The sequence below is a fragment of the Chenopodium album genome, chromosome 24, assembly GCF_948465745.1.
Source record: "Chenopodium album chromosome 24, dcCheAlbu1.1, whole genome shotgun sequence".
Taxonomy (NCBI): Eukaryota; Viridiplantae; Streptophyta; class Magnoliopsida; order Caryophyllales; family Amaranthaceae; genus Chenopodium; species Chenopodium album.
In genome coordinates, this window is record NC_137857.1 from 11,583,141 (window position 1) to 11,655,229 (window position 72,089).

General features: G+C 36.7%; 3 protein-coding genes and 1 non-coding gene across 4 annotated transcripts; 1 reads left to right on the forward strand and 3 right to left on the reverse strand.

Annotated features, from left to right (window-relative positions):
- Positions 1-6,826: 6,826 nt before the first annotated feature.
- Positions 6,827-10,679, reverse strand: LOC145611201 (putative protein phosphatase 2C 63). Its single transcript, XM_081666493.1, has 4 exons — positions 10,051-10,679; positions 9,331-9,704; positions 7,915-8,151; positions 6,827-7,429 (listed from the first exon to the last, which is right to left on the reverse strand). Exons 1-4 carry the CDS (start codon positions 10,301-10,303, stop codon positions 7,184-7,186), a joined length of 1,110 nt encoding a protein of 369 aa, XP_081522619.1. The 5' UTR covers positions 10,304-10,679; the 3' UTR covers positions 6,827-7,183.
- Positions 10,680-24,902: 14,223 nt separating this feature from the next.
- Positions 24,903-25,009, forward strand: LOC145612804 (small nucleolar RNA R71). The gene has a single exon (XR_014106723.1). It is a non-coding gene; the product is annotated as a small nucleolar RNA R71 (small nucleolar RNA).
- A 12,083-nt stretch (positions 25,010-37,092) lies between these two features.
- Positions 37,093-42,325, reverse strand: LOC145611462 (putative E3 ubiquitin-protein ligase RHY1A). Its single transcript, XM_081666791.1, has 3 exons — positions 41,992-42,325; positions 37,958-38,136; positions 37,093-37,838 (listed from the first exon to the last, which is right to left on the reverse strand). Exons 1-3 carry the CDS (start codon positions 42,235-42,237, stop codon positions 37,421-37,423), a joined length of 843 nt encoding a protein of 280 aa, XP_081522917.1. The 5' UTR covers positions 42,238-42,325; the 3' UTR covers positions 37,093-37,420.
- An 18,163-nt stretch (positions 42,326-60,488) lies between these two features.
- LOC145610554 (uncharacterized) lies at positions 60,489-61,675 on the reverse strand. Its single transcript, XM_081665869.1, has 3 exons — positions 61,435-61,675; positions 61,115-61,266; positions 60,489-60,992 (listed from the first exon to the last, which is right to left on the reverse strand). The coding sequence occupies exons 1-3, from the start codon at positions 61,673-61,675 to the stop codon at positions 60,489-60,491; spliced, it is 897 nt and encodes a 298-aa protein (XP_081521995.1).
- Positions 61,676-72,089: the final 10,414 nt, after the last annotated feature.

Sequence of the window (72,089 nt, forward strand, 5' to 3'; positions counted from 1 at the left end):
CTTGTGTATGCGGAATTGTGTTTGTAAAAAGCTAGTTTAGAAAGAGAGACACTACCACAAAATAGGGAATACGTAACACATAATAGAGAGCTGTCAAGTTAGATAGGCGATCTCTAGCATTCTATAGAGCGCCTATGTAAGATAAGCGCTTTGTATATTAAAACCTATAGAGCGTCTCTCCTAGTTAACCGTTCTATAGGTTTAATATAAAAAATGATTAAAGCTATAGATCGCCTTTCTATGATGAGCGATTCATATGATTTTAGGAAAAAAAAAAAGAGAAAATAATTAAAAATCTTACCTATCACATAAATTCCCGTACCCTAATCCCACACGCCGTGACGCCACCCCCACCTCCTTTATTTCTCTCTCCTCTTTCTCTATTCTCATCTCCATTCCTCTTTCTCTCTCCTATCGTCTCCTCTCCTTTCATCTCCTCTCCTCTCAAACCCCATGAGAAAGAAAGCATATATTGCTCAAGAGAGAATAGAGAGAATTATGATGGTTGGTTATTGTACATTGTTGGTTGTAGATGAATGTTGATTGTAGATTGTTGATGATTGAAAACGGAGGTCGAGGACCCTATTTATAAGAAAACAATCCGGAAAAGCATAGAATTTGATAAGGAATAAAACTCCACGCTGTCGCCAACAAACCGACCTTGTCGCCAGAAATTCATCTTGTCGCCAGGCGACAAGCCGCGACAAGTCTGTCGTTTGGCGACAAAGACAATTTTTGCGGATTTTTTTTATCATATCTTTTGATCCAGAAGTCCAAATAAGGCATATAATATGTCGTTGGAAAGCTCTTGAAGTCTACTTTGCAATGAAATTAAAATCTTTTTTAGATAAAAATATATGGCCGAAATAGTGAAAGGGTGCCAATTTTGGATAGAGTTTCGTATTTCTTTCATATCTTTTTCGTTATAGCTCGGAATTAATATTATAATATATCATTGGAAAGATAATTTCAAGATCTATCCAACCATATAAATTTGGATAAAAATTATGAGTCACGAAAATAATATCTGACTGTCTTTGAACATTTTTAAATCCAAATAAATTAGGACTCTAAAAAAGGAAAGTTTTTATTCAAATTCAAACTCTATGACGATCTTATCTTTTCAAAAAAGGATAATTAAGATATTTTATAATCTTATAGAAGATTCTAATAATCCTAATTAGTTTAGGAATAAGATTAAACATTTGGACCCTCCACATGATCATTGGGTCGTAGGTAAAATCCGGTTTGGGCCCAGTTTAGTATTTTGGCCATAACTTCCTCATTATTCATCGGAATTGGGCTTATAATATATTGTTGGAAAGGTATTTTCGAGCCCCATCCAACTACACCATTATTGGACCCTTAACATGGACCAAACAAAACTGGATTGGACGTTTTCATAAAATAGGGTGGGTTTCGAAGACAGAAAGAACGATTTTTAAATAAAAATAACCGCAACACTAGACTTTTCACACTTTCACTTCATTCGATTATGTTTCGACGTGAAAGGTATTCATCATTGGGTTTGGTTTTGGGGAGACACAAATGAGTGTCTACAGTGACCATAACCTTTAATTGGAATTTTGCTACCATCACCAACAATAATTGCATTACTCATATTTTGACGACGCTAATTAAAGTATGGAGATAAATTACCTTGAGCATTTGTCATGTGAGACGTAGCACCCATGTCCATGTAGTAGTTCGGATCATGGATGGACAATGTATGCATTGCCTGCGCAATATTGGTTGGCACATAACCCGTAGATGAAGAAGGATTGGTCATGTAGTAAACTTGTTGTGGACGAGGGGCGAGGGCCAAGAACTCCGGGCTGATTAGGCCGTGCGGACCACTGCGGCTGGGATGGACCCTGAGATGGGTAGGGACAGGTGATAACTTGTTATTTAGTATGATTTTTGGGTACTTTTGAACCTTGCTTTCATGATTATTCGACATCAAAGTTCATTACTTAATTTATCCTATTTTTATGCAAATTTTGTACTATCCATGCTTCACGGATTGTTTGTATTTTTGATGTAATGTAGCTATTATTAGCACTATATATGGACGTGATCAAGCATGAGTGAAAAAGGAGAAGGGCAAGCTTGGTTGATAGAGCAATGGAGGAAGAAGGAGGAGTGCCTTAAAGAGAAATGAAAAGCTTTTGGAAAAGCTTGAAGGGTTGTTTGCACAAGGGTCAACTTCAACTGATCATAACTTTTTTTCTACTCATCATTTTGAAGTGATTCAAATTGGAGATTAAATTTTGTCTCAAGAGCTTTCCAACGACTGGTCACAAGACTATTTTAGACAAGGAACGAAGAATTTACAGCCTCTCAAAGTCAAGATGTTCGTGCAGGGGTTTCTGCACGGACGTGCAACAAAATGGCACGTTCGTGCAAACCTTGGCAGTAGGTTTTGCCCCGTTTTTACCTTTCTTGCACGTCCGTGCCAACTTTGGCACATCCGTGCAAGCCTGTTTTCGGGCTTTTCTTCGTTTTTTCCGTCCTTACTATTTGGGGTAAAATAAATACCTTCTTAGCTTCGACTGTTGAAAGGGAAGTTCTTCTTAGTGTAGTTTTAGCTTAGTTTAGGGTTATTAGAGAGAAAAACTCTCAAATTCTAGAGAGAGAAAGTAAGGAAAACTTGTTGAAAGCTTGGATTATGAATATTTAAAGGAAGGAGACTTGAAGATTTGAATACTCCTTGCAATATCAATGAGAATTTCTTACTCTCTCTCCTATTTTGTTATTTTATTTACTTATTTTGTATTTTTTCATCCTTAATTACTTGTTTATGTTAGTTTAGTGTTTGAATTCATGTTAGTTGTTAACTCCTTTAGTTTTGGAATTTGTAATGATTTGTGAGTAGTTCTTTTACTTGGGATGGTTGAAACCATTGATGAATTCACAAATACTTGTTTGCATGTGTTGATTTAGCTAATGTGGGATGTTAATTAGTTGAGCTTAAGTGGTTCATTTTTAGTTCTTGTAAGTGGCCATTGCTAGAACTATTTGTCTAAGCTTTCTCAACGAAGGATTGAGAGATGAACTTGCGTTAGCTCTCTTATGGTTAATTGACTTAAAATGCCATGAGAATAGGAATTTCTAGTCAAGGGAATGTTCATGTCATTGTGAATATGCTTTAGCACTTGTTTTATGCTTTGTAACCACGAGAGTAGGTTGTATTTATGATTCAAGTAATCCCTCTAGCTTGAGAGAGTAGTTGGGTGCCTTAGATGACTTCCCCTAATTTATCCCCAAATTACTATGTTTTGTATGTTAAATTATAGTTTGTGAATGACTTAATTGGTGGATACCTTCCCAAGATCCTTTTTATTATTGTTTGTAGTTTTTCTTTGTAACTCAAAACCCAAAAAGACTTGTCTTAGCTTATCACAAATCAATATTGGTTAGTGCTCCCCTTAGTCCTTGTGGGATCGACCCTTATTACTTGCCCTTTCTACCCATTAGAGAGACCAAGTTAGGTTTTTATCTTTGGTAGGCTCGATGACGGCCTAACAATAGGGAGGAGTGGCCCATGACCCTTGGTTCCAATAGGCCTAAGGTGGGGGAAGCATCCAAGAAGCCTGCTGTTGTGGTGTGCCCTGCTGCTGCTGCTGGGGCTGACCTTACCAGCGCTGCGGAAGCTGCTGGTTGGTCCGGTGCGGCGGCGGGTGCGCCACACCCTTCCCTTTACCGCCCTTCGCTTTGTTTTATGGCCACCTGTACGAGACTGCCCTCGAGAAGTTGCAGAATTGCTCCAGCCGAGTATTTGTAAATTGAGGATCAAGTTGCAAAGCTCTAGCAGACTTGTTATTGAGAAAGAATTCCACGCATCCAACGTTGTGTCATCCGGGTCGGTAATTGAATTCATAAGGTCAGTAGAGATGGTGTTATAAATCCATTGTCGAACTATGTTGTCAAGACGTTGGGTGAAATCTTGTTCAGCGGGTGTGGGATTGGTTTTCTTGGCCGAAGGATCCACCGTAGGTGGAATGATGTGCTCGATCACCAAGTTCGCACGGCAATGAAGTTGGAAAAGAGTTGACCAAATATTGAATTGCTTGCCCTCATAATCTAGAGTAATGGGGATACAAGACTTGATGTTGTTCACAAGAGTACCAAGATGAATCTTGCTTGATTCGGCCATGGAGGATTGAAAGAGTAATGTGGAAGAAGAGAGAATTAGGGTTTTCAAGAAAGAAAACTTGGCTCTGATACCATGAGAGAATATGTGAATATTTGTCGTAGGCTTCTCATTCATCAAAGATTAGTATATATACAAGATTAGGCTTCTAGGTTAAGCTAAGCTAAACTAGGAAAGATATACGCTAAATACATGCAAGATAATTACAAAAGATTATTTCCATAATCTAACATACTCTTTGGCAACTAACTTGTCTATGCAATTAGGTGTTATTGTTGGAGTTAACTATGGGATGCTAAGCAACAATCTTCCTCCAGCAGACTTGGTGATTAAGTTCTGTGAGTTTAAAAACATCCATCTCTTAAGATTGTTTGAGCCACATTCAAACGCACTCAATAGCCTAAGAAGGTCGAGCATCAAAGTTGCACTAGGAATGAAAAATGACATAGTCAATAGCATTGCTATGGGTGTAGATTTTGCCATGGATTGGGTTAACGCCAATGCTGTCCCTTACGTTAATGAAGTAGATATCAAATGGGTCATTGTAGGCAACGAGATGGTGTCCGGTCCTGCTGCTGACCTCATCCCTCAAGCCATGAACAATATATTGAGTGACCTTAATTCAGCCTTGAAAAACATCAAAGTCTCGACAGTGGCAAATGTCAATGTCTTGGGAATGATCCTTATACTAGTAAGCAAAATGCACAAACTTATAACTTATATTGATAAAATGAAGCGAACCTGAATACCAAGAAAGCCATCAGATCATTTGGATATCTGTATATTTTCTATGTTTAATGAGGATAAGAGGGCAGCTGGATTCATTACCCAAACTTGGATCCTGTGCATCCCTTGACATTTTAACCAGTATGGAGTATGACTGCATGATTGTTATTTTGTGTTATGGCATTTAAATTTGTTAGTCGAAGATGCTTATTGTAAGCCTGCCTTGTCTTCAATAATTTTCCTAAATATTTTGACAATTTTATTTAGGAAAGAATGAGTTTGCATTCCAAAATTACGACACTTCTTTCAACCAGATGGGGCAACAATGGTCTGATAGTAATGAGAGTTGTGACTGATGCCCGTTGCAGCATAAAATTCGACATCCTTTTATTCTGCAGTGGTGTGCTAATTACTCGGGCAAATTTAATCAATAACAAGCTATCTACTGCAGGTCATAGAGGTAAACCATAACTGTGTTACGCTGCCTCCTCAAGTGAACGCTATAAGCGAAAGATGGATGAATAGATGATTAGAAAATTTTCTCGCAATGACAAAAATAAGCCAAACAGAAGATTTGGTGACTATGGCTTGAAGTATGACTATCAACTTAATATGGGTTCCTCACACTATTTAGCAGATGGATTTCTGAAGCATTTCAATTTTCTGTACAGTTTCTTCCTAATTTATATGTCCTGCATTTTTGCATTATTATGAGGGCACAAGCATAAGAAAGCAATTAAACTTCATGTCAACCTTCATGTGCAAGCAATAAAGCATTGCAGCAAAAAGCGAATAGAAAGCATCCTAAACATGGGAATATGAACATCTGACGGCAAACATCAGAACATGTATAGAATTTGAAACCAATAGATCTTGTATGTAACTTGTTCTGATCAGAACATATGTTTTTCAGATTCCAAACAGTTTCTAAGAGCTCCCTGTCATCACACAAAATAAATCCTATTCGAAATCAAGGCCGAGAAAAGAATGCAACTCCAGATTGGCTCGAAAAGGCGCCAGATTCATTGCATGGCCAAACCAACTTCAGTAATTCATACACCTTTGGCCACAATCCATCATATCCATCTCACCTCATCATCTTTTCCATTTATAACAAACCAAAGCAGAAACCCAAATGATATACAGAGTATCTACATGAGTAACATGACTACATTCGATAGCCAAGCTGCAGATTTTTTTGAAAGAAAACAATTAAAAATTTAGACCAGTTGACATACAAGTAGATCTTCATAGACATTCTTAGTTCTATTCAAATCTATAAATGCTAAAGCCTTTTGATAGAGAGCTTTGGCATCGAAAGTTTATTGCTTGTTAATAAACTTGAATCTTGAAGGCACAAACTAGCTCAAAAGGTTAGTTGACACAGAAATTACTATCACCTCTTATCTTGAAAGTTAAACTCAAAGCAATGTTAATTGTTAAACCCTCTTCAGCAAATGATCACTGTCATCCTTCAAGAACCTAGCTTTATCAGCATATAAGGCGATTTTCACAATACGTTTATTAGTATTAAGCGTAAGTCATGCTAGGGCTCTTACACTGATGACCAGTGTCCATAACAAGCTTATGTTACGATAGGGCTCAGCGCTACATATTAGGGTATAGCTCAAACAAGTTAGCAATTGATATTTCATTGTTCTATGGCTATTTGGGTAACATTTCAAACCAAGGGTGAGACAAACAAAAAAAAAACACGGTAAGTTTCTGTTGACAGGTAGCGCGGATGCTGGCAATTGAGGAGATGACTAATCGACAGTTAGATGTTTTCACCATTACAAATTTAGCAACGGATGAGAAATTTACAGAAAATTAGCAGTGAACTGGAGGACCATATATAGCTCCTGAGCTAAATCAACTAACAATGCGACTTTGGAAACATCCAGATAATTAGTGAACTTTAATTGAATAGGTTCCAAACATCCAAGATTGATGCTAAGGTCACAATTTTGCTTATATTTGTACGTATTAAATTTGTCAAGAACCATTGCCACCAAGTTATATGGTAGAGTAAATCAACTAGAAGTATACTTTCGTATAGAGGGAGTTCATCATAATTAAGCCCAAAAAAAAAACAATATTACTGATCAGATCTCTGTAACCTAAATATCTACAACATTATTGTGTCTATTTGATATTTCCTTCCACTTACCAAAACACCCTAGCTAGGTATCTTTATACATCGATCATCAACTTTCTACCAGACCCAGCTTGCCAGCCAGCCAATCTTTCATAGAAAATTGGCCTTCATGACTACTACTCTCAAAATGTCATACGCTTACCCTTTTACATTGAATCTGCATTGAAGGAATATATGTCAGCAGGGGCATTTGTGCAGCTAACAGCAGACTGCTTGAATCTAACAATGTCGCCATTATGATTGTTATGATCGAGATACATCACTACTACGGAGATGTCATCATGGAAATGACGCCTTATGCCTTTCTCGATATTTTTAATATCACTATATCTAAGCTCTCTCTTCCTTGCAGCTTCTTGTAGGGCAGCTGTCACTATTCTTTTGGCGATTCCCTGCAACATTAATCAACATTAGGTTCGATTGTCTGCAGAAATTTTGCTGAAGTTTAACATAACAAAAATGACGTCTCATTTTCATTATTGTAAAATACAAGGTGTTACCATTATGCTGGTATAATACTCTACAATTTCTTATCTCATAGATCTAAACATAATGGTTGATTTACTCCAATGTTTTTTTTCTTTTTTTTTTTTTTTTTTTAATATAATTCACCCCATGACTCTTCTAATGTTAAGTCTGTTTGTAAAAATCACTTGTTAAAGTCAAATGATATCATGTAAAAGTAACCCCTAAGGCCTGTGTTACCAAAAGGGCTACTATTTTTACATTAGTTTCATAGCTCTTCCAGCCTCTCCTCCAAAAAAAAAAAAACCTCGGAAAAAGGAACAATGCTACTCTATGTAAGGACCATTATTACAGCAGTAAGACTTGAGCACGTGGTTTATACAGAAACAAAAGAGAAGCTATTTAAACTCACCGTTCTAGAATTCTTGGAAACCATTTCCACCACAGCTTGATCAGACAATTGTTCCCAAAGACCATCTGATGCAAAGATTAGAAATAAGTCATCTGGCTCAAGCTTTCTTTGAATTACTGATGGTTCAGCTGTCATTGCTGGACGTTTTAAGGAAATGGGGTAAACAAACTGCTGATATATAGGGTCTCTGCTGAAATCTGGTTTTTTCAGGTACACATCTCCAATAGATCTTGATACCTGAAAAAGACAAGTTGATCAGAACAGCATCTTCGCCTTTTCTCAAATAGAAACTTAAAGTAAGTATAACAAACAGCAAGGAATATATGAGGACTACTTATAGTTCTTAATTGTTGTTGACCATCTACTGGTTTTCTTTTATCGTTCTCATCTCCATAAATAATTATGCTTTGCACATAATGATTTGAAAAACAGCCAAATCAAAAGAAATAGACATTAAATGGTAATAGCATTGGCAAAGCACCAACCAAAATAATAATACACGGTATATACTGCTGAACTCTCAAGGCCCATTTCCCATTGGATGCATAAACTGTATTTTATTAGTAGCATAAAAAAAAGGGACAACTTACACAGTGACACATAGGTTCTAATATACAACGGTTGAAAAACTCACATTCATTTAGCAAGTTCACTTTTCAAGCATATTTGGTTCAAGTTATATAGCATACATTCTATTTTGAAAATATATTAGGCAAGTTTTTTTAAAAAAAAATAATAAAAGGAAATCCTCAAACTAAAAAGCTTTCAAGCAGAAAGGATACGAAGGTCAGAACAATAACCAAATCATAAAATGTGAACATTTAAGGTAAAATGATTTTTTAAAAAACACTACTAATGTTGCAAAACAAATTCATACACACAAATGAGTGTTTAACCCTTTAAGGCATAATGATATATAAAAATGCTATTACGGTTGCAAAAGAAAATGAAACACACAAAGAAGCATATACTTTGCAAGTAGCCATTAACAAACAATTCTCCTGCATAAGGCGTAATGCAGCTTCCAAATAGCCGTCCACATCAAACAAAGGCACACCAACACCCTATTGCAAACCTGTAATATACAGCATACCAGGAGAAATGAAGACAATTGTTGAAAGGCTCAATATCACATGCACCCATCAATCCTCACTGTTCTGTTTGAAAGAAAACCACACAACCACCACCCTTATACAGGCTCCTGCAGAAGCCAAGTCTTGGGAGGTGAGATGTATGCTTCCATATGTCTTCAAGAGAACCTCAAGAAAGGATTATTTTGAACTAAATTAAGGACAAAGGTAGCATAAATAAGTAAAAGCAGACTAAATAGCATGTAGTCCATTATACTCACACCTAAAAAAGTGCACAAAACACCCAAACGGCCATAAGAATAGAAAGCAATGAATAGATGATTACTTGTATAATCCCCTTGATCCTCCAAACTCCACGACTGTATACAACGATATGAGAGTCATCAGGATGAAGTGCCTCAACCTCCCTTCTAACCTCCACTTCTGACACATTATGATCAGTTGATAACCTCTCAGCCACAACCACTTCCTTTTTCCTAACAGACACTTTTCGACCCAACACTGCTCTCGAGTCACCAAGATTGGCAACAAACAATTCATTATTCGCGACTGCACCCAGTAGACAACATGATCCCACAGACGCAATGTTTGGCTGCACTGATAAATTGCGCTTTACTAAGCGCAAGAATTCATCCTCCGTTGCACTAAAAGCCTTCTTAATCACTTCAACCGATAACCCTCCATGCTCGGAAGAAAATTCTGAGACAATAACATAAGTTAATTAAATCACAAAACCTATAATTAAGAGAGACCAAAGAAATGCAATCATTCCAACACAATTACACCAATATGAAACAGAACCACGGCATATAAGCCATCGAATTTAATAATTCATCAAAATTACAAAACCCCATTACTTTTCTTCTGCCAAAATCAATAACCAAGAAAATCCCATAACAAAATGAACCAAAATTCAATAAAAAAACACAAAAAAAAAACCAACCCAAACCCAGATCAAAATTGCTAAATCTTAACAGAACCCAATATCACAAATCAAAATTAAGAAAACTAACAAAGGGTATTATAATTAAAGCATAAAACTTACTATGGAGGAAAGAAAAAAGATGGGAATTGACAAAACGAGAAGCTTCAGGACCACCATGCCCATCATAAACACCCACATAAGTAGCAGAAGGAGAACTATAAACCTGACTTTGATCTTCAAGAGATGAATTAGCTTGAACTACAGCTATTGAATAATCTCCATAAGCATGAGGTTTCAGATCCATATGCCACAACAATCCATCACTTTTCCTTCCTAAACACCTCTCCAATGGCTTCATACAGCTTCTTAACATTCTGGGTATCTTAGATTTTGATGAAATTCGATTTAAACCCAGAAAAATTCGCAGAATTAATAGTTTAAATTGATAGAAATTTGAATTGAGAGAATGAATTGAAAATCTGGGTACTAAAATTTTGATGGGGTTTGGTTAAAACCCATAAAAATTTACAGAATTGATGATTTTATAATTGAAATTTAGGATTGTAAGAGTGAATTGGGATTGAAAAATTGAGGAGATTGAGAAGAAATTGGGGGAAAAGTGTGAAATTGGGAAGGGAAAATCGTGTTGAGAAGCCGCGTAAGAGAAAAGGAAGAAGACTGACTCATGATACTTCTACTCTACGCGTGAAGCAAAAGTGAGGAAATTAAGGGAACGTTATTTTTTTTCCTTTTTTCTCTGCTTTGACTTTGTTTTAGAAAATTAGAAGCTTTTTGAAAATTTAATTGTTTAAGGAAATTAAAAGCTTTTCCAAATTTAAAATCCGTGTGCTAAATCACATAAAATGCTAAAAAATAATGAAAGATGATAGTGTGAAAATGTGAAGTATAATGGAGGGATCATACTTTCTTTTTAAAAGTTTTTGAAAAGGAAAAATAGGATCATTTGGCTTGTATATTTGGGTTTAAAAAATTCTTTTTTTTTTTTTGGACGAGTTAAAAAATTCTTTTTAAATTAAGGAAAATGTTATATGTAGCCCTAAGAGTTATATATAAACATTAAAAATACTCTAAAAAATTGTTAAAATTTCGAAAATCATGACAAAAACACACTAATTTTAAAGGTGTGTTCTATTTAGCGTTTTTCTTAAAAAATAAAGGTTAATCAAATTATATCATACTAAATTGGGTCTCTTGTCATGCACGGCAATATAACTACATTAAATAAAAATAAAATTTAAAAAAAAAAGATATGAAATTGAAAATGGAATATAACGAAAAAGTCGATTAGGTCAATGAGTATATCAAACTATGTTTTAGCCCTTGTATATATGGAGTAAGTCTTGCATACAACTAGCCACACGGTATGGCCACATTGGTTTATAAGAGTATTCATCACTTATATGTTGTCCATAAAAGCAACTCAAATTCATTATACCAGTGAAATCAAGGAATTTAGAAATAAGTAACTCCAATTGTTCATTCGAGTAACTACTATTGTTTTGTTTTAAAAAATGAAAGAATTATTCCACTTATTTAAGAAAGTAACCCATTTTTCACATTTAAGTAACCTACATACGTTAAGGTAACTCCATTTGCTCATCACCGTAATTCCCTATTACTTATTTAATTGCATTGTATGTGATTATGTGAAGTGGTCACACCATGTGGCTAGCCACATATAAGACTTTGTGATATATATGAGCGTTACAAAATTCAATGATAAATAAGTATAATTTTCCTACACAAATTTTTAAAAAAAGCCGGTGTTCATTAATTTAATGAATGGCGGAATTTTCGGACAAGCAATTTAGTGGGGATGCACGTGCGGTGTAATGATTGCTAAAATTGAATAAAGAAATAGAACTTTCTCTCTCCTCGATTTTCTCTCTTCATTCAAACACTATAGCTTTCTCTCTCCTCGTTTTTCTCTCTCTAAAAACCAGTTAACTGCCGATTTCGAGCGTGTTCTCTCTCCTCCATTGTTGCTTTTCGAGCTTTTTCTCTCTTTTCTTTCACTTGTGAAGTTGTTTATCGCTTAATTCTGGTTCGTTTACTTATTTTTTTGAGATTTTTGTTAGTTTAAATTGTTTTGGTTCTTCGATTTTTAGGTTTTTTGATTTTGATTTTGTTTTCGTTTTTTGTAGTGTTTGTTTCAGCAATGGTGAAGAAGAAGATTACAAAGAAGGCTATAGATGCTGAAGAAGGTGTGTTTATTTAAATTTTTCATCATTTTTTCGAATTTTCAATTGAATTTTCGCTTATATATGTCGAATTAGTAGTGCATGTTATTTTTTATAGTTTTCTGTTGATTTATTATGCATATTATGATAATTGAATTTCAATTTTGAAGTTATTATGTTTAATTTTGCTTTATTTTATTGTTCATTGTGATAATTGGTTCAAAATTTGATATATATGTGTTGTGGTGTTGTTATATGTTAAACAAATTTTGCATGTTTGTTTTCAGAAGTTTTATTCATTATTCTTCAAATTTTGTATGTTAGGTTTTAGTTAGATTATGAGAATAGTATGCATATCTGCATTGTGTTTGTGTATATGTGTTTGAGTACCAATAATATGTGCATTGTGCATTGTGCATTGTGTGTGAGTAATATATACATATGTTATTTATATGCATGACAAAGGTTACTTTATGCTGTTAAAAGGGTCACTTTATGCTGTGAAAAGGGTCACTTTATTCTGTTAAAAGGGTCACGTTTTTATTTAAAAGGGTTACTTGTTGTAGTTTAAAGGGTGACTTTGTGCAGTGAAAAGGGTCACTTTATATAGTTAAAAGGGTCACTTTATGCTTGTTAAAGGGTTACTTTTTAGTTAAAAGGGTTACTTGTTGTATTTTAAGGGTGACTTTATGCAGTTAAAAGGGTCACTTTATTCATTTAAAAGGGTCACTTTTTGCATTTAAAAGGATTTTTATGCATATATTCTGAATTTTCCCATGAGTAATTTATGAATTTGTAATTTATGGTTATCTTCTGTATTAATTAGATAGGTGGTTCAATAGGTGGATATCGTTATAAATCGCCTTCAAGGGGAAAAGCAATGGGTAAAGAGCCTGCTAAAAAGAACAAGACAGTTCCTGAGAAGGACAAACCAGAGTCTAAAACTGTGAAGGCTAAAACTGTGAAGGCTAAAACTGTTCCTAAGAAGGCCAAAGCAGAGCCTCAAAAGGTTAAAGAAGCTCCTAAGAAGTCTAAAATTGTATCTAAGAAGGCCAAAGCAGATTCTGAATTGCAAGTGGTTTTTGATTCTGATTCTGATACTGTTGTGTAAGTATAAATGTTTTTTGTTTTGCATTTTTTAATTATATATATCATGATTCTGATTCTGATTCTGATTCTGATATTGTTTTACTTATATTATTATTATTTAGGGAAAAAAGACCCTTGATTGCAAGGTGCAGACCACACACATTGGAATTAATGATGAGTACTTTTAGTCCTAATCAACAAAAAGCTGTTGAAGAAATAGGTTTTGGTGGTTTATTACATCTGAAATTGAAAACTTTGAATCGGCAAATGCTACATTGGCTGGTTGAACACTTTAATGGTGGTAGCTGCATGTTCACTATTGCTGCTGGTAAAGAGTTTGTAGTTACTAAAAACGATATATGCGATGTCTTTGGCTTGCCTATGAGTGAGATTGCTGTTCCTGAACTTCAGAAGAATCGTGAAGAAGGTAGTGTAGATAAACGTATCATTCAGTCATGGAGACTTGATTATGGTCTTACTGAGAAGCAACCTCTGCATTTGTCAAAAGTGGAGTCTAGGATGGTTGATTTGGATGATGGTGGGGAAGAATTCAAGAGATGTTTTGTGCTTCATGCTATGTCTAGCTTCTTAGCTCCTACTACTAATAGGACTGTTTCATTGAAAATGCTGAAGGCTGTGGAAAATGTTGATGAAATCAAAACATTTGATTGGTGTTCATATGTTTTGAAAAAATTAAAGAAGGTTGTTGTGAAGTATAAGAATGATGAAAATGCTCAAAATGTAAGTGGTTGTTTGCTAGCTTTGCAAATTATGTATTTTCATCGATTAAATTTCCAAGGAGAAAAGGAAAGTAGTACCCTTCCTTTGATTCAACATTGGACTGATGCGAAGATTAAGAAGCGGATCAATTTGGAGATTAAAGCTGGTGATTTTGGGCAGGGACCATTGGATACCCTTACATATCCTGTTTCACAACCTGAAGTTAGGGATCCTGTTGTTAAGCAAACTTGTGGTCAAGGGGCTTCTACAAGTGGTAGAAGTAGCCGCATTCTTGCATTTGATCTTCCAGAAAATGTGATGACTGATGATGAAATTAAAGAAATTTCAACTGATGTAAGTGTTCTTTTTTTTTTTTATTTAGTTATTATCTCTTTATATGCACTAAAGTTACCCTTTATGTGCACTAAAGTTACCCTTTTTGTGCACTAAAGTTACCCTAAATATTCAGTTATAAGGGTTACTTTATGCATTTAAAAGGGTAACTTTATGCATAATAAAGGGTAACTTTATGCATTTAAAAGGATAACTTTATGCATATATCATGAATTTTCATTTGTTTTTTTATTTTTATTTGTTACATTTGTATAGTTTCTTATTGGTTCATATGTTTGCAGGCTGTTCATAACATTTCTTTTGGTCAAAAGAAATATGGATGTATTATTGTTGGTTCAGTCACAGGGTTTTCAAGCCTTGAGTGATATGATTGCTTCTCGCAGAACTGAATCATTATCCTATGATGATGCTGTTGTATTTCTCAAACTCAACAGCTACTCTCTGATCCTCATTACCTGAAGCTTTTAGATGGTTTAATTGAGGAGTGTAACAAGATAAAGTCTGTTCATGAAATGTTTCGTGATTTTTATGAACCTGAAGGTCATAACAATGACGTTCCTGAAAATAAACCTGCAGAAGATTTGAATTTGAATAGGTCTGAGGATGATGTCAATGGTAAAGGAAAAAGTGTTTTGATGAATAGGTCTGAGGATGATGTTGGGCCTTCTGTAGCAAATGCTTCTAGACGTGTCGTCAGAGGCAATAAATCTTTTTGCTCACTCGACTGTGGCCCAGTAGGTGTGGATGTTCCTTTTCTTACTCTGTTTTTGAGGGCTAATGCTCGGATTTTCAAGAATTTGCCTAAGTTACATTTGGAAATTCTTGATTATTGTTTACTGAAGGATAATTCAATGATGAGGAAGTTAAGTGTCATTTTTTATGATAATTATATTTTTATATGTTTTTTTTCCTTTATTTTTTTTAATGCTTATCTTATTTTTTATTGTTGCAGTGAGAACCTTGTTACTATTGGGATGAATTTTTTAATTCCAAGAGAAGACATGGTATCCCTGGTAGCTCCACTTAGAATTAGATGGTGCATCCTTGATTGCTACTGTCTGTATTTGAACGAGAAGGCATGTTTTGATTCTGGTCCTCGAAAATTCTTCTTTGGTGTGAGGCAAAGTGTAAGTAATTTGATTTTTTTTTTATATTTAGTAATTATCTCTTTATATGCACTAAAGTTACCCTTTATGTGCACTAAAGTTACCCTTTATGTGCACTAAAGTTATTATCTCTTTATATAAACAAGTTCTCATACTTTTAATAGTTTGCATTCTTGCATGTTTGTGAAAACATTGGCAAAGGTGAAGTTTCACAAGCTCTTAATGATTTGCACGATTTATGGGAAGGTTGGGTGAGCTATGAGAATCCTGAATGTGATATTATGGATGCTGAACTGGTATATTTCATGATAAATTACTATCAAAACTTTTAAAAAGTTCTGTTTTGTGTTAATCTGTCTAAATCAGTGTTTTAATTTTTTCTGTTTCAGATCTATTTTCCTGTTCTTATTGAGAATCACTACATTTTGTTTGTTATTGATCATACAAAAGAGGTGGTATATTATCTTGACAATATTATCTGGCGTGATGATGCTCTTGAATATACCAAACAATTGTCTGCACACTTGGTATGTTTATGTTGATTCATTGTTATGTTTCTGTTTACTTATTGTTTCCATTTAAATTTTTTTTTCTTTTTTCTTGTTTTTATTTTATTCTAAACTTTTATATTTTATGTCAGTGTGATCAAATGGGTGTTTTTCTCGGAAAAAGAAATCATCCAAAGAGTTCTCAGCTACCTTCTTATAGGTTTCAAATTGTTGAGTTGGAATGGAGAAAAGAAAAAGTTGACAATTTGGACTGTGGGGTGTTTGTCATGTATCACATGCTCCATTTTGTTGGCGAATCGTTCAAATTAAATGAACTGAAAACAGTAATTATTCATCTATTTTGTATGTAGTTTTTCCCTTTCTAATGCTTTTATTAATTACATATTGATAAGTTTTTTTTCTGTTGTGAGATTATTGGGAGAAAATTTCTGCGAGGTGAGATCTGTACGACACTGGTGCTGTGTGATTTGAATGAATCTAGGAATGATGTGTTGTCAGAATTAGAGAAGTTCAATGAGAAGAAGAAAGATCCTGCTTATTGCCAGGGAATTGAAATGAGAAGAAAGGATGCAATTGCTGCAAAGAAGAAGAAAGAAAATGAAGAAAGAAAAATGGCAGCTGAAGCAGAAGCAAAGGCAGAGGCAGACGAAGAGAATCCCAAAGGAAAAAGGGCAAAAAAGAAGACAGACAAGTACACTCCTTCTAAAGGGTGAAATGACTGTTAGAAGCAAAGGTTGATTAGGTCTAGGAGTATTTTTTGAACAATGAAAAAACTTAATGTTTGTGCATATACATCAAGTTAAATGATGTAATTAAACTTAGTGGATAGTTTTTGGTTCTTTTGGAATACTGATGTATGTGCATACATTAAGTAATTTGAAAGGTTCTTGTGTATGTTTTTTTGGGGTCACTTTTGTGCATAAAAAGGGTTACTTTGTAGCATAAAAAGGGTTACTTTTTATACTTGATAAGGTATACTTTTTTGGGTAGATAGGGTAACTTTTATGCATGAAAAGGGTAACTTTTATTGACAAAAGGGGTAACTTTTATTACCAGAAAGGGTAACTATTAACAAAGAAAAGGTTGATTTAGTGGATAGAAAGGATAAGGTATACTTTTTTGGGTAGATAGGGTAACTTTTATGCATGAAAAGGGTCACTTTTATTCATGAAAAGGGTTACTTTTATACGTTAAAAGGGTAACATAAGTTGATGTTTCCAATACTTAAACATCTGTTAATAAAAGTGTCAATCACATTTTCACTAAACTTATCATAGAGTAAAAAAACAAAAGAAAAATAGTTTAACAATACAAGGTATATTAATTTCGAAAAAAAAATGTTCTAACAAAGATCTTAAAAGAGTCGTAAGTTAGGTGTCTTTGATCCAAATTCTGAATTTGGAGGTGGCAGTGCTGGTTTTCTTTTTCTCTTGCTTTTTTCAAGTCCTCCTTTTGCTCTCTTGCTTCTTCCTTTTGTTACAGCCCTTTTAGGATCAAGTATTTGTGGTACACTTGTGCTTGTACTCGATGCTGAAGAAACGTCAGTATTGCTTTAAGTGTTGTCTGCCACATCAGGAATGTTAGAAGCAGCTTCTGCACTTTCTTTCTGAGCAGCACTAGCAAGTAAGTCTTCCACCATTTTAAGACTGTTTCTGAAGCTTTCTTCCATAAATGCTCTTGTCTCTTCATTTTCTTGACTTTTTAAGATTAGAGTCATCATTGTTTGCCTCCATGGAATATATTGCTGTTTAGGATCCTGATTCTTCAACCTATCCCATGCCTCTGTTTTTGCAAACTTAGTCCATCTTTTTGAAACATACTTATCTGGTATTCTTGTTACTGAATGCAAATGTAGAATTCTGATGCAATGATAACATAACCATCCAGATGCTTCAAAATTTTTGCAAGTGCACCATACAGTCTGGCTCTCATGTATATAGTTTACTTGATGTGCAGACCATGGCTTGTCTTCTAGTGTTACTTGATAAAGTAGGCATTCTTCATTACTGCCTAACATCTGAACAGTTGTTTCCATAGAGTATCCAAACTCCTCTTCAAAATCTCTAAAGAGTGATAAAGTGAAAACCTGTACATCAAAATCATGTAGGTTCATTCAAATTGCCATATATTAGGTGTAATTTATGTAGTTGTCAGTTAACTTTTTACCTGTGCAGCATGCTTTAGCATTCCAGACAGAGGCAATGAAGTGAATGCTATTGACTTGCTACAGGTAAACTCATCATATTTCTCTGTGCTTCTCCAACGATTGGTTGTCTTCTTAAATATGGTATAAAATTCTGTTAAAGTAGTTGCTTTACTTGCTCTAAATCCTATAGCATGATTAGTGCTTTCACTCCTTTGTGACGATAAGATTCCTGCTGAAAAGAAATCTCTACTAAGGGCAGGACACCATTTGTCTTTCAACTCATACACTCTTTTGTACCAAGAGTGTTCTGTCAACTCATATTTCTACAACATTTCCTGCCACTTTTATTCGAATTCTTGTTCTGTCACACACATCTTTAAGCACTGGTTGAATGCAAATTTGAATTCTTTGTCTTTTTTAAGAGCTCCAAATCTGGTTATGGCATTTTGCTCCAAATGCCATATACAAAGTCTATGCCTTGTATTAAGAATCACATGCATTAAAAATAAAGGGGTCACTTTATGCTGTTAAAAGGGTTACTTTATGCACTAAAAAGGGTAACTTTATGCAGTTAAAAGGGTAACTTTTATGTTAAAAGAAAAACTTTATTGTCAGATCTCAAATCTGTAAGATGTCAATATAAATCTTTTACCTCAAGAATTGCATTTGCCATTGCTTGGTCCTGGTCAGTGAATATTGAAGTTGGTTTTCTATCCTCCATAGCTTTGAAGAAGGTTTGTAATCATCACACAAATGAATATGTCGTTTCATCCCCAATAAAAGCACATGCAAACATACAATTATGCCAGCGGTTATTTATGCCAACAAATGGAGCACATATAAGATTATATCTGTTGGTTCTGTATGTTGTATCAAAGACAAGAACATCTCCATATATCCTATAGTCTTCTAGCATCATTGAATCTCTTGACAGGCTAAAGTCGTATCACCTAATCAAAAGTAATTACCTAAGTCCTCTAACTAAAGTAGATAGGGAAGTAGGGTCGAATCCACAGGGAAACTAGTCTTTCTATTCCTAATTAATTAATAGCAATCTAAATTATTAGTAACAATTTGTTGTGATTTAAAGATTATACTACGAAGAATATAAGTAGGGAGAATAAAATAAAAGGAATCAATGAATTAAAGACCTAGGGCATAGGTTCACCAATAAATAATATTCCAGGGTAAAACATAATAACCAATCATTAATGCATCAATTAACCAGATAATAAAGGGCTTTCGCTACGTATTACAATCACAGAATTAATCTACCGGTATTAAATCTCATCTCTCGAATCTCGACTTAACCATTTATAGATTAACCTGCCTATTGAAACTAGACCTAAACATCAATTCTCATCTCTCGAATCTCGAATCAATATTGTCAAACTCATGCATAAAAGATCAGGCCTAATCTAGTCACAGAGCATTAAATCAATCAATAGGAAATTAATATAGCATTGATAATTAACAACAATAAATTACCCCTTCATATTATTTATGGATCCCCATAAACCCTAGAAAAAGAACTACTCACACATAATTAAATCTAAACTAATCAAAGCAATAAAATAAAACATGATAGAAGGAATAAAATAAATAACTGAGATTAAGAGAAAAGAAATCGTTACCAAAGTAATCAGAATAAAGAGTTGAGTAAAGAACAAAGTATCAAGTGTAGAGAGAGAAAATAAGCTTAAGTAGAGAGAGAAAGTCTAAGAGAAAGAATTACAAAAGTAAAGAAAGAATAAGGAAGTGTCTAATCTTGCCTAATAAAATACATTTATACTAAGCAAGAAGATCTCCGCTAAACAAAAGCAAAACGGAAAACTAAACTCCCTAAAACCAACACGCGCCCGGCCGGGCAAGGGGCCGCCCGACCGGGCCCGCCTTTTTCTTCCTTTGAGGCATTCTCACGCCCGGTCGGGCGCGAGCTCCGGGCGCACTCATGCTTCGCCCCGCCCGGCCGGGCGCGCCTCCGGGCGGAGAACCTGGTCCGGGCCGCTTCTCTTGGGCCACCAAAACCTCGATTGGGCCTCTTTTCCTTGACCCAATCCGAGTTTCCTCCTTGGATCTTCATACTCGAGCCCTTAATCACCGATTTGATCCCTCCAATCGGTCTTGGGCTATCGAACTGGGTCGCGGTCTTCCAATGCTCGTAGATGCTCCTCGGATAACCCGGGAAAATGCTCCAAGTACGCAAATTCCTACAAAACTCAAGCAAAACTACCAAAACACTGGAAAACACAAATTAGTAATAAAAGTGGCTCGTAGAAGCCAAAAACACTACTAATTACGACCAAGGGATGGGGATAAATATATATATAAAATGAACACATCAAACTCCCCCAAGCCAAACCTTTGCTTGTCCCTAAGCAAAGAGCTCCTCAATGAACAATAAAAACATGCCTCACCCCAATATAAAAATCAAGCACAAACGATTCAAGGCAAATCAAGTGAACATGCTTCAAAATCAACCAATCCTATCCATCTAATCACCTTTCCTCCCCCACAATTGTCAAGTAGAGCGAACCACAAGAGCATATAGAATTCAAGACTAGTGCTCACACACTCAACTCTCATTCATGTGGCGAGTAAAAGATGTACTCGATCGCTCTCCATCCCAACCCCTTTAATGTGAACAATGCCCTCCCAAACTCACAACACCCGTGTGTTTAAAAAGACATACACTCAACCTAATAGTCGACTCGGAATATGTCAATTCATAATTTGCATTGATAAACAACACTTTCACATCTACACAACTCTATGCACAAGGTCGGAAGGTCTTTAAAGCTTGTAATGTAAGGCTAGGATAAAGGGTAAGAAATATTTGGGAACATGTGAGAGAAAAGCCATGCTTAAAGGGAGCCAAATCCTAATAAAACCAATGATCAAAATAAATAATGATCAACATCTCCAACATAACTAACTCCAACAAGAATCCACCAAATACTATTCCAAACAACATAAACAATCCCAACACTTACAATTTCACTCATAAAAATATGACAATGTAGAACTTGAGTGAATAAACAAACTTTGAACTCATTCTTTTTCAAACTCGATACTTTTTTTCTTTGAATTTTTCTTGGGCAACTTTCATATAGATAACTTGAACATATAACAATTTTTTCTTTTGCTTTTTTTTTTCTTTTTATTTCACATTGGAAATTTCAACTTTGAAACACAAATTCTTATTTTTTTCCAATCACAAAAATCAAAGAACAAATTACTCTTCTTATACCTCCACATTGTGCAAATAATGTACACACTACAACTCCCTCACCTCACTAACTATAGCTCCCCCAAGCCAAGCTTGGGACTAGTAACCAATGGGGCTAAAAAAGCTTGTAATGTGGCTAAATAAACAATAAAAGGGCACAAGCAACAACATGGGTAGCAAGAAGGGAACAAATGTATCTAATATCGTCTGAAGGCTACCTAAAAGAATGAACGCCTTCGTCCTCCTCATGTGCATAATAGGTGAGTCATGAAATACTACTCATAGTTGCAAACCAATACTCAAATTCATTGACATACCAGGAACTAAACACACATTCCTAACCAAATCAACTAGTCAAGCACTATATTCACAAGTAGTTGGACAAAATTGACGCATGTTAAGGAATCCAAACAATCAAACTTCAAATCATGACCAACAAATCCACAATGCTCATCATCAATAACCAAGAATCAAAATAAATTTTCTCAAGTATGGGGCACAGGGAAGCATGATTTACAATTCATTGGAACGTATTTTTGGATTTTTTTTATTTTTTCAATTTTTTTGTATTTTTCTTATAGGAAAGCAATAAAACTACACTAGGAAAGCAGTAAAACTACACTAAGCATACCAATAAAAAGAGAGAGAATGAAAGATATACCATATGAACACGAGAACCTCCCCCCAAGCTAAATCAGACAATTTCCTCATTGTCTTAAGGGGAAACAAGTATTCAAGGTGACTACTCTTAATCATCACCACATCAATGTCACCAAAGCCTCAGGATTGCAATGCATCTCTTTGGAACAAAATTGGGCAAGAAAGAAACAAAGTGTTAGTGGAAAAAAAGATAAAAATTGAGTCAGGTGCACTAATCTGACCATAACTTTTGATATATAGATGATAATGCAGTGATTCCAATTGCATTGGAAAGTATACTTAAAGAGCTTTCCAACGATAGGTCACACTCCCAAATTCGATAAGAAACGCAAAAGTTATGGCCTGTCAAAGTTGAGCAGTTTTGCTGATCCGCTCTCGCGCCCGGTCGGGCGCCAAACCGCCCGGTAGGGCGGTATAAACCCTCTAAATTTTCTTCGTTCTCGCGCCCGGTCGGGCGCCATACCGCCCGGTCGGGCAGTCGAAATGTCCGTACTCGTCAACGCTCGCGCCCGGTCGGGCGGTCCTTCGCCCGTTCGGGCAAAAATTGTCAATTTTTCACCCTTGCTCTCGCGCCCGGTCGGGCGGTCCTTCGCCCGTTCGGGCCCGAGGCAATGTTTGGTACGAGAGAATCCTTCTTTTTTTTCCAAATTTGACTAACTCTTTTCCTTCTAACCTGTACAACTCAATAAACTCTCTCCTCTCTCCTCTCACAAGAAATAGAAAGAAGACTAAAAAAAAAGAAAAATACGGGTTGCCTCCCGCAAAGCGCTGGTTTATTTAGGTCCCGCACGACCCTCTTACCACATGTCGGGAAGTTAAGCCCCTTGGCCTATCGCCTGGTCGGGTGGTTCTTCACCCGGTTGAGCGATTTTTAAACCACGACTCGGCTTCCTAACACGCCCTGTAAGGCGCCAATTCACCCTATTGGGTGGATCCTCATTGGCTTGAACTGGTGGGTCTTTACTTTTGTTCGATTGAGAACCCTTTTTGACCGTTGGTTGCCTCGATTTATCACTTTTTTGAGCTATTACAACACGATCTGGTGGAACTCTCACTATAGGCTCAGTTTCCGCAACTTGCGTACTTATTTCCACCTTCTCATCTTCAAAACCAAGACCTTCACAGTATAAGGCTTTCTCTATTGCGTCCACTTCCTCTTTCCATCGGTTAGTTGTACCTGTAGAAGATGCAACACACGATACCGCCTCCAAGGGATCTTTAACAAAAGCTTGGGGCTTATTGGAACAATTACCAACCACATCAATTTTATAACACTTCTCCTCTAGCATGGGGCTTTTAGGGGTATTATTCAAATTTTATCATCCCCTACTGATAGTGTCAATTTACCACATTTTACATCTATAATTGCTCCAGCAGTATTAAGGAAGGGTCTACCCAAGATAATTGGGGTATGCAAATCCTCAGCCATATCAAGAACAACAAAATCCACAGGTATATAAAATTTACCTACTCTAACAGGGACGTCTTCTAGAATGCCTATGGGGTATTTAGAAGAACGATCAGCCATTTGCAGAGTAATATTAGTAGACTTTAATTTACCCATTTTTAGCTTTAAACACACAGATAATGGCATGACACTAACACTAGCGCCCAAATCACACAATGCATTATCAATCATTAAATTGCCAATATGACAAGGGATAGAAAAACTACCGGGATCTTTTAGTTTGGGTGGAGATTTATTTTGTAGTACGGCACTGCATTCAGCAGTAAAAGCGACAATCTCTACCTCACTAATAGACCTTTTCCTAGTCAATATTTCTTTCATGAATTTTGCGTATGCAGGTATTTGCGTGATTAATTCTGTAAAGGGAACTGTTACCTGCAAATCCTTTACCCTGTCAAGGAACTTACCAAACTGCTTATCCATGGTGGTTTTCAAATGTCGATTTGGGAATGGTAGTTTGATAATTGGTTGTTGCACATCATTATTCATGTCTTGAGTTACAACCTTCCCTGGAGTTTTACCCTGCAATGTAACATCAGAAATATTAGTACTACCCTTTAGCCCTGCAGGGCTAGGATTAATATCCCTTGGTATAAAGGAATCAGGATTAGCAATTTCTGTTGAAACAGATTCATCTTCTTTGGGCATAGGAGGCCCATCATAGTGTGAACCACTCCTGAGGGTAATTGCAAATGCCTGATCTGTGGGTTGTACTGGTTGCGATGGTAGGGCTCCTTGTGGGCGAACCTGAAGAGCAGCGGCTAACTGTGCAATTTGAGTATCTATGACTTTATTGTGGGCCACAATCGAGTCAATTTGTGAGTCTCTACTCTCCATATGCTTTTGCATACTAGTTAACATCGCTCTAATTTCTGATAAAGCTGGGTCAGAAGGTGGTGGAGGAGTTTGTGGTTGGTTTTTCTGGCCAGCATTGGGATGGTAATATTTCTGCTGAGGTGGTGGTGCTGGTTGTTGTGGTTGTTGTGGAGGTGGAGGTGTGGGATTTTGCACATTAGTACTCTTATAGGAAAGATAAGGATGGTTCCGATACCCGAGATTATAGGTGTTGGAGTATAGGTTATTTTGCTTGATGGACTGAAAAGCGTTAACCTGCTCCATGGAACTCCTACACTCATGTTCCCAATGACCTACAATTCCACAATTTTCACAGAAAGCATCATTAGCATTATTATCAATTGCAGAAACATTAGCTATCTTAGAATTAGCAGTAGTAAGGTTATCCAATTTCTGACAAAATAGAGGTTAATTGAGATTGCAAAAAGGATACAGAATCGACGTGGTGTTTTCCCTTGTTTTCAAAACCTCTAGGATTCCCATATTGGGAATTATGGATCGCCATATCTTCAATAACCTGACCTGCATCATCAACATTTAGGTTCATAAACCTCCCATTAGTTGCAGAATCCAAAATTGCTCTAGAAGAATTTCCGATCCCATTGTAGAAAGCTTGTATCAACTGCCACTGTGCTAAGTTATGATGAGGGCACTCTCTCTGCAGGTCTTTGAATCTCTCCCAAGCTTCATATAGTGACTCATCTGGCTCTTGGGCGAAATTTTGAATTGCGCTTCTCAACAGAGCTGTTTTCTCTGCAGGGTAATATTAATTATAAAAATTTAAAGCAAGAGTCTCCCAGTTAGTAATACCAAGTGCAGCTCTATTCAAACCATTAAACCATAATTTAGCTTTTCCACATAAAGAAAAGGGAAAAAGAATCTCCCTGATTTGGTCCTGTGTTACCCCATTCTGCCTAATAGTATTGCAATATTGACAGAAGTCTGCAATGTGAAGATTAGGATCTTCACCCTTAGCTCCACTGAATTGCTTTCTTTCTATCATCGTTATGAACTGGGGCTTGATCTCGAACTGGACTCCCTCGAGATCAGGTGTAGGGGAAAGATGTGGAAAATCCGTCAGGGATGGTTGCGAATAATCGCTAAGCTTGCGAGGTGGAGGTGTACCCATCTCTAGTTCTGAATCAGAAGAGTGCTCCGAATCACTAGAAGTAGGTAATGGATTTCTAGGAATATTGTTACTCCCAGAACCCGCCAGGATCTGCCTACAAAAATTCTTCTGTCTATGAAACGAGCGTTCGATCTCAGGATCGAATGGAATGTAACCTGATCTGGAACACCTGGGCATAAACAAAGAACTAAAAAGACAGATATTAGAACTACCTCAAAGAACTAATGTCCTTTGAGGAAAAAGAAAAATAATCTAGACTACAAAAACAATTCGAAATAAAAATAAAACCGTTTCCCCGGCAACGGCGCCAAATTTTGACAGGCTAAAGTCGTATCACCTAATCAAAAGTAATTACCTAAGTTCTCTAACTAAAGTAGATAGGGAAGTAGGGTCGAATCCACAGGGAAACTAGTCTTTCTATTCCTAATTAATTAATAGCAATCTAAATTATTAGTAACAATTTGTTGTGATTTAAAGATTATACTACGAAGAATATAAGTAGGGAGAATAAAATAAAAGGAATCAATGAATTAAAGACCTAGGGCATAGGTTCACCAATAAATAATATTCCAGGGTAAAACATAATAACCAATCATTAATGCATCAATTAACCAGATAATAAAGGGCTTTCGCTACGTATTACAATCACAGAATTAATCTACCGGTATTAAATCTCATCTCTCGAATCTCGACTTAACCATTTATAGATTAACCTGCCTATTGAAACTAGACCTAAACATCAATTCTCATCTCTCGAATCTCGAATCAATATTGTCAAACTCATGCATAAAAGATCAGGCCTAATCTAGTCACAGAGCATTAAATCAATCAATAGGAAATTAATATAGCATTGATAATTAACAACAATAAATTACCCCTTCATATTATTTATGGATCCCCATAAACCCTAGAAAAAGAACTACTCACACATAATTAAATCTAAACTAATCAAAGCAATAAAATAAAACATGATAGAAGGAATAAAATAAATAACTGAGATTAAGAGAAAAGAAATCGTTACCAAAGTAATCAGAATAAAGAGTTGAGTAAAGAACAAAGTATCAAGTGTAGAGAGAGAAAATAAGCTTAAGTAGAGAGAGAAAGTCTAAGAGAAAGAATTACAAAAGTAAAGAAAGAATAAGGAAGTGTCTAATCTTGCCTAATAAAATTACATTTATACTAAGCAAGAAGATCTCCGCTAAACAAAAGCAAAACGGAAAACTAAACTCCCTAAAACCAACACGCGCTCGGCCGGGCAAGGGGCCGCCCGACCGGGCCCGCCTTTTTCTTCCTCTGAGGCATTCTCGCGCCCGGTCGGGCGCGAGCTCCGGGCGCACTCATGCTTCGCCCCGCCCGGCCGGGCGCGCCTCCGGGCGGAGAACCTGGTCCGGGCCGCTTCTCTTGGGCCACCAAAACCTCGATTGGGCCTCTTTTCCTTGGCCCAATCCGAGTTTCCTCCTTGGATCTTCATACTCGAGCCCTTAATCACCGATTTGATCCCTCCAATCGGTCTTGGGCTATCGAACTGGGTCGCGGTCTTCCAATGCTCGTAGATGCTCCTCGGAAAACCCGGGAAAATGCTCCAAGTACGCAAATTCCTACAAAACTCAAGCAAAACTACCAAAACATTGGAAAACACAAATTAGTAATAAAAGTGGCTCGTAGAAGCCAAAAACACTACTAATTACGACCAAGGGACGGGGATAAATATATATATAAAATGAACACATCATCTCTCCAAAAGATATTGCAAATTCTTCCTTCTTTGTCAAACTTCACTCTAAAAAAGTAGTTTGGATCCTCTTATTGTTCTTGACTTAAAATGTTCACTAAAGTTTGAGCATCTCCAGCCTCAATTTGTTCCATTCTTAACCTTGAGCAGAAATTCAGGTGATCTACAACACTATGGCCTACATGCTGTTCTCCTCCAGCCTCTGTAGCCATGTAATAGTAAGTGTCCATTGTAGTTAGACCTGAAGATTTCATTGTTTTGATTGCTTCAGCTTTTTCCTCTGTCATTTTTCTTTCAGAACGATGCAAATAATGCCACTGTGGCTTTGTTAGCTCGTGGTTATGCTGAATAACATGAGACACCACCTCAAATTGTCCTTCTTTATTCACTTTTGCTCTTATGCATGCCTTGCAATTTGATCTTGTAATGGCTACTTGTCTTGGCTTTCTTGCTTTTACATTTACATCCTCTTCATCAACCATTTCAACTAACTTTGTTTTCTTCTGACCTGAATGTCTCTTTCCCTCAGCAGAACACACATAGTTTTTCTCAGTTACTATTTTTGTGTGTTGTTTGAATCTAGTTGTATGTTTTCTTATTGAAAACCCCAGTATAGCAGCATGTTTTTCATACAATTCCAAAATTTCTTCAAAAGTTTCTCTTACCACACCAACAAATGATCCTCTAAGATCTAAACCAGAAGCATCAATTGGATTTGTATATGTTATTTAATACAAACAAATCAGATAATAACCACAGGCAGCATAAAAAAGGGTAACATTCGTGTGAAAATAGGGTAACTTTTATGCATGAAAAAGGTAACATTTAGGCATTCAAAGGGTTACTTTTTGCATAAAATCTGAATTTTCAGCATACAATCTGAGTGTAACATTTGTGCATAAATAGGGTCACTTTTAAGCATGAAAAAGGTAACATTTAGTCATTCAAAGGGTTACTTTTTGCATACAATCTGAATTTTCAGCATACAATCTGAGTGTAACATTTGTGCATAAATAGGGTCACTTTTAAGCATGAAAAGGGTAACATTTAGGCATTCAAAGGGTTACTTTTTGCATGCAATCTCAAAAGTTCTGCATTCAATCTGAGGGTAACATTTAGGCATAAGTACGGTCACGTTTATGCATAAAAAGGGTAACAATTATGTATTCAAAGGGTTCTTTTTTGCATACAATCTCAAAAATTTATAGAAATTACCTTCAGTTGCATTTGTTTTGGTTGTTTGTTCTGAATTTGAATCAATTGATTTATCAAGAACCACTTGATTTTCAGCATTGTGAATTGCGTCTTCTGCATTCTCAATTGCTTCATTTGCATTATCAGTTGCTTCATCTGCATTGTCTGGATGGTTGAATATTGGTACGAATTCATCTCCAAAACAATAAGTTTCTTCTTCTTCTATAATCGATCGATTTAAATCGATTTCAAATTTAGTCTCAATTTGCCTCTGTTTTTGTAGCAATTCGTGAATGAGATTGCTGCAATTTGTTGTATCGAAAGTCGAATTCTCCATTGATGATCGATTTCTGCAATTTGTAAGTTTTCTCACCTTTTTTCTCCTCGATTGATGATCGAATTCTTCTATTTGTGCGTTTTCTCACCTTTTTTCTCCTCGATTGATGATCGATTTCTGCAATTTGCGTTTTCTAACCTTTTTTCTCCTCGATTGATGATCGTTTTCTGAAATTTTTGCGATTTCTCACTTTCTCTCTCCTCCATTGTTGTTCTGCGTTTTTTTTTTATTTTTAGGTATAAAATTCCGCGATTTAAAAAAAAAACAATAAATAAGTTGCACGTGAGAAAAACCCGATGTACAGTAAAAATACTGTACACCGGGTACATGAAAATGGAATTGATTTTCCTATATATCTTAACCAAAGAAGTACTTAAAATTATATATTGCTCTTAACTTATTTTGTGCGAAAATTTGTGTATTACGGATCATAAAATTGAACATGTTTTTAATTTTGTTACAAAATTATTTTGTTTAAAATATAGGAAATTTTGACTTTAACCACCTTCCAAAAAAACCATTTAATTGAATTTACCACCTCCATAAAAAAAAAAGTTTTACTTTACCACCACATATAAAAATAAAAAAATATTAAAAAATAAAAAAAAACCTTCTTACCACCTAATCCTAACTCTGGTGACGGAAACTGATTGTGGGTCCCATAATAACGGCTACTTTTTGAACTTTTTCCCAAATATCTCGATTTCCTTTTCCATTTAAACCCACCTTCTTCATTTCTACATCAAATTCTTCCAGATTGAACTTGTTTTTGCGATTTTCTTCCCAAATCCTTAAATTTGGTGATCCCTAATAATCCTACATCAAATTCTTCCAGATTTGTGGTCCTTGAATTAAGTCAGTTGTTCAACAACAAGTACGAAGAAGGTACGCAATTTTCATGATGTGTGTTGTAATTTTTTGCAATTCTTTTCGTGATTATGTTCCAATTGTTAAGTGTAATTGAAATTGCACATATGTGTTTTAATTGAACCCCAATTTCAGCGAAAAAAATTTGGGTTCATGGTTGTAGGCGTCGTTTGAAGTGCGCCTACGTTTTAAGCATGTGGTGAATATGCTTGGCACTCATAGGAAGTGGGAATTGACATTACGATTAGGGACAACGATTAGGGACAAGTAAAGTAGGGAGCCGCCAACAAGTTTTTAAGGAACTTGTAAACCGTTCACGGATCATAAAAGGCAACCACGAATAAAGGGACAACGATAGGCAATAACGATTGACCCGTGAAGGTTACATCCCATTCATAATCCATGAGATTACTAACTCCATATGGTTCGGAACCACGAAAGGAGGATCGGGGATGATGGTATGAAGTGAGTCATGGAGTCACATTCACCCGTATTGGCCTCTACTCGATTCTTATAATGAAAAGTATTCCTGTAATCTCAAAGGCATACAAACAAAATATTCAATTTGCTCCAAACTATTATTAAGCTAAATTGGTTGAATATTAATGCAACATATAATTCTACAATATCGTGATCACTTGATTAATAACACGATTAAAGGAACCTAAATCGATTGTCCAAATTATTTTATTAGGCGTGATTTTCAATTACATATTTCCTTTTAAACATGCAATATGGTGATCATAAATAATAATAGAATAAACATTAATATTGGAAGCAATTCAAAAATAATAGCACCTTCACTTGTGACTCTAATATAACATAATTTGGTCAAACACCCTCATATGATGGTTTGCGTGTTTTTGGTTGTCTTGCTTATGCGGCTAATCGTCCTCGGATCAAAGACAAGTTTGATTCTCGTTCACGGTTGTGCATCTTTGTTGGTTATCCTAATGGGAAGAAAGGTTGGCGCTTGTATATATGACTTGGTTACTAATGAATTTTTCATTAGTCGCGATGTTGAATTTTTTGAAGATAAATTTCCGTATCTTGAATCTCTTCCGGATGAACGACGAATTTTATGGGAAAGATATTTTTCGAACCCACCGATGTAGGATTATGATGATGATGCTGATTTTTTAGTTAATGGTGCGGCAATGGGGGGCGAAAACATTGAAACACCGAGCTCCGCAGCTAGGCCGCGGGAGAATGATCCCAACCGCAGCCCTGTCGCGGACTGCTCTGTCCAGCAGAGTACACAGCAGCCCCCAGCAGTGAGCTCCGCAGCTAGGCCGCGGCAGCCTGCCCCAAGTCGCAGCCCAGCTGCGGACTACACTGTCCAGCAGCGTGCTGGCAGTTCCAACACTGTCCAGCAGCGACAGTGGGCAGCAGTTCAGCACAGCCCAACAGACCAGTCCTGGGCAGCCACTACCCTAGTCTGGTCTGGCTGGGCAGCAGCCCTTGCACACCTCGGCAGGCAGCCCACACCCCCTATCGGGGTTGCCCAGCCACTTAAAGTAAATGGTGGCGATTTTTTGCCCTCCGACAATGGTAATGCGCGGTCCTCGAGTGTTCTTGAGCGTGAATTGGATGGTGCAAATGTTTTTATTAACCCGGAATATTTGAGGGGAAGTTCGTCGGATAATTTGGGTCGTGGTCACCGTGAAAAACGACCTCCTTCGTGGCATCGGAATTACGTCACTCATACAATCATCACTGAAAATATAGACCCCGCTACATCAACTGTCGTCCCTCCTCGATCACATTCCTCAGGTAAACCTTTCCCTATAGCTTGTCATGTTGAATATAATCGTTTTTCTAACAGACACAGGTGTTTTCTGGCGACGATCACTAAGGGAAAGGAAACCGTCTTCATTCAAAGAGGCGGTTAAAGACGTCGGTTGGCGTAAGGCTATGCAAGATGAGATTGATGCTCTAGAACGCAATGGTACATGGACCGTTGTGGATCTTCCTCCAGGCAAGAGGGCGATTGGTAGTGGTTGGGTGTATAAAATCAAGTACACCGACAAATCCAAGGTGGAACGTCTCAAGGCTCGTTTGGTTGTTTATGGCAACCGTGAGGTTGAAGGTGTTGATTATAATGAGACGTTCGCTCCAATTGCAAAGATGACTACGGTACGCATCCTGTTAGTTGTTGCTGTGTCTTTGAATTGGGAGTTACATTAGATGGATGTTCATAATGCATTTCTTCATGGTGATTTGGATGAAGAAGTATATATGCAGTTTCCTCCAGGGTACAGTACTCCGACTCCTGGCAAAGTTTGCAGGTTGGAGAAATCTCTATATGGCTTGAAACAAGCCCCGAGACAGTGGTTTTCTAAATTGTCAAGTGCTCTGCGAGGTTTTGGTTTTAAAAATTCCCATGCTGATTACTCTCTATTTAGCTATGTACAGGGTAGTGTTTCTTTGCACGTTCTTGTATATGTCGATGACTTGATTATTGCAGGCTCCTCTCATGGTGCTATTGTTAGATTCAAAGCCTATTTGAGCAAATGCTTTTATATGAAGGATTTGGGTTTGCTTAAATATTTCTTAGGCATTGAGGTTGCTCGGAGTCCCGAGGGCATCTTTCTTTCCCAACGAAAGTATGCTCTAGATATTTTGACTGAGGCAGGAATGTTGGGTTGTAAACCCATTGATACTCCGATGGAGCAGAATCATCGTCTTGCACATGCTTCCGGTGAGCCATTTGCTCATCCGGAACAGTATCGTTGTTTGGTTGGTCGTTTGGTCTATTTGTCGGTCACTCGACCGGAGTTGAGTTATTCAGTACATCTTTTGGCACAGTTCTTGAGTGTTCCACAGGTTTCTCATTGGGATGCGGCCATTCGTGTCCTGCGCTATCTTAAGGGTAGTCCGGGACAAGGTATTTTGTTGCGACCTACGACGGATTTACAATTGACGGCGTTTTGTGATAGTGATTGGGCGGCATGCCCCTTGAGCCGGCGTTCCTTGTCAGGTTATTTTGTTTTCCTGGGCCGTTCCCCTGTTTCTTGGAAGACTAAGAAACAGCCTACTGTAGCCACATCCTCTTCTGAAGCTGAATACAGGTCTATGGCTCTTTCTTCCCGTGAGTTAAAATGGTTGAAAATGTTGTTGTTTGTTCTTGGTGTTAAGCATTCAAAGCCTATGCAGTTGTTTTGTGATAATTAGTCGGCTTTGTATATCGCTAAGAATCCAGTGTTTCATGAATGTACGAATCATATAGAGGTAGACTGTCATTTTGTTCGTGATGAGTTGTTAAACGGTAATATTTCTACCTCATATGTTTCGACGGGTAATCAGTTGGCAGATATTCTTACCAAGGCTCTTGGACGACAACAGTTTGGTTTTCTTTTACGCAAGTTGGGCATTCGTGATTTACATGCTCCAACTTGAGGGGGAGTATTAGAGTTTGGTTGTTATATTTATGTTAATATTGTATATTTGGCAAGTTTATCTTGTTAGGAGTTTTAGGCAAGTTATGTATTTGTTGGATTTAATGATTTTGATGATGACACAACCTTACTTACTTACATACTAATAAAGGCTTGATTGTTTGAGTGTGTGATCAGTGCAAAGACTAGGAGAATTAAGTGTCGAGCAAAGATACCATGAGGAACAGGAAAGCCAGAAACAAAGTTATCCAAAAAGAAGAGTTCCCTCATAGGAACTGGCGCTTCAGAAATGAAGACTTGAGAAGAGAAGGTTCCCTCAGGGAACAGAAGCTTCAGAGAAGAAGCATCACCAGAGAAGAGAAGTTCCTTCCAAGGAACAGAAGCCTCGGAGTAGAAGCTTCATCAGAGAAACATGAAGACTAAATATTTTACATATTTTAGGATTTATGTAAGTATAAGAAAGTTAGTTACATTCGAATTTACTGTGTGGAATTGGTCTAAAAAGATAATATTGTGCTAGCTAATTTTTAGGAAAGTTGTTATTCTCTAACGATTATCTTTTCAAACAAAAAGATTTTATTTTATCCTTTTATGATTTTCGGAAAATATGATTTTATTTTCTTTTTCTGATTTTCGGATAATATTTTTAACAAAATAAAATCTTCCATGTTTTCCAAAACTTGCGGCCTACTCTCCCACGTTCTTCTTCAAGTCGTGGTTCTGCAAAATTGAGGAGTTCATGGTTCCTTAAATTAAGGGACATGATCTTCTTAGTGGGCATGAGTAGTGGCGTAATGGGTTTGCTGCACAATGAAGTTTTCGAAAGCGTTTATTGCTCTATAAATAGTTCATAATTTCTGTTGGAAAAAACTCACCCTTGCTCACATAAGTTTTCATCTTTTATTTGAGTTAAGAGTCCAATTCCATACAAGTTCATTAGAGTGTTCTAAACGTTCTTATACTAGAGTTTGTTTTTCTTTCGAGTTGTAATTGGGGAATGGGGAAGTTCGAGTGAACATTTGTGTATGAGAAAGAGAAGAGAAAGAGAAGAGAGAACAGAGAAGTGAGAAGAGAGAAAGAGAAGAGAAGAGTAACAAGTTGGGTGACTTGTTCCTCAGGGTCTCAAGTTCGTAGAAGAACTTGAGTTTGAGTCTTTAGCTTGTAATAGGATTATTTGCCCTATTCTAGTGAAGATTCTTTTCCTAAAATCCCAAGTGCTCGTGTTTTTTCTCCTTGTTAGGGCCAAGGAGTTTTCCACGTAAAATCTCTCTTGCATTCTTTAGTTCCTTCAGTTAATCTCTCAGTTCCTTTAGCTAACTTAATTTTAATTCCGCAAAAAGTTTGGCTAAACTCTCATACTACAATTCAACCCCCCCTTCTTGTAGTATTCATTTAAACAACAGTATTGTGTATATATATGTGATTATTATCTATACAAAGGTGAAGCCGTTTTCTCCACAATATTCTTGAGTTTAACAAATAGCGTTAGTCCAAATCAAATAAAAATAATCCTAATCATGATACTAGCAATAAGAAAATAAAATAAGTAATTAAATTAATTCATTACTCTCATTCCGCATTTCCTTGAATTGCTACATCAAATAAATAGTTAGTAACTTCAATAAAAATATAATCAAATTGAAATTAAATTAACTAAAAAGTAGAGTTGATTTGGTCCAAACCCTCAGTTAATTATACCTTTCACGCCTTGGTGTAAGGACGGAACCTCGGGTTAAATATGAACTCCTTGGAGTGCTTAAGGGAAGTATTATATGGAAGAATAAGGAGGCTAGAAATTATAGGTTAAAGAAAGAGAGAGAATGATTTTCGGTGTAGGGAGAGACAGAATGATTTTCGGTGTAGAAGAGAGGAAGAGAGAATGATCTGATGATCAAGCTTGTTGATGATTAAAAAAGGGGTGATATGACCTCTATTTATAGGGAAAAAAGAGGGGTCGAAGAATTAGGATAAGATCGAGTTCGAATCGGAATAAAACTTTTGCGACAGACAACAGTTTTTGCGGTTTTTTTTTATCATATCTTTTGATCTAGAAATCGGAATAAGATATCGTTAGAAAGCTCTTGAAGTCTACTTTCTAACCTAATTATAATCAGATTAAAATATTTTGCAAAATAAAATATATAACCAAAATATTGGGACGGTGTCAGTTTTGGATAGAGTTTCGTATTTCAATCATATCTTTTTCGTTATAGCTCGGAATTAGTATTATAATATATCATTGGAAAGATAATTTCAAGGGCTATCCAACCATTTAAGAATTAGATAAAAAATAGTTGGCACGAAAATAATTTCTGACTATCTTTGAATGTCTTTCAATTCGAATCGAATTACTAAAGGAGTTTTATTCTATTTCAAACTCTTTAATTTTATCTTTTCAAAAAGGATAATTAAGATCTTTTAGAAGCTTATAGAAGCTTCCAATTAATCCTAATTGGATTAGAAGTGGGATTAAATCCTTTGGACCCTCCACATGATCAATAGGTCGTAGGTAAGGTGGGCTTAGGATCAGTTAGGACTCAGTTTAGTATTTTAGCCATAACTTATTCGTTATAACTCGGATTTGGGCTTATAATATATCGTTGGAAAGATCTTTTCAAACCCCATCCAACCATTTAACAATTGGACCCATATTATGGACCAAAATAAACTGATCTAAACGTTTTTATAAAAAGAACACGAAATGAATGATTTTAAAGGACACGAAATGAATTATTTTGGATTTAAAGGCACGAAAAGAGGAAAATAAGCTATGATTTGGGAAAATGGGCTATGAATTGGATTGTTTTATGAAATGTATTTAATGGAACATGGATTTAAGCACTCTAAAGATTACATACTCAACCCGACCAATAATGGCGGTGAAAGGTTGTTCATCATCGAGTTTGGTTTTGGGGAGACATTTTTAGGTGTCTACAATGGTAGTAAAAATTAAATTGGGGTTTTTGAAATTGCAATTGGATTGTAAAATTAGGGTTAGGTTATGGTAATTGTGTTCAAATAAAATTAATATCATATCACCTTCAAAGGAGAAAAGATGCTAATGTGGAGTTCCTATGGCAAGGCTTACTGCTTAGACTAGGGAGAATCCTGGACGTAAGTTTAGGTCTTGCAAATTCTATGACCCTGTGACAGAGACTAGGGGGTGTAAAGCTTTTAAGTGGATGGATTAACCAGATGGAACACCTTGGCAAACAGAGGTGATTAACAACTTGGTGCTGGACAAGAAATTGATGAAGGGTGAGCTTATTGACTTAATTAAAGAGGGAAGTTGATGATGTTAGTGGGCAGAGGGGGTGCTTGCTCAATGAGATTGACAACTTGAAGGTGAAATGCAAGGCTCTTAGTTCAGGCGGGAAGAAGATGAGCAGGGAGGTTCATGGAGGGAATGCAACTTCAAAGAATATGACTGCATTTAATGTTGTTGCTGTTTGTTGCTTTGGTTTGATGTTGGCTATGTAATTCAGATCTTAGGCCCAGTTGGGATAGATTAGAAACATTAAACTCCCAAACCGATGATGTGTGCTGTTACATTTTTAGAAACATTAAACTCCCAGTTGGTAGTGCTGAAAGAAAGATCTTCTGGATCTCTAGGGCTCCAGTGATGAAGAGTTGGGGAACAAGCCAGATATGGTGCTACAATGGGGAGCGCCTCACCTGCTTAAGCTAGTCCTGATCAATCAAATGGCAAAGAAAAGGGAAATAACTATTAGCAAAGAATATGTGTTCACCTCCAGAACTCTCCATACTCTCTGGAATTCTCACTCTTTTGAATTTATTAATGTCCATATCTTGAACATCATTCCTCAGACATCACCTTAATTAATACGAGTATTCTTTAAATTCGCTAAAGTAAGCATGACTTTGAAGTGGATCCAGTCCTCTGTCATTGAAGACGGTAGTGTTAATGGAATTAGTAGGATTCATCCTAGCTACTCAGGCATTCGCCTATCGAGGTTTAGGAATATTATAGGAGTCTGTTGCAGAGGTGATGGGCTTAATGCAGTTTCTTTGTTCAATTTAAGAGTGTGAACAAGCATTTGTCAAAAAATCTGCTAAGCTATCTCATGGTGGATAACCATCAAAACCAATTTTAACCACACCTTAATCATATAAAAGTACTCAAATAATACTTAGGTGTACAAAAGGGGAAAAAAAGAGCATAATATATACATTAATTTCATCCCAATCCACTTGGTACCAAAAGCAATCTAAGTAATTTAAGCAATAGTTGTTTAGCCTTGATGCAAACATTATAAAAAACAGTTTATAAGCAAAGTGAAGAGATTACTTATACATGCAAAAGCAATTGTTTTAGGCTAATAACAAAGAAAATTATATGTGATTCATCCGAGGTTCAGAATATAATACTTGAGAACTCCCCTCCAAAGACGTCCCCACTTCAGATACCACCGTCCCTGTTCAAATCTCACCTACCCCATACAAAGCTCACTACTGCCATTTCCCATGCGACATAGCTAGGAAGTGAACATAATACAAGTACGACAGTACGGGCATTCTCCACAAGTTTGAAGCCATGGATACAAGCATAAACTATGAAATCTATGTCCGCAAGGTAAATTAATGAGCTTGTTACCTTCCACAAAGCTCTCCAGACAAATGCTGCAATCAGTTGATGCTTTGGACATTGGTTGAGTGACAGGCTTTTGTTGCTCCAAGAAAACATCATGTTGCAACTGGGAGAGGGCTTCTTTGGTGAGCCCTAGAGGTTTCCTTTGTGGATCCCTTGGTGCAGACGGCTGATGTGCTCCCACAGGTAACTCAGGTGAACTTCTATAAGCAGCTGGCTCTTCTCTTGAAACATCCGTTTCCCATTCTGCACCAGCTACAAACTGATGATTGATAGGAAGACTAGGAGATGTTTCTCTGTTGTCTCTACATAAAAGGATGAACAATTTAGTAAATAGTAACAATGGTAGAGGTATCAACTCAATCCTGAGTCTGTAGCATTTAGAAAGTTATTTCAAAGGATATGTCAACTCTTATACACTGACCTGTTTCCAGAAACAGATACACCTCTCAATCTTTGAACAAGCCTTTCTTTAGCAAGCAAAACAGACCCAGGCAGCATGTTTCGATTATAGCTTCCACTTAGACCATGCACAGTTTCTCTGTCATTGATATCCCGTGAGGAAGAGTCGCCACTACGACCTTGTTGGTGTGACTCGCTCCCCTGTGTATGCACCAAATGTGACAGACAAATGCACAAGAGATGAGTTTATTTACAATACTGTCATTTTTTAGCAAACATCACTTTCTCATACAAGATTACAACCAGCAGAAAAGAATACTTGAAAACTACATAGCTGCTACCTACTATAGCATCGCAAAAAGTCTAAATAGAAAGCAAGTGGCATGTGAGATATTTAAACTTAGACATAGTAAAATATTGGTTTATGGTATTGCTAACAATACCAACTACACTTAATAAATAAACTACATTTTTTTTTCAAGGGAAATCAAAACTAACCTTATTTTACTTATCTATCAATTTAATTAACCAACCCATGTATTCACCATAATTTTCAAAGTTTGTTAAGAGTGTCTTAAAAAAAATAAAATAAACAACATTACAATTTCTTACAAATGAGTGTAAAACAGATGAGGTAAATTGAGGCTACTCTTATTCACAACTAATGTCAAGATTCCAGCATAGCTATAATTACAATGATCACTAGAACAAAAACTAATTTTATCCCTATCCATACCTTATAAAAAGTTTAACAAAACTCTTATGAATAGTGTATGGACATTTATATCCATAAAAATGTGCTTTTACATATTTGCCCCCATTTGATTTCAGAAGTCCTATAATTGTTTTTCATTTTTGACAAGATAATTGTCTCTTGAAATCCCTAAATTAATTTTAAATGATATGTTTATTTTAATAATTAAATCCATCTTTATTTTACTCTCCTCCATTAACTTTTGTTTTAGTTTTCCTATTTAGAATTTATTAGATCGAACAAAAAATATCTTTTTACCACTCTCAGTCATTGAATCAAAGTAGCTCAACTAATGTTTTAAACATTGAATAAATACACAACATCCAACACACGTACATTTATTGTCTTAATATAGTATCACACAAACATGCATAGGGCATAAAAACCATCGGTAATAACTTTTGTCATAGGGCTAGCTATACCACGCGTTGGAATCCCTAATTTTAGCCAAAAGCGTGTGAAAAAAGAATTTCAAAGTGGTTACCTTAAAGTAGGACCTGAGTTGAGATTTTGTTTGTTACGAATGACATGAGCTTGGTTTAAAAGTTTAATTAAAATCAAACAAATTTATATATTTAAATTGTTGGTTTAAAAATTCTGTCTTTTGAACTCTTATCTTTTAAAACAAGGGCTTGGTCTTCGAGAAACTTGTGGCTATGGCTAATCATTATAAATCGTGCTGATTAGTTGTTGAGAAAATCGTGGAGCAATTAAATGACCCATTATTTTTGCTAGGAATCAAGTTAGTTAGCTATTCGTAGGCCTGAGGATATCATGAGGACCATGAGGAACATTGGCTAGTTATAGATAGAACGCGTGTGGCTTTGACGAGTCATTCCCAAGAGTCTGACTTTATCATTCCAATATGAAGTGAAAATGTAGAGGAAAAGAAATATATTTTCACTCCATGTATAATCCAAGTTCCTTATCTGTCTCAAAGTGTCCAACATATTAGTTTTATTAGAAATATTATCAATTATATGCGTATTTAGGGTTGTTCAAGGCTTTTAGTGAACTCTTGTATCAAGGTAAGAACTTAAGTAAGTTCCTTGCGTGTATGAAAAGATTTGAGTAAAGCTTGAGAGAGAGAGGCTATGGCTTCTATGAGTTCTATCTTGAGTGAAAAGAGAGAGCTTTGTGGGAAGTTTTAGAAATGCAAAGCTTGCTGACTATTAGAGTGGATAGTTATTGGGATCGTGATTCAATAGAGGCACAAATTCTGTGATAGAATTGTTGGCCTTTTCATTAAAAGTTTGAGTCAAATCGAGTTTTTTCACTTCCTTTTAGGCTTAAGAAGTTTTCCTCACAAAATCTTTCTTGCACTATTTTTGTACTTTTGTTAAGTTCTTTTAAATTTTGCGGAGAGTGACAATCAAGTTTCATAATACAATTTACCCCAACCCCTCTCCTTCTTATAGTATTTCATCTAAATAACATATGAGAACAGACATGCTAAGAGAAAGCAAGATAGAAAGGAAAAGATTGATTCTAGGGTTGTTCTTAAAATGAAATTGAGATATTACAAAAAGGTGTTGTCTAATAGCTCAATTTGGTGCAGCAAGGCAATTGTTCAGTTATAGAGTACATCAAAGGATTTGAAAGGTTGCAAGAACAACCCTTTAAGGTAAAGGCGTGTATTACTTCACCTGTTAGGCTGTCTTAAACTAATTAGGGCCCCTATACTAATTACAAATGTAGCGCAAAGTTAATAATCTCTCAGTGACTTGTATAAAGTGATTCAAGGAGAACTGACACCCAATTATCCTAAACAACAAGCTTCACTTATTTCTAGCCAAAATACCATTAGGCCAACTTTAGTTTTGTGAGTTAAACTGTAAAAGTTAAACTACTATTTATTATCTGTTTTATTGACAACTAATTTTAAGATTGAGGTCCCTTGAATATAGTGACCCTATTCTATTAGTATGTTTGCATAGCCCAATAGTCACCTTATCACCTCATCATACCAAAACAATGTAATGGAAACATTAAACTGGTTTTATTTCTAAGAAAATTATGCAGAATATGAAATAATATATTAATCACAAACAACTACATGTTCCATGATTTTTGAAGAATGAAGAGAAAAGCTGAGAAACCATAACCAAAATTTGATCTTGTTTGATTGAGATAGCTAAATTTAGGAAGGAACTTGGAAGAGACTACAAAGCTAATTTAAGAGTTGAATGAGGATAAACCTTCAGCAAATTCAGGCTGCTCTTTTTTAGAACTAATGTCTAAATTGCAGCATAGCTATACTAAAATAACCAACTGTCTTAAAACTAAATTACTTGTCAAAAGTCTCGTAAATACCCTTAAACTAAACAATGAGCATCTCACACAGAAATGATCTAAGAACGCGAAAAAATGTGGTCTGATATACTCACTATGCTAAGCGAGTCGCCCGGAAGGCCTAGCCTAGTTTATGGCTTCTTGCAAGCCTCCCCTGAAACTAATTAATGATTTCTTGATCCATAATCTTATTTTCGTTTCTTCCTATTAAGGATAGTAAATATAGAAGAATCCATTTGAGCTATTGGATTACGCAATCAAAAAATCCAATTTCCTAAATCCCCAAATAACATCAACCCGAAAATTTGGATTCATGTCCAATGGATCACCATTTCTAAATTAGAAATAATGTTCACGCAGTAGAATTATAAAACAAAAATCCTCATAAAAACACCTAGTCATCTTGGAGTATTGTATGTACTTCAATGCTATCATAAGTAACGTCAACCATTTACCTTTGACTAATTAGTAATCCAATCACACTATTCCTAGTCTCAAAATAGAGCTTAACTAAAAAACAAAGACTCAACCTTATAGTCTCCAAAACTAGTGTCAATGTCAATCAAGCTTTTCATTTCACCTCAATTCCTCAAATGCCCATGCCCCATGGTATGCTCGGGAGTTGGGACACTTTAACACCTCATTTTGTACTGAAATCACGTAACATTTTTACAAAATACCCGAGTCGGACACTTAATACATCTATGAGTACGGAAACCTGAGTTTGAATAAGATAGCCTAAAATACGCAACCAATTAACTGATACCCAACTGCCAATTTTTATTTATTTATTTTTTTTTTTTCTGAAAAACTCCAATTGCCAACTGAGATAACAACCACTACATAGTACATACCCACAATCTAAAAAAGCAGGTACGCATAATCATAACAATATTCTAATTATAGAAGATATTATCATTCCACAAATTAATTGAAGTAACTAAATCAATCAAATCGAACCCCAATTAATCAATAACCAAAAAAAAGGGTAAAATTGAAAATAGAATTACCGGAATAGGAGAGCGAGGGGAATGATCATCAAAATTGACATGACGGTGACGACGATGAAGATCACCAACCTTACGATGATGACGGTGTCGATGACTGACGGTGACGGTAGTGTTACTACTGTGATCCGAAGAAGATGAAGCAGAAAAAGGAGAAGGAAGAAGAGGAGAACCAAAGCCTAAATCATCGAAGGTTAGAGAAGAAGATCGAGACCTTCTGCCGTAAAATAGCACTGCTGCGCTAGTCATATGCAGGAGGAGGAGAGAGAAGGAGAAACAGAGTTAAAAGTTGTAGGACAGAGAAATGGAAAGAGAAAGAGAGATTATTTGCCAATTTCGACAGAAATGGATGAGGGTAGCTGTACGGATGAATTCGTGTGGTAATTATTTTCAGAAATACTTGCGTGGACCTGGTCCACAATAATATTATTGTGGACCCGAGCTTTATACACACGCAACTGACATTACATTGAACATAGTGACCCTTATTTTCAACATAGTAACCTTATTTTTAACATAGTAACCTTTATTAAAAGTTGTATAACGTTTAATACTATTGTGAACTTGAAGTCCGACGTTATGATCCTAATTTTATCATAGTGACCTTTATTATTTATATTGACCTTATAAAATATATCATTAAAAAAATTAACCTCTTATAGCCTATATATTACAAAAATGACTTTTATTTTCAACATAGTGACCTTCATTTTATCATAGTGACTTTTTTTTTATAAATAAAATAATCATAGTTTCTCTAATGTTAGTGGTCCACAATAAATTAGTGTGAACCAAGTCCATTTAAGAATTTATAAAATTATTTTTCGTTTTATATTCTGTAATAGGGGAAAAATAATTGTTTTTTCTAAAATGGGGTTGGATTTTTTTTTTTTTTTTTTTTTGAAAAAAAACAAATGGGGTTGGATTAATTTTTTATTTTTTCATAATGGTTTATGGATTGGATTAGTTATTTTTAAAAAAAAAATGAAAAAAACACGGTTTTGTTTCTCAAATGGTCAAATTGTTTCTTTCATTGTACTACGAAATGGAAACAGTCAACAAATCAATTGTTTTTTGAACTATTTGGAAGTGTCAATTGCAAATTTGGGATGAAAACGTTTACAAAATTGTTACGGAGTATATTTTAATGTGGACAATTCTTCTTAAAAGGAAAATTGTTAACTATCTCCTTAAACTTATCATGGGATATATGTGGCCACTATATTACTTTTTGTGAGAGTGAGGGATAACTCAAGTGGTTAAAGCTTCCCTTCCGATCTCAAGAGATCTTGGTATCGATTCTCATTACATGTCCTTTAAGCATTCAATTACATGTACATGTCGTAGCTAGCCATTATGGAAGCTCTTATGGCTCTCTAAACACCAAAAAAAAAAAAAAAAAAAAAAAATGTTTGTATTACTTGGACATATAACTCCTTATAGGAAATTGGGGATTAATTATTTAGTACATAATGTTTGGGCCTAGTCCATGTCTTAAGCCCAGTGCACTTGAAATGACGAAAATGGCCCTCTATAATCCAACACATCATTAATCATTATAAATTATGGATTTGCCCCTAATATGTCTACTCTAGTAGAAGTCTACCACCTGAAAATAGCTCATCATTCATTAATGATGAGTCTTTTTCTAATCTCTCCTTCTCTCTCTACTTTCTCTCTAGAAAGTATTCTCTCTTATTTCTCTCTCTTGAAAAGACAATTTGTTGTCTTAAGCATCGGAGGGGCTTTCCCGGGTCACACCCCTAGGCAGCTAAGCTTCTTTCTTTTGCAGGTCGAGCCCTCGAATGTTAAGGCGAGCCCTCAGACATACCTTTGCAAGGCAGAGCTATAGAACATTTGGACAATCAAACATTAATTTTAGGATATCTTGATATACCTTGAAATACACTAACACGGTTAGGAGGAGTCTGGTTCTAGAAACACACATGGTGTATAACATTAAGAGTTCAAGTAATATACTCTCTCCGTTTTTAAATACGTGCTCCGTTTCTCCATGCGCTGAGTTTTGGAGAAATTGGAGAAAGTAATAAAATATATATGGAGGTAATGGGGTAGGGGAAAGAATAAAAACTTGTAAAAAAGCAAAAGTAGTTGAGAGAATTGGAGGGGAGAGAACATGAAATTAATAAAATATGATTTATGTTGGGTCCATTAGGTGAGAGAAATGAATTAAGTATTGTAAAAGATTTCCAAATAAGGAAATGAAGCAAGTATTTAAAACGGCCGGAAAAAAAAAAAAAAGTGGAGCGAGTATTTAAAAACGGAGGGAGTAATCAAGTTGCATTAGCTTACACTTTATGTTTGGATATATAGTAGGAAATAGAGAAAAAAGAAAGAAGAAAAAAGTACAGTTCTCTAGTTGGGTAAAGGGTTAGGGGAAGGGAAAGGAGATCGCGGAGAGATCCGTTTTTCCTATCTCTTTAATAAACATAATCGTCCAAAATTGAAGAAATTTGGAGGCATATTGAGCTAATACTATACATTTCCTCCCTTTTTTTTTCCTTCTTTGCTATCAAATAATAAGTCAAATCAACAGTAACATTATTAGATTACAATAAATAATGATAGTACAGAGGAGATGATTAATATGGTCGGGTTTTGGCAGATAAAGTTCGATTTTTGCTGTTCATGACCTTTGAAGACAATCAATTTATATGGTAACTTATTGAGTAGTACGAGGATCAGAGAGTTTGTCGGAAAAAAAAAAAAAAAGAAAGAGTTTAGAGAGGTTGGGGATATATATGATATAGCAACAAACTTTATTTATTTATTTTTTTTTGAAACAAAGCAACAAACTTTATTTTATTCTTTTTAATAGAGCTAATTTTAATGTTAATATATACTTCCTCCGTTTCATAATGATGTTCCTGTTTCACATATCCATGCAAAATTTTACCCATTTTTTACCGCAAATATCTTTAATTTCACATTAGCAAAAATTATAAAAGTTAAATATTAGTAAATTTTGACAATTACCACCTTCTGTTATGTCCATTTTAGCAATTACCACCTTATATTTTTTTTTTTTTGAAAATTACCACCTTCTATTTTCAAAAACATCAAAAGTTACCACCTTCTTGCCCCCCAACTAGCACGTGACGTCATTTTGGGCCAATTCTTTCCCTTCCCTCCCTATTTCCCTCACATTTCTCAAACCTATTTGGATTCTCATCTCCCCTTTCACTTTTTTTCCCCAAACCACCAATTATTGTCCATTAATTTTGATTTGGAGGAGTGAATTGAAGAATTTCTGAATTTTTGGGGGAAAATAAGTGAATGAGAAGGTAAGAATCGAGTTATGGAAGAGAAATGGGAGAGAATTAGGGAGGAAAGGGAAAGAATAAGCCCAAAATGATGTCACGTGGTAGTTGGGAGGCAAGAAGGTGGTAACTTTTGATGTTTTTGAAAATAGAAGGTGGTAATTTTCAAAAAGAAAAATAGAAGGTGGTAATTGCTAAAATGGACATAACAGAAGGTGCTAATTGTCAAAATTTCCTAAATATTAATAATCTACTCACCAAGACGAATCAAACTAGATCCCACATAACTATATTTGCTCTTATAGATTAAGAGAAATTTAGAAGATTCCCCCTTCCTAAAAAAGTCAAAGTTTTTAAATAGGAACATTATTATGGAACGGAGAGAGTAGTAATTACAATATTAGATTGTCGTCAAGTCAACTCAATGAATGACATGGATTGACAAATGTACTACCATGGCAATGCATAAAATTCTTAGTTCAATTTATATAGAGCATATGAAACTCTACGAAACGTCAACAGACAATGACTTGCTATCTAGTTGCTACATTGTATAAGAGAAATAGTAGAAAAAGTTACAAATATAAACAACCGTACAACATGTAGACATGTAGTATATAATGATGGATCGGAGCATTAATGTAAACAGTTGTAACTTCTGTAAGTCTGTAACATACGAATTGAAGTATAATAGAGAGTATTTTATTAATATTATAGTAGTGTATATAGGCAAGACAAACTGCATACATAAAAATTTACTCCGTATCTATTTAATTAGCTTTCTAGTTTCTTAAACTCACAAATTAAGTACCGCTAACAGATCAGATGAACTAGGAACTTCATTAAGTAACCTTAACAGATCAGATGAACTAGGAACTTCATTACTAGTACACTATGAGTAACGTGAGTCCTAAAATCGTGAAATAGTCAGTTAACACTTAAAATTATGTAGGTCAATTCACACACATGCATATGATGCATGTTAATTAAATCATTCATGAGGTTGAGTAAGGAAATAATGGTCAGCAGAAAGCATATCAGGGTCATGCTTTTCAGCTCCATGGATGTTCCTTAGCCAATATTGTGATTGTCCTAGTGAAGCCGAGTTTTCGGGGACATCATTCAGCACCCAATCTTGACCTTCAGGGAAGTATATACCGGTACGTGGGTGTGGCACCCAGTCTTTGTTCACCTTCTCATTGTCACCCTTATTGCTAGACATTATTCTTCCTCCTACTACTGTATCTTCTTTAAGGTAATATTCCTCGAATCTTTCGATGTTGGTATGTTCCCTTTCGAGGTCTTGATCGTATTCTGCTGCCTGTACGGCAGCTAATCGGCTCATGTAGTGGTGTTGATGACCAACCTTCAATTCCTAGCTTCCCTGCATAGAGTAAGTTAATGAGAATTTGTAATGTGTATGGAACATATTGTATATACGTACAATTTTATATGACAATTGAGTGCTAGAAAATAGAGCGTGTTTGTATATATGGAATAGTGTATAAGAAAATAATTTAATAAATGAAATCTTTTTATTCATAGGTTCAAATGTAAAGCAAAAGAACCTATAATTTTGATAAGAAAAGCTAATTATAATTTAATTAAAAAAAAAAAAATCAACGCGTTATAAGTGTTTTTTACGTGCCATTATTGACTTTTTTTTTAAAAAATTAATAAATAAATAAATCGGTAGATTATGTGTAAAGGGCAACAATGTTCTTTTACATGGAAAGCCGACCACATCGCCCTTCTCAATAGGCTTGGAATTGATTGACAAGCCATATGTAACGACGTAAATGATGGACAAGTTAATTGTATACTTATATGCAAGACTATTTTCTCCATAATACATAGCTACATTATTGTTAAAAATAAAACAACAAATAGTACGTATAAGCAAGAAATAATTATCGAATCACTTCAATAGATCGATTTTTCTTATGACTACGATTTCAAAGTTTATAGAAAGGCTTGAAAATGGTTTAAATACTCACCTTATTCGTGCAATGTTCATCAGTGCGACAAGCTTGGTAGTCCTTGACATATCTCAAACAACAAAATCGACGAAGATATAATTATTTACTAAACAAACTCGATGTATGTTATGGTTAGTTATATAGAGCGAAAATTGATGGTAAGTGACTACTGAAAAACTCTTAAGCTATTCTTGATCAGCAAACTTAGATTTATAGCACTACAATAATGTGCTAGTTATGATTGTAGCTAAGAATATATTCTCTTGCATTCATTAACTGGTGAAGGTTAAAGAGAAAAGGTATTTAAATAATTTGTTATATGTATTTTGCCTCGTTTAGTATGATGTGAATGTTGAATACTATATACACTGAAACAAATTTTATTTAGTGGTCTAGAAGCTCTTGACATAAATGCTATGTATATGCTGTTTTAAGTTAAAAACTTGAACAAAAACCATGGGCCAGTACTTTAAATTTGTATATTCTCATATTGATTTAGAAAATAAATAAAGTATTGTTAACCCTTTGTCACTGAATAATTGAATAAGTCACGTATGATTGATTAAGGCAATCGATAAGGGCCTGTTCACATTTACTTTATTTCAGTACAGTTCAGTTCAGCTCCAATCAGTTCAATTCAGTTCAGTTCAGCTCCTAATTTCCCTCTCTCATAAAATATTCATTTCAGCTCAGTTCAGTTCAGTTCAGTTTAGTTCAGCTCCAATCAGTTCAGTTCAGTTCAGTTCAGTAAATGTGAATAGGCCCTAAGGCTCTTTTAATTAAGTTACGTATAAATTTATGTAAGATGGTCTCACTATGATTAAAAAAATTTCAACGACATATTAGGTGAAATTTCACAAAGTATTTACAAAGCAAAAAATTCTAGGTGGTCAATATTAGAAATGTGATCTAAAATTTATTTACTCAATCAAATTATTAAGGGCGTTGTTAGTATTACAAAAGCAAGCTAGGGAAAATCACCAAAGTTACAGAGAATTCAATAAAAAAAATTAATAAATAAAATCACAAAATATTTATTAATATTTTTTTATTAAATGATAAAAGGGTTAATTCGTTAGTGTTATAGGGGTTACTCAATCTGTGTTGCAAGGGTTACGTTGTCAATGTTACAGGGGATACTAGATCAAGATTTTAGGGTTTACTTAGTCAGTGTTATAGGGGTTGATTACAGGCGCGGTAAAAAAATTAGTTTTAAATAAAAGATTATAAAGAATTGAAAAACTCCCTTGATTTATTTTTTATTTTTTTACTGGTTTTCCCATTAGGAAATTTTAAATAATTTTCTAAGGAATCTTTTTATTAATATCATAGTTTTTGGATAGAAATAACCTCATTTGAAATCTAAAAGATCTAATTATTTATGTATAAAATGCATAATAACTATTATTTTTTAAAAAATTTTTATGGTGCACCCAGAAAGAATATGACGCATATGTATAAAAAAAAAAACCTAATCTTCTATGCCCATGTTTGTTTGTTCCTTTATGTTCTTTGGGTTATGCTTATATGTGTTTTAATGTCTACGCAATTTGAATTTATCTCTTTTTTTTTTTTTTTTTTTGAATTTGATCTTCAATCTTCAACATCATTTATTAAATATTTTTTTTGTATATTAATTATTATCTTATTGTGTATATATTTTTTTAAAAAAATCAGGATAATGAAGGTTGATGATGATGATGATATTCTTATAGGACCTCCTCTAATGATGATTGATTTTTATATCTAAAGAACATTTGTAATACAAATAAAGAACATGATATATAATGAACATCATTTATATCCACCTAGCATGATCCAAATAAACAATTCAAAAAACTATTCACCATAAATGATGAACATTATGTTGTTTCCAAAAAAAAAAAAAAAAAAAAAAAAGAAAAAAAAGAAAGTAATAATGAACATTATGTTACTATAAAAGTACATTACAAATACAATTAAAGAAAATGGACATTTGAAATAGTTTATCAAGAGATTCAATAAAGATCATTATATGATATAATAAAATGAACACATGAAAGAACATTTTTTTTTTAAAATACTTTCATGAAAGAACATAGTGCTAATTATTTATTGCACATTGCAAACAAATATAAATACATCATGTTTTCAGGTACAAAACATTATTAAATCGTATAAAGAACATCACAAGAAATACATATGGCCATTATAACATTATTAAGACGAATATTATAATTATACATAATATATATATAAAAAAAATAGAGTAATCAAAATTTTATAATTTGATATTTGAATATAAATCTTGAATTACGAGAGAAATTAATTTTAGAGAAAAAAATTGTTATTAGAACTCAATATCATACACGTTCTTTACAAAACAATATCATGTTCTTTACAATTTAATAATGTTCTTTTTGCTTTTTTTTTTTTTCCTAACTGGGTGCACAGATCAAGAATTATTATCTTCTCAACAATTTAAGTAAAAAAAAAAATCTATAATGATCTTGATTTTGTCATTAATTAATTTCCAAATTTATTTTCAAATTTATACTCGTACTTAGATAAAGTTGTATACGTGCGTCATAATCGAAAATTAAAACACATCAATATCAATATCAATATATCAACACACACACATATATATATATATATATATATATATATATATATATATATATATATATATATATATATATATATATATATATATATATATATATACTATTAAAACTCATGCCAAAACATACTATTTTGCCATGTGTCACCAATTTTGCCATTTGGCATATGATGTGACATTACATCATATCAGTTCATTAATTAATGATCGAAAAACTCCATGCATTAACCTCAATGTATTAATGTTTAGTGTAATTGAAAAACTCTTCATATGCATGCATAACACCCATTTAAATTTCCCTTGGAATGTAACTCCTATATTATTGCACAATAATAAAATTCTTAAGAAATTAAAATATTACTCCATATTTTTGGGCATTAATTAACAAAACTGTAATTATATATACATGTATTACAATTTTGATAATTTTTTTTTTAGAAATATTACAATTGTGATTATAGATTTTGTGCATTACTAAGTATGAAGTGTATATATTGACGTCAAAATTAAAAAGATTTTATTTATAATTTTTTTTAACAACATATTGATTTATCATTTACTCTATATTTAATAATGAAAAAATTTATTCTAATAGTCAAATTAGCTCATGGAAGCAACAAACTGCCAAGTACTTAAGTTATCATCTTAAAAGAAAAAAAAAAAAAAAAAACCCACTTAAGCTCTCAGTGACAAACTAGAGCTGTCAAAATCTGACCCGACCTGAACCGGCGATGATCTGTTTTCGACCCGTACTTGAAGAATAAGTGAAAACAGTGACATAGAAGCTGACATTAACTGATAACTGAATAGACTTGATACTTTATGACCTGAACCCGAACCTGTAATCAACTTGATTATAACCGAAAAACGATTTGACTCGACTTGATTATGATCCGAACCCGATTAGTATCAGACTTGTTTAGAACCTGAAATCGATTATAACCTTTAATAACTTGTTATCGACCCGAATGGATATTGACCGACAACCGATTTGACCCGACTTGTTAACAATTTGAACCCTAAATAACACTCAACTTATTTAAGTTTTTAATAAGAAACACCTAACATAACTTACTACTTACCTGAGTTATAGTAATCTGTTTAGTGACTTGTGATTAGATTTTATCTAGGTCGTTAAACTAACGTATATTGACCCGCGTTGATATTATTTTGACTCAAAACTGACATAGATTTCAATTTTGACTCGTATTCAAATTAAAACCTAACCCGACCAACCCAATCTGAAACTTACCCGAAAATATCATATTCATATTTTGACTCGTATGGACCTAACAATTTAGCATGACTCACCTTTATCTGCCGAGCCTAAGAATGACATGGCTTGATTGTACTTTAATTTATCAAAACTGGTCTTTAATTACCCAACATGAATAAAATTTGACCCGAGTCCAAGAATGACCCGACCTGAAATTCATCCCACCGAAATTTACCTGCTTCAAACTTGTTAGTAACCCGACTCGACACTAACCGAACCCAACGCATTAACCGACCCAAATTTGACTCAAATCGTACCCAAACTGTAACTGAAAAGATATAAAGCCTGTCATAATCCGAATTGAACTTGACCCAACCCGATCTGAACCCGACTTGTAAGTTAGTAAAAACTAGCGTGATCCGACTTGAACTTGACCTAAAACCTGACATGACCCGACCCGAACCCGACTTCAATACCCGATTTGACACCTCTATGACAAACTAGCCAAAATATATATAGTTCGATTAAAGTAATAAATTAATAATGACCCGGGGCATTGCCCGTACCAATTATATAACGTTGGTTAATTATATAGTTGGTTAATTATATAACGTTGGATGAGCTAGAGCATCTTTCATAAAGTTAACTTTTCTTTTCCCTCTAATTTATTGCACTTATTTTTACGTATAATGTTGTTCTTCATTACTAGTAAAGACGTATTGTTTTAAGAGATTATGATCAAATATTGGCAGATTTGACGAGACAAATGTGTCTTGTAAAGCATGAGGTTGATGGTGCATGAGAGTTCCCTATTTCATATACACAACTTTGCATAATTTAGCAGAGTCAAGGTGGATTCCTTCTTTATAATTGGAAATTAGCTAGACCTGCCTGAGTTTTCATGAATAACCACTAAAGTATAAATAATTTTTTCTCTTTTTTTTTCCTTTTTTTTTGTGACATTTTTTTTTTGGTGTTCCACCCGATTCACCCTTTAGGCTAATCCACATTCGAGGATCAGTTCTGGGTGGTTAGGTTCCAGTCCCCTCACAATTGATGTTGCGGGGATCGAACACAGGTCCTCCCTACCAAGTGTAGCCCCAATCACCATTAAACCTACAATCAATTGGTTTTTTGGGTTTTTTTTTTTTTTTTTTTTTTTTTTTTTTTTTTTTTTTTGGGACATAAAAGGTATACAAAATGTTTATGGCTGAAGGTTGAACACATCTAAAAGTGTTATTTTTGATCATTTGTCTGGAAAAAAAAAAAATCCTAATAATCTCATTAAAGAACTTAATCATATGCCCTTTACTTCCTTAAACAACCCGTAACAAATTTTGCTTGCTAGCAGTTAGTACACAACTCTTTGTTGCAATATGAAACTAAGGTAGTAAAAAAAAAAAAAGTATGGGCGATCGCAATAGGAGGAAAGATCTCTAAATACTTATAAATGAGTGCATATATGTGTATAGGGTTTAAACTTTATATGATCTGATACGTTTTAATTTATTATGAATTACTTTCAAACAAATTAGGTCAAAACTCATTTGTTAAGTTAACAAATAGGTTTCAACAAATTAAAAATATTAAGCTTGTCAAATGCTTTTATAAGCTTATTTAGGTTCGATTATATCTCAATCGTAGCTCGTTCGTGTTTCAATTCATATTGTTCTACATGCCTACACTTTTGCACGTTGTGTAATCCATAATCCCTCCTGCCACTTCTCAAACAAATCACAGTAAAACACTGAAGTAGTCGAGTATATAGATAAGGACTTAAGGAGCAAGCTTGGAATTCTTCTTATATGGGACTTTCTCACTTTTCATTGTTACTCTTCTTTAATTTCATTGTACGGAATATTTCACTCATTAATTTCCAACACTTAAATAGCACTTGCTTTTGGTGAAAAAAAAAAATTTAACTGAGATTTAGGACAATTTTTTAAGAACATAAGAAACACCTTTTTACTCCGAATATAATAGTATATATGCATAATTAATTACTAGTCACATGATATATGTGTTACATTTTGATAAATTTTTAACATATAATGATATCATAATGCTTTTCTCCCTTCCTTATTACTCACCCTGTTTCTGCAAAAGAATTTCGGATCTGAGTTGTAGGGGGAGCCCGCTCGTCTGGTCCAACCGATTTTTGCAAAACAACGGAAGTCAACTGCCTCGGGGGGTGTTCTCGAGAAAGCCCCTCCGACGGTCAAGTCAATAAACTGTGTTTAGAGAGAGAATTTTTAGAGAGAGAGAGAGTGTGTGGAAGAAATTAATTACCTTGCTAATCTGTGAAGATTAGCATTTATAGGAGAGGATTAGCTAATTTGATTAGGGGTATGATTAGGGTTTTTGGCCGTTCTGGACCGTGTCAGGCCCTGTTAGGCTATATTAGGGTTTCTCGGGATGCGTGCTGTGCATGATGATTGTATTTTCCTGTTTAGGGTTTAACTAAGGGTATTTTGGTAATTTCTGTATTTAATGAACGTGGGCCCATAGGGGGTCCAAACATTAGCCCCGCGACAAAGTCGTAAAGTGCACCCTGCGGTTTGGGAATTTGTCTAAAAAACAAATCGATTGAATGAAATCAACCGGTTTGGTGACATGGACTGTGTTCGAGTTGCCTCTTCGTAAAAGTTTCTTTTTTTTTGATAGTCGAGCACACCTGTTGGGCGCTAATGCTGCCTGGCACGCAGCCTGCTGCCGCCGAGCGCTGATGATGCCTGGCACGCTTGCTAGGCGCTGATGCCTGGGAGCGTTGCTGGGCACCAACACGCACCAGCAGCCGGGCACTGGTGCCTAGCATGCTTGCTGGGGCGCTGATGCCTAGCATGTTTGCTGGGCACCAGCTCGCACCAACACACGTTGGGCCTAACCCTAACTTGGAGGGACGATGATTTGACTTAGGAAGAACCATGGTGGGCGATAATCTTCCCGTGCATTGTAGCCCCTTATCTTTATGGGCAATGATTCAACCCTCGGTTAATGGCTTCGAACTTTTTTGTTCGCGTTTTCACGTCTTTCCGACTCATAAATAGAGGTCGTTTTGGCGTTCGGGTGTCATGTGGGTGATGGAGTGTCTTGGGAACCATATATTATTTTTAAGAATGCTTAAAAATGACCTATCTCGTCATCCACGGAAAGCAATGCTGTCCGTTACTTAGTAAATTTTGACGAATACTTCGGGAGGCCATAACTTGGTCCCCGGGTGTCCGAATTGAACAAATTTTTTTTGAACTTGTGTATTTTTTCGAGCTCTACGTGGTGCCGAAGTCCACGTAGAGCTTCGGCCCACCGAAATTGCAAAAAAGGCCTCTAGCATGGTGAAAATGCCATTTTCTAATTACGATCTCATTTTTAGACCTACCTTGGAACAATACGGGCTTGGACCACCCTATAATGAGCCCCTATGATGGGCGATGATATAATTGATGCTTTATAAGAGCTCCTTGAGTGGGCGATGATAAGTATACATACTCTTCTGCATGAGTAACAAGTGTTTGTGACACCATTTCCTTGCATGAGTAACAAGTGTCTGTGACACCCTTTCCTTGCATGAGTAACAAGTGTCCTTTGGCTCATTTTTTGAGGCAAATGTTTCTCTTTATATAGCCACATAAACACACATTTCGCATACACAATTTCATTCTCAAAAGATTTCTAGTGAGATAAAGTAGTGAGAGAAAGCGTTTACAACGCAGTTTGGCGGAAGGAAAGCTTATACACTCTTGTTCGGAGGTAGTCGAGGCGGTGATCGTGGTTTAGCATCAGCAGGAGCTTCATTTAATTGTAAGACACTACACTTTAAGGTACACCTTTTTTCTTTTATGCTTTCTTTCTTTAATGGCATCATCGTCAAGTTCCTCTAGCATTAGACAACCATGGTGGGTTGAGCAAGGTGAACCCGCCCTGGAAGTAGCACAAGATTGTTCAGCCACCTTCAGTATCCCCTATGCCGATGTGTTGCCGGATTTCCCTGGCGGGTCTCTGTACTCGTCTTACGAGGAGGACTATGGTCCGGGTGAGGTGATTGTGGCCTTCTCAGAGGGGGATGGTTTATTTAATAGGCACCTTGTGAATGTGTACTTACAGTGATGGAGGCTGCTGAAGACCAGGGCAACGAAGAACGCAATTACCAGGGCAACGTGTAGCCACTTGGGAGAGGTATGCAAGCCTATGGGTTGAGGGCGGTGTTTCAAGAAAGAATCCGCCTAGGCCAAATCTCACGGTCAATGATTGAGCAGTATGGTGTAACCGGCCAATACGTGGGGTATGCTCCTGAAGATGGGGACACTCCCATGACTCCACCTCCGAGGTGTACCGCCGTATATTGGGGTTTACTGAAGCAGGGAATGCGCTTTCTACTTCATCCTTTTGTCAGGCTTTTGTTGCGGGAGTAAAACTTAGCCATTTGCAATTTGACGCCTAACTCTTGGCTAAAAGTATACTCTTTTTTGGTGGTTTGTACCATGATAGGGCAAACTCCAACTTTAAGGCTTTGGAGAAACTTGTTCATATTGATACCCTCCAAGGATTCAAATTTCGGTCCTGGCTGGTGGACCTTTCGCATCCGCAATGGCTACAAAGTGGTGCGCGACCAACAGTCAAATGTCAAAAACTGGCGGGACCAGTTTATGTTTGTTTACTGTCGTACTTGGGACATCCCATTGGTCCCAAATTTAGGGGAACCCAATTTGAGTTTAAATTTCGACGTTCCACCCATGAACAGGAAGGAAGCTGTAGTTGCCCTTTTGTTGGAAACTAAGGGTCTCGTGGTCAATGGAGACGCTGTTCAATCACCCATGAGTTGGATACCCAACCGAGCCTTTCTAGAGGATGAAAAGAAGCTTTGTACAATTGGCCTTGGCTTCCGCTCAGAGGGTATACTAGAGGGGGGTCTTCCGCACATATTATAATTATATTATAGATATCTTTGTGTTGTTGTTCTAACTTTTTCCTACTTTTGTGCAGGACTCAAGGATTCAGAAGCATTGAAAACACATAAAGCCCTTGCCCTGCGAGCTGCCGCGGTGAGGAAGCTACTAAAGAACGGAAACAGGGAGATACCTCCCCCACCCTTGGTAAGCTATCATTGTTGACTTTGATGCATTTGATGGTTTGAATCTCACCAACCTGTCATTTTTGTAGAGGGAAAAGGGGAAAGTTACCTCAGCTCTGGTGGAGATACCAGGGCACAGTTCTAGTACGGCCCCTGAAGATTACCAAGCTCAGCCTTCAATAATACTCGAAGGCAATGACCAGATGGTGCCATCCCCTCAGCAGATAGTTCCATCCCCTTAGCGTCCGCCAAGCCCTAAAAGGAAGGGGAGCAATGACGGGAGTGGCTCATCTAGTAGGGCCCCGTTTTGGGACCTCGACGGCTCAGAAAAAGAGGCGCGTGCTGAGTCGGCTCTAGGTCACCTTTATTCCACTGTTGATGCGGACCACTTTAAAGGCTTGGATCACGAGGAAGAGTTCAAGATTATGCAGCAAACATGGGCTGAGGTTTGTGACCCTCTTTTTCCTTATTGTTACTTTTACTGTTATGCCGTGATTAACATGCCTTTACTTCATCATCTTCAGTATTCAGTACGAGCCGCCGCATTTGCGCAGCGAGGGCTTATGGTCACAGGCCTAGCTAAGGAAAACTATGCACTTATGCAAGAAGTCAATTCGCTTAAGGAGCAAGTTGTCAGCCTACAGTCGCAGCTCGAAGAGATGACGAGCCTTAAGAAAATAACTATCACGAAGAAGCTCCGGCTTAGAAAAGAAAAGAATTAGCTCAAAGAACAGTTGAAGACGGCTTTAGAGGAGTTGAAATCTGCAAATGAAAAGTTGGCCAATGTTGAGGAGCAGTTGAAGACGACTAGTGCTACCCAACAAGAGATAGAGAAGGCTTGGCTCCAAACAACAAATGGCCGGGCCCACCTTGAAGAAGAGTGCGTCAAATCTAACGAGTTAGGGCAAGAAACGGGAGTCCATCGTCTTCAGGCTGCCTTTGAACTCGTTCACCCTGACCTTCAGTTCGAGCCTTTCCATGGCAAGTACCAAGAAATCCTCAAGAGCAAGCTTGATGAGATGATGAAGAATTTCTCGCTTTGTAATGAGGGCCAAGGTAGTCAAGCCCAAGAGCTTCAACCAACTGTTGATCAATGCCCCGTGGGCGGTCATCGATATCATGTGTTGAAAAAGGGTGGTTCTAAGGATGAGGCTTCAAGCTCTCATTCTCATCATGACTAGTTTCCTTTTTATTGCTTTTCCTTTCTCCTGTATCCCTTTATTTATTTTCAAGTAGACTTGTATTTAAAGCAACATCAATGAAGAAACAGATTGTTCTGGCTCACTTATGTTTACTTGTATTTATTATGTTTGATGCCCTTTGGGGCAGCCGAGCCCCTTGGGTGGGCGATATATGTTTGGTGCCCCTTGGGGCTAATGAGCCCCTTGGATGGGCGATGATGTGTCTAACGCCCCTTAGGGCTCATGAGCCCCTGGGATGGGCGAGGATGTGTTTGGTGCCTCGTGGGGCTAATGAGCCCCTTGGATGGGCGATGATGTGTTTGGTGCCCTTGGGGCTAATGAGCCCCTTGGATGGGCGATAATGGTAAACTTGTAACTTAGTGGTAAAATGGAAATGAAAATTCCGAATGGAAAATATGAACTTTGCTATTAATGGAAATTGATTACTATTGTGGCATTAAATGCACTTATTCTATGACCAAACGTCTTACAATGATGAAATGTTCACATAGCCTCTATATGTAGTACCCATGCCCCCCATTACATCGTGTAAGCGTTGAAAATAAACTAAATTGAATACTGAAAAATATGAATTCAAACATAAAACCTTCTGAGGTTCTCCGCGTTCCATGCCCTTTCTAAGGCTTTTCCTTCGGGAGACTCTAGGCAAAAGGTCCTTTTTGCAACTTGTTTAGTGACCTTATAGGGCCCTTCCTAGTTGGGCGATAACTTTCCTAGCTCGGGCTTGCGGCCTGTAGCCTTTATATTGCGTAGCACCCAATCTCCTACTCCAATCTGCTATTCCTAGACCCTCCTATTGAAGTGACGGGTCATTTTCTGTTTTTGTGCAATTGATCTGAGTAGGGCGTTGCCCCTTATTTCAGGCAATAGATCTAAATCCATGCTTTTGTTTGCTTCATTCACCCTATAATCGTAAAATGTGATCCTGGGCGATGGATTCCCTATTTCGACTGGTAGCACAGCCTCGTTGCCATAAACAAGGGTGAAGGGGGTTTGGCCCGTTGCATCTTTTGGAGTTGTTCTAGCTGACCATAGAACACCTAGTAGGTCATCAACCCACGACCCCTTGGCCCCTTCCAACATCGTTTGTAGGCCGTGGAGTATGATTTTGTTTGCAGCCTCAGCTAGGCCATTCGCTTGAGGGTGAGATACAGCACTAAAGTTTGTGTGTATTCCAAACCTCTAGCAATACTCAACAGTCGGTCGACTATAGAATGTTTCCCATTGTCTGACACGAGACTTCTGGGCACGCCAAACCTTGTGATGATGTTGCGCCATATGAACTTTTGAATTTGCTTATCAGTGATTGAGGCTAGGGGTTCGGCCTCGATCCACTTAGTAAAGTAGTCTATGGCGACCATGAGGAATCTTCTCTGCCCCGAAGCTGCTGGGAATGGTCCAAGCAAATCCATGTCCCACTTGTCAAATGGTAGGGTGACGATGATTGTTTGTAACGGGCTCGAGGGGAGCCTTTGCACATTGGCGAACTTTTGACACTTGTCGCACTTTTGCACTAATTTGGTCGCATCCTCCCTTAGGGTAGGCCAATAAAACCCTGCTCTTAGTGCTTTGCCTGCTATGCATCGAGCCCCTTGATGACTTCCACAAGCTCCTTGGTGAATTTCTCGTAGCACATAATCTCCATCTTCTAGGGTGATGCATTTGAGGAGGGGATGAGTATACGACTTCTTGTATAGGTTTCCTTCGTGCCAAACGAACCATTCTGCTCGTTTCTTAATTGTGTCGGCCTCTTTAGGATCTTCTAGGAGTTTGTTGTCTCGCATGTAATGCACTATTTGATCCATCCAAGTATCGGACCGGTCCAAGTAGTGAACTGCATGTGCATTGATGCTTGGCTTTTTGAGAACTTCCCATATTATAGAGCGAGGGCCGAGCCCCTGGGCGGAACTAGCCATTCGTGCAAGGGCATCAGCCTGTTGGTTATCTGCCCTTGAAAGATGCTTGATCTGAAGTTCGGACAACGACGAAGCAGTTTCTTTGACCTTGTTGAGATACATGCGCATGCTATCTTCCTTGGCTTCGAATTCCTTTGGACTTGGCTCATGATCAATTAGGATTCAGAGAAGGCATGAACTGCCATGGCTCCCGCCACTTTGCATAACTCTAGCCCCAAGATGAGGGCCTCATATTCAGCCTCATTGTTTGAGGCGTTGAAGTCGAACTTGACTGCATACTCAAACTTTTCGCTGCGGTGACATGATCAAATTGCCGGCTCCGCTTCCTGCTTTGGAAGAGGAGCCATCTACATATAATTGCGATGGCTTGGATCCATCATCATCAGGGCGATGATTGCATTCGGCGATGAAGTCTGCTAGAGCTTGTGCTTTAATTGCCCTTCTAGGCTCATACTCAAGACCAAAATCTGCAAGTTGGTCTGCCCAATCTGTCATTCTATTTGAGTGGTTTCTCCCTTCGATTGCCTTCTTTAAAAGATGGCTAGTCAAAACTTTGATGGGGTGAGACTGAAAGTACGGCTTCAGCTTTTGGCTTGCCATGACTAGGGCAAACACCAACTTCTCAATTTGGGAATACTTTGACTCTGCTCCTCTGTAAGCATGGCTGACGAAATATACCGGGTGTTGTGATCTATCCCTCTCGGCAACCAATACTACGCTAGAAGAGTATTCTGATATAGCCAAATATAAGAACAATGTCTCCCCTGGCAGAGGGGAAACTAACTTGGGAAGAGAGGCCAAGTGTTCTTTTAGCTGTTGGAAGGCGATTTCGGCTGTTGCGTCCCATTGGAACATTTTTCTCTTGAGGGTGTTGAAAAAAGATAGGCTCTTGTCTGCCGACTTTGAAAGAAACCTGCCCAAGGCGGCTATGTATTCGGTCAGCCTCTGCACCTCCTTTACACTTCTAGGGGTCTGCATATCTAGGATGGCTCTGATTTTGTCAGGGTTAGCTTCAATGCCCCTCTCATCAACAAGGAAGCCAAGGCATTTGCCGCCCTTGACTCCAAACACACACTTTCTGGGATTTAACTTCATCCCATATTTTCTCAATGTCGCAAGCGTTTCGACCAAGTTTGTGACATGGTCCTTCTTGTAGCGACTCTTTACTATCATGTCATCAACGTAGGCTTCGACGTTTCTCCCTAATTACCCTTCGAAGATTTTGTTGATGAATCTTTAGTATGTGGCTCCAGCATTTTTGAGGCCGAAAGGCATGGCCTTGTAACAATATACTCCTTGGTTAGTGATGAATGCGGTATGTGGCTGGTCCTCTTCCGCCATGGGGATTTGATGATATCCCGCGTTTGCATCCATGAAGCTGAATAGAGCATGTCCAGCCGTTGAATCCACAAGCTTGTCTATCTTAGGGAGAGGATGGTCATATTTGGGGCACGCCTTGTTTAAGTCAGTGAAGTCGACGCACATCCTCCATGCCCCAGAGGGTTTCTTGACCAACACAACATTCGCAAGCCAATCCGTATACTGGCATTCTTTAATGAACCCTGCTTCGAGTAGCTTCTTTACCTCTGCTGCAGCTGCTGCGGTGCGCTCGGGGCCCTGATGCCTCAACTTTTGTTTAACAGGCTTGTAGCCTGGCTTGATGTTCAAGTGATGAGTCATAATGGCAGGTTCTATGCCGGGAATCTCGTCCACGGAGTAGGCAAAGACATCACGATGTGCCTTAAGCACATTGATTATTTGAGTATGCAATGCAGCGTCGATATTTGTTTCGACCCGCACCGTTTCTTCTGTGGTGTCAATGACTTCTTCCTTGTCTTCTTCTATGGGTTGGGTTTGTCTACCCCCCTTGATTCTTCGGTGAAAAGGACAGAAGGGTCGGTTACTTTGTTCTTCTTCGATGGTTTAGCGGCTGCTTCTGATGCTCGCTTCAAGCTATTGACGTAGCATTCTCTAGCGGATCCTTGGTCTCCATATACTTTCCCAACTGTTCCATCTTCAAGTTCGAATTGCATGAGCAATTGTTAGACTGATATAGACGCCTTTACCTTGTTCAATAATGGTCGTCCGAGTATGACATTGTAGGGCAATGGTGTGTCCACCAACAAAAAGTGGGCAATCACCGATCTACCTTTCCCTTTGGGACCAAGTCAAACTGGTAAACGGATTGTCCCTTTGGGGAAGACGGACTGTCCCCCGAAGCCGATTAAGGGTCTGTCTACAGGTGCTAAATCTTCTTCGTTGTATTTCAAACGCCTCAAGCAATCAAGGGTGATGAGGTCTGCTGATGACCCGCTGTCGACGAGCACTCGACTAACTCTGAAGTTGGCAATTTTCATCTCAATGACCAAGGGGTCGTCGTGAGGGACTTGCAAAGGGCGTTCTGACTTTCCCCCGAACGTCATGATAGGCGAAAAGGGCGTTCAAGTGGGTGTGACCTTGAGCACTTAATGTTGCAAGGTTCGTAGGTTGTCTTTTGCTTTGTTCATCGATCCTCCGAGTCCTAAGACACCGGCAATGACAGCGACATGTCCATCGGTGTCGTCGCTGTGAGTCTTTCTTGCCCTTTCTTTCTCCTTGTTCGAGCGGTCAGATTCTTTGAGGTATCTGTTAAGTTTTCCTTCGTCAACAAGTTGATCAAGGGCTTTCTTTAACTCCCTACAATTCTTTGTGGTGTGCTCGCATTCGCGATGATACTCGCACCAGAGTCTCTTGTCCCTCTTCTCTTCAGGGGTCCGAACTACAGGAGGCCTTGGCAACACGTTTTTCTCTTTGATATCTAAATAGATCTCTCGACGATTACGGTTGTACCGAGGGTCGTTACCATGATCTGTGATCAGGTTGGATCGTTTGGATGGTTGGCTCCTTGAAGGTTCGTCCTCATGTTTCGTTTTTTTCTCTGGTGGATTATTCTCACGGCTTGTGCCACAAACTTCTGAGGCTTGTATATTCTTGTGTGCCCGTTCCATGGCTTCAGTGAGGGTTGAAACCCCCGACTCGATCAGCTTAAATGTGAAATCCGTGGAACTCAGCCCGGCCAAAAAGGTTGTTAGGGCTGTCTCATCTGGTAAGTTTTGAATTTTCAAAGATTCTTGATTGAACCTTCGTATATAGTTCTGCAAGGTCTCCGTCTTCCCTTGTGTCACAGCCATCAGATTGACACTTGTTTTCTTCTGTCTTGCTGCGTGCTTGAAACGACTAACAAACACACGTTCCAAGTCTTGGTAGCTATGGATGCTACCTTTAGGCACACACTTTTGGAACCACAACAAGGCTTGTCCCTTTAGAGTGGTGGGGAAATACTTACACCATGTGGCCTCGCAACTTGTTTGCACACTCATTTGTGCGGCATATGCGGCTAGGTGCTCATCAGGATCAGTAGTTCCAGCGAAAAGCTCTATGGTAGGCATCTTGACCTTGTCCACTTTTGGGCCATTCATTAGCTCCTGGCTCAATGGGGTTAGCGGCATAGACAAATGTGATGGCAACCGTGGTGGCTGCTCATCTTGGTCTCGAGTTCTTCCTTCTTCCAGAGGTCTACGGCTTGTATGACGAGATATGGGATCTTGCTCAGATCTGTCCTTCCTTGGAGGATCTTCTGATTCTCCTACATCCTCCCGACGAGAAGGTGATCGTTGATCAGGCGATCTCGAACTCCGTCTTCGTATACGACTCCGTGCCCTATTCTCATCGTTATCACGTGCTTGGCGTTGCTCGATTATCCTACGTCTGTTAATGAGTTCTCGGGCATCCATCTCGCGCCGTTGTAAGTGCATCTCATCAATGAGTTGTCTAGCATCTGGGTCTCTAACCCGGTTTGTCGGTTCATCCTCCCTCCGGCGTCAGCTTGCAGTAGAGTGTCGGCTGGATTCTACGCGGACAGGTGATATGACAGGCCGATCATGAGGAGATCGACGACGGTTTCTAGATCTACTAAGGGCAGACCTAGTAGTACCGAGGGGCTGTGCCCTACGGCTTTGTCCTCCGCTTCGTCGGGGAATTGAACATTGTGGGCTGTGCCCTTTTATTATTCTGCGACACTTGGCGTCCCTGGTCTTGCGGTGGCTGGTGAGAGGGTCCAGCTTGGTTGTTTTTCACAGCTTCGGTCAGTTGTCTAAGGGTATCCTGGAGAATTGTGATGAACTGCTCGGTTAGCTTTTCTAGATCTTGCCTAGTCACAGGTTGATGGTTCCCTTGATCAACAGGTTGTTCAACCTCCATGTTTCACCTTCACCTTCACGGTTGGATTGCGGGTTGTTCCGCTACTGACGAGGTGGGCGTGACTGACCTTGGGTTTGATTCTGCCCACCAGCGTTTTGGGAAGGATCGGTTCGACGAGTGGTAACCATGACTTTTTGTTTGACAAGTCCCCACAGATGGCGCCAATTGTTTCTGCAAAAGAATTTCGGAACTGAGTTGTAGGGGAGCCCGCTCGTCTGGTCCAACCGAGTCCTGCAAAACAACGGATTTCAACTGCCTCGGGGAGTGTTCCCGAGAAAGCCCCTCCGACGGTCAAGTCAATAAACTGTGTTTAGAGAGAGAATTTTTAGAGAGGGAGAGAGTGTGTGGAAGAAATTAATTACGTTGCTAATTTTTGAAGATTAGCATTTATAGGAGAGGATTAGCTAATTTGATTTGGGTTAGGATTAGGGTTTCTAGCCGTTCTGGGCCGTGTCAGGCCCTGTTGGGCTATATTAGGGTTTCTCGGGATGCGTGCCGTGCATGATGATTAAATTTTCCTGTTTAGGGTTTAACTAAGGGTATTTTGGTAATTTTTGTATTTAATGAACGTGGGCCCACAAGGGGTCCAAACACACCCCTATGCACACAAAGTTAGATATTACATATTAATTAACTACTGATTATCACATGATATTATGATAATACAAAAGTATTCCCTTCGTCCCTTAATATAATGCCTCTTTTGAGCATTTATTCCTCACATAATAAAGAGAAAGAGACATTGTATTAAGGGACGGAGGGAGTAGTTGCTAATTAGTAAGTCACTTCCCTAACCTCCTTAGCTATTTTTTGAAAAATTGAGTATCATAATATAGTATAGCAATGTAATACGAAGTACATACAGTGATTGCTAGCAATTATCTACTCCTTCCGTTTTTAAATACTTGCTTCACTTTCCTTTTCCGGCCGTTTTTAAATACTTGCTCCATTTCCATTTTTGGAAAGCTTTTACAATATTTAATTCATTTCTCATACTTAGTGGACCCAACACAATACTATCTCTCCTCCTATTCTTCCACTACTTTTGCTTTTTATAATTTTTTATTTTCTCAACTACCCCACTACCTCCATATTTTCTTACTTTCTCTAATTTCTCCTAAAACTCCGCAAATGGAGAAATGGAGCAAGTATTTAAAAATAGAGGGAGTATGTAAGAGATATCCCTAAAATACAATAATACAATTAAGTTGACAGTCTCGTTTTGTTGCAAAACATGACTATTATTTTAAGGGGTCATTTGGTTCACTAAGGGGGCGTTTGGAATGAGGGTAATAAATTAAGGGGGTAATAAAAGTCAAACTAGGTAGATTATAGTTGATTAGAGGTATTATTATAGGGAGACAAAGTGTTTATGAATGAATTAAGGTTGTAGTGACATAAGGAAAAGAGAGAGGTGGAGGAATCATTACCCTCAAAATGAGGATAATTGGTTACCCACCCTCTCCTTATTGTAACATATTAGTATATTACCCTCAAAATAGGGTAATAGTTCCCTTTCTTCACCTATCACCACACCATCACTATATAAATCTTCTTACAATCACATCATCACTAGCTCCCCTCTCCTATGTTTACATTAATTTTGCTTGAATTGGTTTGACTTTTATTACCCCTTATACTCTCAATCCAAGCGCCCTAGTATATTCTATTTAATCCTGTTTTGAACCTTAACTTTGCATCTCGAACGAAAAAATTCAAAGTTGAAGAAGAAATTTGACTTGAGTTCACCAAATTAATCAAGAAAAGTTCAAATTTCCAGCAAGATCTTGAAGAATTTGAAGCAAATTTAGCAAGATCTAGATGAATTTACAGCAAATTATACCCAATTTGGTAGAAAAAGCTTGTTGTAATGGAGGAGAGAGAAAATGGTTGAGGAGAGAGAAAGTGCGCTTGGTTTCTGGGAAATGGATTGAATAAGCATGATTCAATCTGGGTTGTTGATCGCGCGCTTATTTGTGTTAGATCTGACAGTCCAGATTAGTTCTTAGTTCTCATTGTTCGGTTAGTTCTCACTGACACGTTTTGACTTTAGAACTATTCACTCACTTCCCTTTGACTGTGCTTTGTGCTTTGTACATTAAATATAGGTATGTGAGATCTTGTTAGATTCGTCACGATATATATATATATATATATATATATATATATATATATATATATATATATATATATATATATATATATATATATATATACATATATATACATATGTAAGAAAACAGTAAGAAGGGGAACGGGGAAGGAAAGGGGAACGGGAAAGTGAAAGAGAAAAGTGTAGTTAAAAGAAATTTTTTTGATTTAGTAAGTAAATGGATGGATGGACGGTTTAGATTTAACAACGGAAAATCCATGGTTATAATCAAAGGGTTATAATGGCTACAAAATTAGTATGGCTATTACAAAATTGTTATATAGAAATTGATTATTGACTATCCACATGATAAGACAAGTGGTTGCTAATAATGCAAGTAATGTCCCTACCACCCTTTATGAAATTGAAGTTTAATACGAAGTACAACTTTATAATATGTAGAGTAATTGCTACTTGCTAGTAATTGTGCATTTCATATATCATCAAATCAATAATGAAATCATGTTGACAAAGTTTGGTAGCAAAAAACAAGACTATTTTTTTTAAAAAAAAAAATGATATTTAGAACTCCCTCCGTATATTTGACGAAACACATAGGTTTAAACAATTTAATTGACAATTACCACCTTCTATTATGTCCATTTTAGAAATTACCACCTTCTATTTTTTTTTAAAATTACCACGTTCTATTTTCAAAAAATCAAAAGTTACCATCTTCCTGTCCCCCAACTACCACGTGACGTCATTTTGGGCCCATTCTTTCCCTTCCCTCCCTATTTCCCTCACATTTCTCATTCCTATTTGGATTCTCATCTCCCCTTCACTTTTTCTCCCCAAAACCACCAATAATTGTTCGTCAATTTTGATTTGGAGGAGTGAATTGAAGTAATTTTGATTGTTTGGGGGAAAAAAGTGAAAAGGGAGATGAGAATCGAGTTAGGAATGAGAAAAGTGAGGGAAATAGGGAGGAAAGGGAAAGAATGAGCCCAAAATGACGTCATGTAGTAGTTGGGAGGCAAGAAGGTGGTAACTTTTGATGTTTTTGAAAATAGAGGGTGGTAATTTTCAAATAAAAAAATAGAAGATGGTAATTGCTAAAATGGACATAATAGAAGGTGATAATTGTCAAAATTTCCTATTTATTATTGTAAACCTATTATGATGGGGTGTAGTGTGTTACTTATCGCTATTTGTGAACATGTATTCTTTTTTGATAATGTATGTATGTGCCCGATAAAGATAAATAATTGATAAAATAATCAAAACTTGAAATTATCAAATGCATCGTGTGCATATGCATTAATTGTTTATAATGTCAATACTATATGAAAGACGTCAAAGAGCTGTTTTGAAATTTCGCTTATGTTGATTCGTGCCATATTAATAGAGCGGGTACTAATATAGCAGACTATGTTGCTTCTTTAGGTCATTTTAGGCAAGCTTACCAAATTATTGAGCCGTTCGTAGATAGTAATTTTTTTTTTCCTGATAAGTTAAGGTATAGTCTTGAAAAAAAGACTATCCTAACTACTTATATACCTTTCCTTACCAAAAAAAAAAAAAAAAAAAAAAAAAAAACTATATATGTATTCTTGACGCGTAGTTAAAGATGGCTCTGGGCCATGCCTCATGATAGACCCGAGTGTTTTGAGGTAGTTAAGCCCGACCCAAGAGTTTCGTGTCGGGCCAAATTATTCAAAAGGTTGGCTCATATACGACCCCTATAAATACCCCAATCATTAATAATGGGGGTGAATTGATAAATAACTTAAAAAATATATATTTAGTACTCTAACTTCTCTCTACCTTTTCTATCTAATACCCTTCGTTTTTCAATTACTAACTTAACCGCGCGGAGGCGAATATTTTGATATCATAATATTCATTATTTTACAGGTTTTTGCGGTCGTCAGAGCGTATTGAAAACCTGTATCCCGAAACTCAAATAACCCCAAAATAATTGTGATTTTCATTTTATTACAAATTATTATGAGATAAATCCTTTTAATTTTAATGGTGGTTTGGTCAACGGTGAGTTGAAAAAAGGGTTAATTCATGGGATTATTTTATTTTATTTTTTTTTGAAAAATTCTTGGGAATTTTTTACTTGAGTATCAAAATGGGAAAGAAAAAGGGGGGGGGGGGTTGTGCCATGTAGTTTTTAGTTTTTAAAAAATGTATCATGTGCCCCTGAACACTTTTATATGTATCGTGTACCCTTAAAGGTTGTAAAAATTGAGAAATACAAGTTTATCTTCTTCATAAACAAAATATGTTTATCAATTGGCAAAGCTGTAAATAAATCAACAACTTTTTATTAAAAATGGACCATATAATAGTTGATTTATTTACAAATATGTCATGATGACTAAAAAATAGACCTACAACAGTTGATTTATTTAGAAATATGTCATGATAACTAGGCAAAATTATTGATTTATTTACAATTTTATTATTTGATAAATGAATTTTGTTTATCAAGTTAACCCTTAGCGCATAGCTCCTATTGATTTACCAAACATATAGGATGAAAAATGTACCATTTATTATAGGTGACATGTGATAAATATTTTGCGGGAAAATTTTCAACCTATTGGATGGTGAAAAGTACCACTACATGCATAATATTTAGCACTGTCAAAACGGTTTGACAGTTCGGTATGGTTTGGTTTGAAATCGGTTCAGTAGTTAATCGGGTCGGTTTGAAATCGGTTTAATTGTCTCACGGGTCGGTTTTGGTTCGTTTTAAATAGTTATCGGTTCGATTCGGTTTCGGTTTACTCTTAAGCGGTTTTAATTCGGTTCGGGTTGTAAACAGTCCATGTAGTAAACGGTTCGGTGCAGGCGGGTTGCGGTTTGTTAACGGTGCGGTGTAAACGGTTTTTATCCCGGTTCAAACAGTTTCAGGTTGGAAACGGTTTCGGGTTAGAAACAGTTCGGTTCTTTTTTTGTTCAGTTTATAACTGGTTCGGTTCTTTTTCGGTTCAGTTTATAACTGGTTCGGTTCTTCGATGGTTTAACCACTTTAACGTTATTCATATCGGTTCCATTTCAAGTTTACTAAATTACGGTTCTGGTTGGTTTTCGGTTTCAAATAATAAATTGTTTATCGAGTTGTTTGGATTCGGGCAGTCAAATGGTTTTGGTTTGAAATTTGATAGTACTTGCTAACCTTTTGCGTTCACAAGTTTTATATAAAGTCGGCAAGTCGCGAATCATTTCTTATTTAGGCATCATATTATAAACAAATTCTCATTGATTTTATAAATACATATTATGTTCTGTTTCAAGTTTAGTCATACTGATTTTACTAGTTTATTACGAAGTAGATTATAAGAGTTAGTGTATTAATTTATTATTTTTTTACAATTAGGTTATTATATGCTTCTTATTTAATCATTTATATACTACGCATAGTATCATAATCATGATTTGATGAGTTCTTGACTTCTTGTGAAATGGAAATTTGCAATTTGGTAATTCTATACTTGATTAGTCAACAAGACTGATAATTATGACTCGTTTATCATTAAATATTTTCATGAAATTATGAAGATATTACAAAGTGCTTTGATTTGTATAATGAAAGAAAACACTAATGACTAATTAACAAGGTAATATTGATTAGTTCAATCGATCATATGTACACATTACTAACACATGGCATCTAACCATCTCATAGTTAAATATTCGTATCATCGTTATTCGTATGTATTAGTACAAAGTTGTAAACTCATTAGTGATCTTTTTAAATTTATCTATTTATACATTTTATTAATATAACGTTTTTATAATTTTTACGTGTATGAAAATAAAGATATACAAGTAGATATTTTAATACGTGTCTTGGGCACTGATCCCGATCAGATGGGGCAAAAAAATACTAAATAATTGAGGGAATAATATTTTTGTAGATGAATGTACAACACACAAACACACACGGATCACCGCTCTCAACCATAGATTAAAAAATCAATGGTTAGATTTTTTCTCCCACAACACACACCGATCACCACTCTTAACCATAGATTAAAAAAATCAATGGTTAGATTCTTTCTCCCACAACACACACAGATCACCAATCTAAACCATAGATTAAAAAATCAATGGTTAGATTTACATGAAACCCTTTCTCTTTCATCTTCTTCTTCTTCTTCTCGCCTCTCTCTTCTCTCATCTTCCTTATCTTCTTTCCCCCCTCTTTTGATTTACCACGCCGCCATCAACTATACTACCACCGCCAACACTATCAACCACCAGATGCCACTACACCGTCGTGAACAACACCAACACAGACTCTACATCAACATTAATGGTGCAAAACGACGGTTTTAAGGTCAAATTCGACCATGAAAACTCTAGATCTAGAGTTTTCATGGTCGAATTTGGCCTTGTAAACCCAATTCCGAGGTTTTGAGTGATCAAATTCAGTTTATAGCTCAATTACAAGTTGAGAACTACTCCGGCGAAACGGTTGTACTCGTCAACGGCGCCAAAACAAAGCCATGAACTCCGAATCGAGAAACTCCATGGAAATTGCATCACCTTCGCAAGAGAATGATCAATCCAAGAATTTCAGAACCCTAACTTTGCTCTACTCCAATTATCTTTGGTCTCGATTCTCCAATTCCCCTTTCATCGGTAAACTTTCCTGTTTTTGTCGTCAATTTGGTCGTGCTAGGTCTCATCGCTAGAAGTTGTGCTTGCCTCTTCCTCTTCCTTCCAATTCGGTTCATTCTTCACTGTAATTTCTCTCTATTTTACTCATATTATATATGCTGAATTCAACTTAATTTTGTTTGTTTGATTGCTTGATTTGAGCTTGAGTATTGCGTACTTTTGCAATTCTTACATGTTTCTGTTGATTTTGTTGTAGTGTTGGACTAAGGATTTTTCTGGTGGTTTTAGTGTGATTGAATTGCTAGATTGTTTGAGCTTCTAAAATTGTGCTGAATTTGAAGTTTTTGAGCTAAAATTACTGAGAAATGTTATGTCATTGAAATTCCTTATACCTTTATGATTTTTGAGTCGGACAGGATGATAGTTCAACATTTACTGTTCGAAGTTAAGGTTTACTAAATGTTGTGACAGTATATTGCAATGTTGGGTAGATCTGGGTTGGGGTTTGGGTTTGGGTTTGGGTTAGGTGGGTGGGTTACGGTTTGGGTTAGGTGGGTGGTTGGTGGATCTGGCTTTGGGTTAGGGTTAGGTAGGTGGATCTGGGTTGGTTATGGGTTGTGGTGGTGGGTCTTTGTAAGTCGGGTTATGGAGAATTGCGGTGGTGGGTAGGGTGAATTACGGTGGTGGTTTTAGTGGAGGGCGGGGTTTGTTGCGGTGGTGTTAAGGTGATTTTAGAAGGGAGTGGTGGCGGGGCAGACCCTTTTTTTTTGTTTTTTTATCAGAATGTTCCGACGGAATTTCCGTCGGAAATTTCCGCCGGAATACAATCCGTCGGAAATTTCCGACGGACTTTGTTGAGCTTGAAAATCTATTCCGACGAACCCTTTTTCGTCGGAATAGTGTGGAAAAGGCTGATTTTCCGGCAAAGGGTATTGCGACAACCGATTACGATGGAATTCCGTCGGAAATCCGTCGTTATTTGCCTGATTTCTTGTAGTGGTAAACGGTTCGATTTAGAAGCAGTTTGGTTCATAAACGGTTCGGTTTATAACCAGTTTGGTATACAATCAGTTCGGTTTTTAAATGGTTCGATGCAAACGGGTAGCAGTTTGCTAACGGTCCGGTGTAAACGGTTTTTTTGCCAGTTTAAACTGTTTCGGGTTGGAATCGGTTTCAGGTTAGATACGGTTCGGTTCTTTTTCGGTTCGGGTTTCTTTCAGTTTGGTTCGGTTTGTTAACGGGTTCGGTTCTTATACGGTTTAACATTAATCGGGTCGATTCGGTTTCGGGTTTACTAAAATACGGTTCGGGTCGGTTTTCGGTTTCAAAAAAATCGGTTTTTAATCGGTTCGGTTCTCATATGGGTCGGTCGGTTTCGGACAGTTAAACGATTTCGATTTGAAATTTGACAGCACTAATAATATTACACAAAAATTACTATTCAGATAACTTATACATTAATAGTACATTATACCTGCATAATAGTATATAATGGTACTCCCTCCGTTTTTAAATACTTGCTCCGCATTTCTCCATGTGCGGAGTTTTAGGAGAAAGTAATAAAATATGTAGATAGTGGGATAGTCGAGATAATAAAAAATTGTAAAAAGCAAAAGTAGTGGAAGAATAGGAGGAGAGAGAGCATTATGTTGGGTCCATCAAGTGTGAGAAATGAATTATATATTGTAAAAACTTTCCATAAAAGGAAATGAAGCAAGTATTTAAAAACGGTCGGAAAAGAAAAGTGGAGCAAGTATTTAAAAATGGAGGGAGTACATTATAATGTACCACTGTACGTAGAATCAGTTTTTTCCAAAAGCTTGCCAAATTTACGTTTTTGCCCTCCTATATGTTTGTAAATATAT

Coding starts and splice junctions, on each gene's coding strand:
- LOC145610554 (XM_081665869.1), bottom strand. CDS start 61,675: ATGACGTTCGGGGGAAAGTCAGAACGCCCTTTGCAAGTCCCTCACGAC. Junction 61,267..61,434: donor CTTCCCCAAAGGGACAATCC/GTTTACCAGTTT, acceptor TCGAACTTGAAG/ATGGAACAGTTGGGAAAGTA. Junction 60,993..61,114: donor TCACCGAAGAATCAAGGGGG/GTAGACAAACCC, acceptor AATGTGCTTAAG/GCACATCGTGATGTCTTTGC.
- LOC145611201 (XM_081666493.1), bottom strand. CDS start 10,303: ATGTTAAGAAGCTGTATGAAGCCATTGGAGAGGTGTTTAGGAAGGAAA. Junction 9,705..10,050: donor TCTTTTTTCTTTCCTCCATA/GTAAGTTTTATG, acceptor TTATTGTCTCAG/AATTTTCTTCCGAGCATGGA. Junction 8,152..9,330: donor GGATCAAGGGGATTATACAA/GTAATCATCTAT, acceptor TGTCTTTTTCAG/GTATCAAGATCTATTGGAGA.
- LOC145611462 (XM_081666791.1), bottom strand. CDS start 42,237: ATGACTAGCGCAGCAGTGCTATTTTACGGCAGAAGGTCTCGATCTTCT. Junction 38,137..41,991: donor CCCCTCGCTCTCCTATTCCG/GTAATTCTATTT, acceptor GTGCATACACAG/GGGAGCGAGTCACACCAACA. Junction 37,839..37,957: donor GTATCTGTTTCTGGAAACAG/GTCAGTGTATAA, acceptor CCTTTTATGTAG/AGACAACAGAGAAACATCTC.